This window comes from Pteronotus mesoamericanus, unplaced genomic scaffold (assembly GCF_021234165.1).
Source record: "Pteronotus mesoamericanus isolate MK-2021 breed Mesoamerican mustached bat unplaced genomic scaffold, CSHL_Meso_final contig_317, whole genome shotgun sequence".
In the NCBI taxonomy this organism is placed as follows: domain Eukaryota; kingdom Metazoa; phylum Chordata; class Mammalia; order Chiroptera; family Mormoopidae; genus Pteronotus; species Pteronotus mesoamericanus.
In genome coordinates, this window is record NW_026555133.1 from 4,281,495 (window position 1) to 4,352,894 (window position 71,400).

Below are 71,400 nucleotides of genomic sequence, written 5' to 3' on the forward strand. Positions count from 1 at the left end.
GCTCTGGCTATCCTAATGGTAGGTGTACCTGTGATTCTTATTGCCACTTCATACATCCACGTGGCAGCTGCAGTCTTGAGTATCCACTCTGCTGAGGGCAGGAAGAAAGCCTTCTCCACATTTGGCTCCCACCTCACTGTGGTGGGCGTCTTCTACAGGACAGGAGTCTTCAGCTATATGCGTCTGGGCTCAGTAGAGGCTTCAGACAAGGACAAGGGGATTGGCATCCTCAACACCGTCATCAACCCCATGCTGAACCTACTCATCTACAGCCTCCGGAACCCTGATGTGCAGGGTGCCCTGCGTAGAGTGCTCATGGGGAAGTGAGCCCTTGCATGAGACATGTCTTAGGAGGGTGGAACCACCACAGCTGGTCCTTGTTTTCCCTACATTCTTGAGCCAGATGGCTTTTGTTAAGAGTGAGACTTCTTGTTCCCCAGGAGACTGTCCCTGGTAACTGACGTGCAGCTTCTGTAGGTCATACCCTTGGCTCATTGTCATTTTGTCCTAGCTACCCTTTCAATTCCAATGGAGGCAGAAGCCAGGACACTGTATCTTGGGAGACTGGTGGTCCTACAGGCAGGATACTTCGTTCATTTTCTGCCTGGGTCCCCAAAAATACACCAGCAAAGATTCTCTTTAAACTGGAATATGGTGCACCGGCTGGTGTGGCTCAGTGGATTGAGTGCAACCTGTGAACCAAAGAGTTCCTGGTTCGATTCCCAGTCAGGGCATATGCCTGGATTGAGGGCCAGGTCTCCAGTAGGGGGCATGCAAGAGGCAACCACACAAAGACAGATCTCTCCCTCTCTTTCACCCTCCTTTCTGCTCCCTAAAAAATAAATAAATAAAATATTTTTAAAAAACTGGAATACAGAAAGTCACAGCCTAGTGCCAAGTATTATCCTCTGGTCAGGCTTCCCTTGAAACAGCTCCCCCAACCTGCACTTACACAGGATTCCACACAAGGATCCAGACCTAGTACAGTATAATTTGAAACGCTAATTTCCAGTACCCTGTCTACAGTGCAAGATTCCAGGATATTTAACAGTGAAGAGTTTATATATCCTTTAGGATGTCTTCTATTTTTGTAATGTAAATATCCATTTTTAAAAAATTTTTCATTAGAAAATATATTTATAGAAATAAAAACGAAACAAAATTTTACCCGTGGAAAATTAAAGTCAAAATCTTTACGCTGTCTGTTCTCATGCTCAATAATTTAATTTTCCAGAAGGAACCACCGTTAAGAATTTGGTGCTTACTGGTCTTGTTTTTCAGACATCTATAAACATGTTTATAAATTTTTATATCACTATAAACATGTTTATACAATATAAACAAATTGTTTATTTTATATCAATAGGGGCATGTTATGTCATTTTTATTTTACCAGTCAAATACTTAAAAACTTACCATAACCATTTTAATGACTGCCTAGTGTTAAGTGTTAATTTATGCATTAACCATAATTTACTTAACCATATTCCTTTTGATGAAGTTTAAATTGTTTCTAGATTTACTGCAATTATAATTAATAATGTAATGTGTAAAGATTATTCTTTAAAAATGTATTTCTATTATCTTGCAAGAATTTCCATAAGTTCTAATTAATAATATTCTTGAGTAAAATAAAAATTACATTTCTTATAAATATTTTCCTCTTAGCCCACAAATAATAGCACTATTTTATTATTCCAATCATGAGTGAAATGGCTTGCCCCCCACACCTTTGTTAACAGTAGCTGTTATAAATAAATGCTTCTATTTTTTGACAATATAGTGGCTGAAAATTACCAACTATTATTTTAATATGCATGTCTTTGATGTTTACATAAAGTTGAATATGTTTTCAAATATTTATTATCCAAGACATGGACTGAATTGTGCCCCATCAAATTTATATGTTGAAACTCTACCCCCACAATGTGACAATGGGGAGATACGGTCTTTAAGGAGATAATTAAGGCTAAACTAGGGCGCAGCCCTAATCCGATAGGGCTGTGGCATTATAAGAGAGGAAGGGATAGAGAATGGCTTTTCTCCCCTGCCAGGAGAGGACACAGTGCGAAGTGGCTCTCTGCCAGGGAGGAAGAGTTCTCACACTGACACCCTGACCTCAGACTTCCAACTTCCAGCACTGTCAGAAAATGATTTTCTGTTGTTTTAACTACCTGGTCTATATTATTTTTTCATAGAGGTCTGAGCTGACTTATACAACCCATTAGTATTTCCTCCTTGGAAATAATTTTTTCCCAAGATTTTTTTTTGAGGAATAATTGACAAATATAATTGTATATGTTTAAAGTATTCAGTGTGATGATTCGATATACATTCTGGAATGATTACCAGAATCAGGGTAATTTACATATCCATCACCTCACAGAGTTAAGGGGTGTGTGTGTGTATGTGTGTGTGTAGAATCCTTAAGTCTACTCTCAGCAAATTTTAAGTATACAATACTGTATTATTAACTATAGTCACTATACTGTATGTTAGACTTTAGAACTTAATTCATTTTATAACTGAAAGGTGTACCCTTTGACCTACATCTCCCCAATTCCCCTTAACCTGAGTCCTTGGGAACCAAAATTCTACCCTCTGTTTCTATGAAATTTGCTTTAAAATTTCCACATACAGGTGATGCCACACCTGTATGCGCCTCTCTGGCTTATTTCACTCAGTGTAATGCAGTGGAGTAGGCTTCTAATCCAATATGACCAGTGTCTTGATAAGAAGACAGCCACTAGGAGAATGGCACAGACACACAGGGGCAATGCCACGTGATGAAGGAGGCACACATTGGAATTATGCAGCTGTAACCCAAGGAGTTCCAAAGATTGATGATAAACCATCGGAAGCTAGTACAAGGGTAGGACAGGTTCCCCTACAGGTTTCAAAGGGAGCATAGGCCTTCCAATGCCTTGATTTCAGACTTCAAGCCTTCAGAACTGTGGACAATAAATGTCCATTGTTTTAAGCCACCCAGTCTGTAGTACTTTGTTATGACAACTCTAAAAAATTAATGTATCTGGCTTTCTTCGTGTACTAGTCAGACTCAGTTCTAGTGAAGTTATTTATATGAATAATTTAATACCTGAGATGGAGGTATCTTTTTCCAAAGATCATTCATTTTTTTTAAAGATGATTTGTTTCTGCTTTTGGTGGTGCATGGTGGTTGGCTGTCTTAGTCTGTTCAGACTGCTAGAATATCATAGACTGAATAGCTTGTAAATAACAGAAATTTATTTCTCACTGTTTTGGAGGCTGAGAAGTCCAAGATCAAGGCGCCAGCAGATTCAGTGCCTGGGGAGAGCCCGCTTCCTGGGCCATCTTCTCATTGCGTCTTCACATGACAGAGGGGTGAGGAAGCTCTCTGGGGTCACTTTTAAAGGGCACTAATCCCATTCATGAGGTCTCCATTTTCATGAGCTAATCACCTGCCTAATGCCCCACCTCTTAATACCATCACGTTAAGGGTTAGGATTTCAACATTTGAACTTTGGGGGCAGGGGGCAGGGAAGACACAAAATTTCATCCCATAACAGTGGAACTACCTGTCCATCACAACTTTAAACTGGTTCAAGGCTTAAAGATCTCTGACCACCAAGGTAATGTGTGCCTAGGCTGAAAATTAATAATGAAGGCTGGTTCTTGCATTAACGAAATACTGCAGTAGTAGTTTTCCTCTTTTACCCAAGACTTGTTTTAAATATATATTTAATATCTTTGTGGATTTTATGGATGTTTAAGATCCTACTATCATTTATAATTTTATGTATAGTATTTTTATAGTTTTATATTTAGAAAAATGATCCTGAACAATGAAAAACCTTAACATTCATACACCGCATCCCTCAGCCCACAGTGCTAGTCTAACACTGGAGGCGCAACTTCCAGCAGGACCACCTAATCTAAAATTCTTTGCAGAAAGAATAAATAGCAGATATAATGGGAGAGCCAGAGAGCAACACTGGAGGGGGCAGCCAGAAGTTGATCTCAGTGCTACAGACTGAGCTCTTGGGATGGGGCTGAGGCTACTATCACTGAGCATTGAATGCTTTAGGCCCATCCCTAGAGCCTCGTCTACAGTATATTTGAAAAAATATTTATCACAAACAACAGAAGCAAAAATACATTCTTTGGGGGAGAAGGCTTAATTGGAAGGGGGTGGGAGAGTAAGTCACATAGCATAATTGTTGATATCATACACCTTGGAAACAGACAAATACATTTGAACCCTAATACTTCAAAGTTCTAACTTGGTGGCCTTAGGCAAATTACTGAATCACTCTGAACCTCAATTTATATACCTGTAAAATGGAAATAATAAAGGCCTCTACCCCATGGAATTGTTGAAAGGGGTGGCTGGGATTTAATGTGTATAAAGCTCACAGTATGGTGTAACCTATCATGACAAGCACACGATACATGTTATCAATTATTATGTTAGTAAACGCATTGGTGATTTCTTACTAGAAGCTTTGTGTATTGCTTCTTATAATCCTCCCAGCAACTTGAAGGTGGGCTATTACTCTCATTCTACAGGTAAGAAAACTGGGATCCAAAGGGGTTTAGTAGTTGCTAATAACTGGGAGAGCAGGCTATCACGTGGGCAAGAGGAGTAACTAACTGAGGAGCGCGTGAGTCCTAGGACTGCACTACAGCAAACTCTCCAATTTCCTCATGTCCACCACTAGACTGTCACCTTCTAAGATCCTGGCCCAGAAACCTGTGTAGGGCACAACTTTGCAGGAGCCCCTGGGCCCTCCTGCCACAGCATAGTGCTTCCGCCACCTCTCAGAATTGTTACAGGACTCCCAAGATGCAGTCTCTGTGGCCTTCACTAACAAGGCCCCGGGTGACAAGATACTTTCTTCCTGAGGATTCATTAAGAATTTGACATTTGAAAAAGTTTCTCCAGCACTTGCCTCCTTTCTTGGGTTTCTTCCCCACCCCCAGGTTCAGTAGTCAGCTTGTCTCCTCCCACAGGTCACACTTGGACTAGACATCTGGGAGAGCAAAACCTTCTTCCTGGGGACCCAGATTCAGTCCTGACTCCACCTCTAGCTCCCTGGGTGACTTTGGGAAGGCAAATAGCTCCCTTATGTCCCAGGTATTTAGTGGAGTTATTATGGTAACTGTCCTAATTATCCCCGCAGATTAATATGGGGGGTACAGATGATGTTTGGACATTTTCTAAATTGCCACAGAGGTATGAGGCCCCACTGTTTACTGCTATAGTATCTATTAGGGCTTGAATTATTTACCTGTCCTTCATTCCCCCATGTTTTTCTCCCCCATGTTGGGCTCATTTTGAGGTCCCATGAGGGTAACACCATGGAGGACATGGATAACGCCATCTCAGAGATGGTCTCTGCCTCTCTTTTTCTCATTTCCATACATATAACCCCTTTATTGCCCCCGGAGTAGCAAAACCTCACTGGCCTCTGTGCTGACACAAGGTGAGTTGGTGAGTTTTTTCATGGCCCTACCTCTGCTCCCATGTAATGGGGGAGGGGCTTTAGTTGTTGCCAAGTAGTCAAACTTCCTGTTTTACAGATGCGCCAATCATGGTCTCACTAGTAAAAATAAGAGACTTTCTCAGGATGCCACATGAGGTGAGTGGAAGAGCTGGGACTATAACCAAGAGATTGGGGTTCCTCTTCCAGGCACCTTTACGATTCTCTCTCTTTTACATGAAAGCTTGTTTTTTTCCTTTTTTCCTTTTTTTATTATGTTAGGAGTGAGTGGGATGAGAATCAGTGTTTGACATCTGTTTGACATCGCTATTCAGAACCCAATCCTCACTGGGCAGCCTGTCCAAGCCCCTAAGACTAGCCCCAGTGCTTGAGGGACCCATTGGAACTTCAGAGTAGGAAGTGGGCTACTCTACATAATAGGAAGCCTGAATAATAGAACTGCAGGAGAAGGACCCCAAGAGTAGTGAGTGATCTAGAAGGGACTTCTCATCAGTGATCACTCACATCATTTCATCAGCACAAATGTCCTGGATGGAGAGTTCAATGGACAACCCAGATTTAGAAGTTCTTCTGTAAGCTTCATCTCTTATTGATTGAAGACTGGCCAGAAGCTCATAACTTATTATTTTTAACAACTATTTCTTTTGATTACAGAAAATGTGTGGTAAATTTATATGAGAAACTGTGTCAGGGTGTGGATTGCTACAACTGTACGCCCCATCTAGACAAATGAAGGAGTCATCTCTGTAGCACTAACATTGTGCCTTTCACATGACTCTTCATCTCTTGCAAATTGTATTAATTCTTCAAAGTCTAGCACAAACTCCCACTTGCCCAGGAACCCCTTCCTTGCTATTACAGGCCACAATGATGCCTTCTTATTCAGAAAATATTCAGAAAATAAGAAAAAAATCATATTTATGAAATGATACATAACTAAAATGAATGTGTGCATATAGTTCCTACAGTTGAATCAGACTTGAATCTTCTTAAATTGAACTGGAGGGACTACACTGGATCACTAATTGACTGTGCCAGAAGGTGCAGTGGTGAGTGCCATGTACAAAGTGCAGTAGAAATGTTGAAGATGTAAATGTCTCTTTTTTTTTAATTTTATTTTAATTTATTTTTTCAAATACATTTGTCTCTGCCTACCCCCCACCACTTTCCCTTGCCCCCTCCCTCCTTCCCTCCCTCAGCTCTTCCCCTTTGGTTTTGTCCAAGAGTCCTTGCTATATGTTCCTTGACTTTCCCCTTCCCTTCCTTTTCCCCGCCCCCCCCTTCTTGTCTCTGTTGATTTCTTTTCCTTTCAGTGTTGCTGGTCTTATTTTCCTTGCATCTTTGTATTGTTGGTTAGGTTCCACTTATAGACAAGATCATATGGTATTTGTCTTTCACCCCCTGGCTTATTTCGCTTAGCATAATGCTCTCCAGTTCCATCCATACTGTCGCGAAGTTTAGTAGTTCTTTTTTTCTTTCTGCTGGGTAGTATTCCACAAATGTCTCTTTAAAATGGGCACAGATCAGGGAAATATTTCTGGAGGAGGGAGCGTTTGAGATGAGTCTTGGAGACTTTGACCATGTGATGTTGGAAGAAGTACATTCTGTATTAGAGGAAATAGTATAAGCAAAGGTGGGGACAAAGGAGCTGTGCAATTTGCAATATGATGGTGTGGGTTAAAATAAAAAGGGAAATCAGGATAGGGGCAGTTGCTGACTGAGACCCTGATCCACCCAAGGCACTCGACTGGACTTCAGCTGCCGCAGCCTGCAGGGCAAGACTTTAGGATATACAAGGGCACAGCTAATAGTGATTGTGGGAGTGGGTCTCTGAGTCGTAAGGATGAGTCAGAAATAGATTTCAAGAGAATTGCAGGAAAAGGACATGGCTTTGGGATCCTTGAGAAACCTTGGGTTTCTTAGAGCAGTGATAGGTGTAAAAGTTGAGAACAAGGATTCTGGAGTCAGACTACATGGGTTAAAATTCTACCTCTGCCACTTGCTTTATGTGACATGTTCTTGTTGTAAAACAGGGATTAAAAATGGTATCCATCTAACAGGGAGGTCATGAGGGATAAACAAGTTAGTACATGTAAAGCCCTTAGAACTGTACACGGTGCTTAGCCCAAACTAGTAACTGCTAGCTATGGCTATGATCTGGGAATGCTCCCAGGAAATTCTGTCGGTGTTGAAGGTGTTGGGGCAGCCTGTACAGTGGAAATCATAGGGGAAGGGTTTCTGGTTTCTCTTTTGTTCAGTTAGTTGATTGTGATATGGGACTTAATAGGTATGTCATGATCATGCTTAGGAGGTGGTACTTCATAAAAATATTATTAAAATAATCTAGTAATTGTAGACAAATCAGAAAGTATAGAAGAGTAGAAAGAAGATAATAAAAATCACCGATATTATCACTCAAACCACTGATAAACTTTGGCATTTCCTTCAAGTCATGTTTCTGTGTGTGTTAGATTATGTACTTGTGTGTGTGTTAATATTAAGATAATATTACATTGTATAGTATTAGTGTACATGTGTGTGTTCTTTTTCTCCTTTTAAATGCAAACCAAACTGTACTGTAATCATTCTACAAGTCATATTTTACATTTAATAATATGGCTTTGATGTCTTTGAAATTAACACAGATAGAACTGTTTTCTACAGCTGTTAATATTCTTCTGTAAGGATATACCACAGTGAATTTAGTCAGTCCTGTAATAATGAACAATTAGGTTATTTTCAATTATTTGCTATTCCAAACAGCGCTGCAACAAATAGCCTCACACATATGTCACTTTTTACATGGGACCATATATTGGTTGGATAAATTCTCAGAAGTGGAATCACTGGGTAAAAGGAAAAACACATTTGTAATGTTGAAAAATATTGCCAAATTACTCTTCTTCCTTTTCAATTCCACTCTATAGCTACCATGCAAATTCCCCATGTGGCCAAGCCTAACTAGGAACCATACAGAGATTGGAATTTGAGAATATAGTTCCAACTTAGCCAATTTGTTGGAACATTAAAATTTCAATAGATTAATCAACTTTGGTTATTTTTAAGTTTTGTCTACATTTTGAGTCATTCTTGCACTATTAAAAGTCTCCATTTTCCCCCAATAATTTTAATTTTCGCATTGAAATGTTTGATCCATTTAGAATTTATTTTTGCAAACTATATGATGTGTGTATACAACTTTTGTTTTTCCCAGATAACTATATCATTACCCCCATTCATAACATTTATTGAATAATACATTTTCCTATTTATTTAAGATGACACAATATCATGTAGTAAATTCCTATATTACCTTTGGTCTATTCCTGGAGTTCTCATTTTTTAAAAGCTTATAAAATGTTATTTTATTTTTACTTTTTCTCAGTTTTTTTTTGAGGCATAATGACAAATAAAACTAATGTTTGAAGTGTACACCATGATGATTACATACATTTACATTGTGAAAGGATTTCTACAATCGAGTTAATTAACACATCCATCACCTCACATAGTTACCTTTTTTGGTGAAAACACTTAAGTTCCCTTAGCGAATTTCAATGACACAATACAGTATTACCAATGACAGTCTTGACATTATACATTAGGTCCTTAAACCTTATTCTTTTCTTAACTAAAAGTTTGCTCCTTTTTACCCACCTCTAAACACTTTTTGTAGTTCTTTTTCTAATTTCTTCAGTTGATCATTTAATCAGTTTTCTTTCTTTTTGGTTTTTATATATTTATTTAAGGTTACTAAATAAATATATTAAAATTATCACTAAATCAATATTCTGAACATTGATTTAGTGATAATCCTTATGGTCTAGTGTTTGTTGATTTCATTATCTCCATTTTCTTCTCCTCCAGATATTATTTCATTTTCATTTTGATTCCCTCTTTTGTCCAACTTTTCTTAAGGACTTTTAAAAATATCAGGATTTATTTGTAAAAATCATTACTCTTTAAATTGGATTGTGATTAAATACTATTGGCTGTATTATTTATTCTTTTGGAATTTGTTGAAATTTCTAGTTTATAGGTGTTCTTTGGGGGGGGGTTGAATGTTTCATGGGCACTTGGCTAATGTGTACATATCAATTCTACTTCTTGAATAATTAATTATATTGAGGCCTCTTTAGCCTTACTTTTCTGTCACATTAACTTTATTATGAAAGTCACTAAAATCCACCAGCTATTATCCTGTTTCTGACTATTTCTTCTTGTAATCCTGAACTTTTTACTATAGGATCAATAACAGATATTTGGAGCACCCATATTTGCATAATTACTGTGTCTTTTGGCTCTCTTTTGGTTCAAAATCAGGGGTGAGTTATGTTAGTGTTTCCTTGTTGGTAATCAGTGTAGAACTGTTAATGGTGAACTTTCTCTCTCACCCTAGCTTTGTTTCCTCTATAGCCTGCAAATACAGCTTGCCTTTGAGAGTCTTTATTTAGCTCTCCCCTGCTTCTTGACTCCAGCTTGGGATCACATGAGGTAATGACACCATACTATGCACCCCACTCACATTATTGCAAAGAAGTGCTTTGATTTTATTCCCTAGTGAGTACCCTTTTCCTGTGGAAAATTGTACTTGTCTAGCTTTTTCTACAGTCATGGATTTTTCTCTTTCTGCCATTCTCCTATTTGATGTCCACCATTCTTGAAGTCCTTTCTTCTAGTTTGTGTGTTTGAGTTTGCAGTATTTACTAGTTTCTTGCACAATAGAATCTGTTGTTTTGCTTGTGTTGGGATGAGATGAGTTTTGGGAAGAGAAAATTCAAGAATTGTTCTGCCTTGTTTAAATCCAAAACACATTTGCCAATTATTTATTTCCCCACAGTTTGTGTCCTTCATAATATCTACAAATAGATTTCTTCAGCTAAGACAAGGAGGGCGGTCCAGAGGGGTGATGTCACCTGTCCATACACCAAGAATGAGCTCTAGCTATATAGGAAAATGTAGTGAGAGAGTTAATAGGTGTGGTGTCTCCCAGGAAGCAGGAAAGTCCTTATGTGGAGACAGAAAACTTAGTGGTGGGCTCAGCACATAGGAAGGAGTGTATTTTCTTCTTTTTAAAAAAATAGAGAGGGTTGATTCTTTATCTCCTTGGATATTTCCTTGCTAGATATAATGCAGCCAGAATCTGCAGCCAATGGAACAACCACTACAGAGTTCATCCTGCTGGGCTTGGTGGAGACACCAGAGCTCCTGCCAGTTGTCTTTGTGGTCTTCCTCTTTGCCTACCTGGTCACAGTTGGGGGCAACCTGAGCATCCTGGCCGCCATCTTGGTGGAGCCCAAACTGCACACCCCCATGTACTTCTTCCTGGGGAACCTGTCAGTGCTGGACGTCGGGTGCATCACTGTCACGGTTCCCACAATGTTGGGTCGTCTCTTGTCCCAGAAGCGTGCAGTTCTTTATGGAGCCTGCCTCACACAGGTTTTCTTCTTTCATCTCCTGGTTGGTGTGGACTGCTTCCTGTTGACAGCCATGGCCTATGACCGATTCCTGGCCATCTGCCGGCCCCTCACCTACAGCACCCGCATGAGTCAGACAGTCCAGAGGATTTTGGTGGCTGTGTCCTGGGCCTGTGCCTTTACCAATGCACTGACCCACACTGTGGCCATATCCACTCTCAACTTTTGTGGTCCCAATGTCATCAATCACTTCTACTGCGACCTCCCACAGCTCTTCCAGCTCTCTTGCTCCAGCACCCAACTCAATGAGCTGCTGCTCTTTGCTCTTGGTTTCATTATGGCGGGTACTCCCATGGCTCTCATTGTTACCTCCTACACCCATGTGGCAGCTGCAGTTTTACGAATCCGTTCAGTGGGTGGCAGGAGGAAAGCTTTCTCCACATGTGGTTCCCATCTCACTGTGGTTGGCCTGTTCTATGGTTCAGGGATCTTTAACTACATGCGACTAGGTTCAGCCAAGCTTTCAGATAAGGATAAAGCTGTTGGAGTTTTCAACACTGTCATCAACCCCATGCTGAATCCTATCATCTACAGCCTCCGGAACCCTCACGTGCAGGGTGCTCTCTGGCGGCTGATCACAGGGAAGCGGTCACTGATTTGATAAGGTGTGCAGCGCCACTTCCTCCTTTTTTTTTTTTTTAATAAAAGAGGAAGGCTATGAGGGCCAGTAGCTCAGAAAAAGATCCAGCACTGCTTCCTTCTCTCTGAGCATGAGAATTTTTGGGGGAGATAATAGTTATTTTTTCCCAGCGAAGCCTGCCCAGTTATAAGCAATGGTATGTAAGTTAATGCTAGGTTAGGGCCCTTGACAAATGACAGCTTCAGTCACTGTGTGCTCCCTCTGCTGGGTAGAAGTGAACCACAGGAATGCTTACAGGTCCATGTCCAGAGGAAATGATTTTCTGATTGGCTAGAGCTTGGGTTTCCAGAAATATCCCTGCAGATTTCCTTCCAGGGGGTCATCTGATTCCCCCAGGTACAGGTGTGGTTTGTCTGTTTATAAAACTTAGGTCTAGAGGTCAGGATCATTTTCCATCTCTCATCAGGGGGCTAGGAGACTATAAATGCAGCTCGGCCCTTTCCTATCACACGAAGATGCCCTGGGGCACAGAGGGGAATGGGGAGCTCTGCCGCCCTGTATCCTCCGGTAACGCTGGAGAGCATGACCGCTGCGCACAAAACTAAAACTCCATGAGCGCATAGGATAAAGCTTATATTACAAAAACAAATTTTCCTCATCTTTCCATCCTCATATGTTTCCAATCTTTTGAAGCACTAAGCATTTATAATTTGAACATTTCAACATTTAAAAAGCCCATAATATTCCATATGAATTCCCCCTCTAAATTCTCACTCCCAGCCCTCTAACCTGTTAGCTAGAACAATCCATATCTGTAAAAACAAGTCTGTGGGATTTGGTGATGCCTCACCCTGAGTGTCTCTTATCAGTAGGAAAGTGTCTCTAACCTCGAACTCTATCTCATTTTATGCACTGCTTACCAGTCTTCAGTTCAGTAATCTTTTAGCGTAATTTTCCTTCTAGCCTCCCTGTTAGCGACCGATGATTCACAATTCATTTCCCTCAAACTTCCCTTGGCCAGCATCTGCGGCGTGGCGCTCTGGGGCATTTTACAGGGGTAAAGGGATTGAAAGGATGGGGTAGGTGGAGGTGAACAGAAAGGACATGATAGAGGGAAACAAAAAAAGGTTAAAAATGGTTAGTTTGTGGAAAAAAATATAAACGAAAAATGAGGACTAGGGAAAAACAGGATAAAGTTGCAAGCAAAAGGGTAGAAGAAGTATTAAAGAATTCAAACAGGGTAGACAGAGTACAAGGTGAAAAACAACAGAGAGGCTGGATAAGATGCCTTGCAGCTGTTAAAAGACCAGGGGAAGGAAGTGGAGGAACACAATTAGTGGCTCAGAGATAAGAGATGTGGGCTTCCTATTCTGAATTTTCCAAAGATATCCAGTTCTGGCAGCCCTAATGCCATCACTGTAGTCCATCCACTCTACCAAGAATAAAATAATATTTTAAATTTTGATAAAAGTGTTAAAAAGTGTTGCACAGGGCCATGACTGGGTCGCTCAGTTGTTTGGAACATCGCCCCATGTACCAAAAGTATGGCAGGTTCGATTCCCAGTCACGGCACATACCTAGGTAGCAGATTCGATCCCCTTAGGGCTCATATAGGAGGCAACCCAGCAATGTTTCTCTCTCACATTTTCTCTCTCTCTCTCTCTCCCCCATCCCTCTCCCTCTCTGTAAATACATCAAAGCATGTCCTCAGCTGAGCATTTTTAAAATATGTGGGGCAGGGGACTCATTTTCTGTCTCTCTGAAGAGAAGATGTTCCTACAATGTCAGGGAGAAGGTTTAGCAGAAGGGAAAACAGGAGAGAAGAGTGCTGATATTTCCTCCACCCACATCTCTAAAATCTCATCCGCTTAGTGATTAACTCATCCACTTGCCAGGTTACTCCCTGTCTTTTGGGTCAGGCCTGCAGCCCATACTGTCAAAACAGGGGGAAGATGGCTCTTTCCTCCTCCTGTTTGACTCATCAGACTTCAAGAGAACAGAAAGCGACCTCCAGGGCCTAGAAAACTCTGGAGGAGGACCTGCAACACGACTGTCACCTTATCACTCCCTCTCCCCCACAATGCCCTGGACCTTGAGTTGCTTCTTGACCTTCTCTGGGTCCGTACTTGGCAGAGCCATGAGGGAATCCTCATGGTTCTTCTACCTCTAATGTTCTCTGGTTCTACTCATCTGAACGAACAGAAAAACTGTGTCACGCTGTTCACCCTGAAGAGGGGCCGCGTCTGCCACCACCACTCCTACCCTCCAGCCTTTAACCCTGGGGCAAAACAGAGCTTTGTGTTCCCTTCCCAAACCCCCTGTGCCGCTGGCATTTCGGCCAAGTGAACACTGCCCTGAAGCCTCAAGGAGGATTTGGGCGGCCTCCCCACCGCGTGGAGAGGGTCCGCGGGCCCAGCATCGTCAAGGACGACAGAGGGCCCGGCCCGGCGCTGTGTCCACCCGCCCGGATCACAGGGTTTCTGTGACAATTTGGATTTTTTTTGCTTTCCTTTGGAATTTGTGTCTGCATTTTTATTCCAAATTAGAAATCTTCGCTCTTTAGAAATTTCACCCTACATGTCCTGTATCCTTGTGTGAGTGTTCATACAATACAGGATGTCACCGTTGCCCTTTTGCTCCCTGCCCACCACAATCCTGATGTTAAGGGGAGCTGTTGGTAGCAGCGGGCGTTCAGCCCTTCAGACAAGTGGCCGCACGCCTGCTCATGCTCACACACAGACATACACTCCAAACACCACACGATTTTGTAAATCGTTTGGTCCCTGTTCATGTGACAAAGTATAATTCTTTACATGTCAAGCAACAAACCGATCTTATCCATTCTAAAGGTTGCACACTATTGTATTGCATGTGTAAAGTACATGTTTTTACCTAAACCTATATTTAGATGAGACTCAAGTTATTCCTTTTTCTTTTTCTTGTTTTAATTGCTCATAACACTGTGATAATATTCTCATTTATAAATCTTTTCATACTTTTGAAATTATTTTCACTAAAGTCATTAAAGAAATGTGTGTGTTTACGTGTGTTGGGGAGCCTGTTCTAGGGAACTGCAGTTAAAACTGGTAACTATTCTGACTTTCCCTGTGTCAAAAATTAGGCACTATTTTACATCTCGGTTGGCAGTTTGAGAAATTTCCAGGGTACTTGTAAAGGAAGAATGAGAATGCCTGTGACCTCACTTGTTTACTTCATTGGGTGTTATAAATAAAACTTCAAAAATAGATAAAATACTGCATTGTTTTTGAATTTGAAATTTTTTGCTTATTGTCACTGGATAGGTGTTTATATATTTATTATTTATATTTATTCTTCAAAATTGTCTGTTCCAATGCTTGTCTTCTTGGGGTTAATTGATCATTATCTTAATGACTGATGGAAACTCTTTAGATTTTAGGACAGCATCCTTTTCCTGTATATTTGCAAATATATTCCTTAATTTCTCATTTTTTTTAACTTTGTCTAGGGGGTCTCTTGCCAAAATCAATTTTGAGATTTTAATGAAATGTATCTTCTTTTGCATCATGCTTAGAAAAAAGGAATTTTCCATTTAAGTGCTATAGAAATATTTCTTAGGGATATTTTTACTATTTTTACATTTTTTTTATCTCAAGTATTTAATACATTAAGAATTTATTTTTGTATACATTTAACTTGTCCCCAGTTGATAAAAATCAACCAACACGTGTATATATATATATATATGTATGTGTGTATATATGTGTGTATATATATAATATATGTGATATTACACATACAAGATGGCAGAAAAGTAGGTTGCTGTTCATATATTCCCTCAGCAACACTAACTGGCAGCCATACTCAGAACAAAGTGCCTTGTGGGAGCTTTGGAATCTAGGAAGGAGACTGAGTGACCCTGGTGGAGCCCACGACCAAGGAGGGCTGTGTCAAGAAGGCAGCCTGTGCCCAGGTGGCACACTGTATGGCACTTCTCCGGGCCAGGCTCAGACACAGCCCTGTCCCCTTGGAGGCTCAGCTGCAGCCCCATTAACAGCTCTATCAATCTTGGTCCTGGCTGTGGATGTTAAAGTGGCCCATGATTCAGCTCCAGCCCGTTGTAGCTACCAGACTGGCTGACAGTGAAAGGACAGGGCAGAAGGCACACTCATCTGTGTCCCAGAGACAGGTCCTCCAACCGCATCACAAATGCAGACTTTGACATGGCCATGTAATGTGGCTCCAGCATCTTGCACTCAGGGGCCAGGAACAGTCCTGCTTCTCCAGGGACATGTCAGAAGACACATTCTTCTTCTTGCCTCGAGACAGTAGGCTTGCTGACAGTCCAACTGTAGACGTTAAGGTGACCCCCAAACCCTGCTCCTGCCCTTGAAGCATGGGCGAGGAACACGTCTGCCACCCAGTGACCAGGAGGAAGACACGCTTCCACAGGTAGGCCTGCCAAACTTGATCGGTTTGACACTGCTTCTTGCAGAGACCTTATAACCAATATCCATATTCAAAGAGACATCTCAGCAGTGTATTGAGACGACATCTAGGCATCCTGGATAGGTGGTCACTCCTAAATGCTGAAAACTGCTGCCATGTCAATGAACTCTCCCTATTCAACGTTAGGGTTCTTCCTACTCCGTCAGACCTCACGATCCACTCCCATATTGCTCCTCTAAGAAATGGAGGAACTTCCAGTTTCTCCCAGCATATATTAGCCAGTGGATTCACTTCTTATTGCTCAACTAACAAATTACCATACACTTGGTGACTTAAAACAACAGAAATTTATTCTCTCATTATTCTTGGAGGCCAACCCACAGTGAGTCCTACAGCTTTAACATCAAGGTTTCGGTATGAAAGTTCTTTGTGCAGGCTCCAGGGAGAATCCGTTGATTGTTTCCTCCAGCTTCTAGCGGCTGCTGCCGTTGCTTGGCTTGTGGCCACATCAGTCCACTCTCTGCTTCCCTCATCATATTGCCTTTTTCTCCTCTGTAATCAAATATCTCTCTACCTCTCTCTTCTAAGGACTCCAGAATTACTTCGAGGGCTCTACTGGAGAATCTAGGATATGCTCCCCAGCTGAAGACCCCTAACAATTGTGCAAACTCTATTTTACCATCCTGAGTGGATTTCAGGCATTAGGTCTGGATATCTTTGGGGGCCACTGCTCAGCCTAGCTCAGTCAGATATGGCAATTCTTTTCTGAGAGTAAATTGTTTCCTCTTGGATTCTAGATGGGATTTCCTTCTCAGAATATGATTAGACGTAACCCTAATTTTTCTGAAGACACTGGGGCGAAATGGGAGATGTTCTCAAGGAGGACAAGAATCACCTTGTAAGGTATCTGCTTTGTGTTAGATCTTTGCATGGTCTTCAGAAAAAAGAGGTTGACCACCACTAATATGAGGACTGGGATACTTTAGCCAGTCAAGTTCAGGAGAGTCTGAAGGTTCAAAATTCTCATGCTCAACTTTTCAAAAATCCCCATCCAGGACTCAAGGCCTCACTCCTTCCACAATATGGCTCTATATTTAGCATAGGAGACATAACTAAGCTACACTTTCATAATCCCGTGGAGTTCTGCAACCCTTCCTTTTAGGTGCAAAGTCTGATGTTCAGCAGTGTCTTCCTCGTGGCAGTAGAACATGAATGTCTCATTCACTGTTGCCACAGAAGTATCCAGACTTTCACAACATACTTCTGAATTGATAGTTGGCTGAACTGGAACCTTCATTCTATTTCTCAAGACTTCCAAGAAAGTTCAAAGACACTACCCTTTATTCTTATAACTTCAGTATTTTTATAGTTATCATGGCTCCATAATAAAGTGTGCTCAAGTTAACACATAGCCCAGTGATTCACCTTCCACCTGTACCTCATCCCAGTCTCACTAACTATACTAGGGCTTACCACCAACCTCACTTTCCCCACGCAGTGGTGAAGGGTCCAGTTCCAGATTTTCATCTGGAAGATGTGCTTCCTAGGGCTCTCCAAGCACCAACTGTCGAATTGGGTTCCCTCCCACCAAAGCACAGCCCAGGACAAGAAGTGTGTGTTGTTTAAATGGAAAGTCATTTCACGTAGCAAATGGGAGTTTTTTTAATTTGTAATGTAGTGCCAGGGAGCAAGATGAGGATATGAAGAGAGTGAGACACAGAAGGAAGAAATATTCCCCACTGAGGGTCATAACCAAGGTGCCCGCTATGAACAGTAGAGACTGGAATGTGGAAGAGCACATAGAGCGCCTCCCAGAATTATCTGCAGAAAAGGGAATGGGGTGCTCATCCATAGGTTTCTGTCTCCTATTATCAAGTTTTCCACTGCCTTCTGAGCTCCACGTGTACCCAGACCTAGTGAACCCCCAAACCCCATTTGTTCACAGCATCAGAGGATCCCCAGAGAGTGGTTACACTGTCAGCTCACAATGAGCAAATGTCTGCAGGGAACTCTCTAACATGAGAACCGATAGAAATCGGAAGAATGGCTGAGAAAGATGTTCTTCAATAAGATTGTCAGGTATTCCAAATTTCAAAAGAAAAATCGTGATAGCGCAGGAGGTGGGGAGCTCTTAAAATTCTGTAGGTGTCTTTTCTAGTATCTGAGATAGAAGGCCTTTGAAACTTGGTATTAATCCCAAGACTGGAGAGTAGAGGAGGAGGAGGAATCATGACACTGTCCAGCTGCATAAACCCCTCAAGTCCCAATATTTGGAGCACTTCTCTATCTGGGCACTCGCCACAGCTTCGTGCTCAAGTGCATTTCATAAATAAGCGGACTGTCTCATTTCCGCTGGGTGTGTTGTCTCTGGCGTGAAGTCTTCTCTTGAGAGCAAGGCAGGCAGAAGGAGGGGAAGCCCCTGACTAAGTTCTTCCTGGTAACTTGTTGCCATACCCACATCACAATATTCTTGTGGGCTCTATGAGGATTTCAGGCTTGTCAGGTCTTAGCACATTCTGAGCCTGTAACAAGCACTCATAAGTGTTACCTTTTGGCATGGTAATGTCTTGTTGAACCTGTATTATCACCTTAATGAAGCTTAGTTCATTATTTACATTCACAGGACTGTTGTTGGGGAGAAGAGATACTCATTTCACAGATGAGGAAACTGAGGCCCAGAAGGCGTTGTGGAATTAACGGTGGGCACAGGACTTGGAGGAACACACTCCCCGAGCTTCCCACGGCTTCTGTTTGTGAGTCTGAGGCCTTCACGACACCTTTCCATTTCCACGGGCTGGGAATAGACAATCATTGGGAGGGAGCTGGCTCCATGAAGCTCCTTACCAGCCCCTCCAGCACCATCCTCGGGGCCCCGAAGACGCAGTCCCCAGCGCCCCCACTAATAAGGCCCTGGGGGGGGGGGTTGCACCACATCCTGGAAACTCAGAGGAACCTGGGCATGAGGAAAGCTTCTCCCTCCTGCCTCCTTCTGGGCCCCTCCTCATCCCCAGGTCTAAGGCAAGCCTGGGAATTAGCTCCTGTCTGAGCCAAGGCCCTGCTTGGGGCTGGCCTCTGCCAAAGGGAACCCCTCCCTTAGGAACCTGTCTGTATCTCAACTATCCCTCGGGCTTCCTGGGTGACTTGGGAGATGTGGACAAGTCCTTTAGACCTCAGAAACGCTGATTAAAGAAACATATCATTTGCAAGCTCATGGATAAAGCCAAGGGGTGAGATAAGGCCTTTTTAAAGAAAGTGCAGATACCAGCAGTTGTAAGACATTGTTGCTCCTTTCCGGAAGGCCTGGAGTTGTTTCCAGAATATCTTGGATGACTCCCACCTGGCTCTTCCTTCTCTGAGGGCCAATTTCTGAGGTCCCCCGAGGGGATAACACCTAGTGACTGGGGCCCGAGGACAGAGAGGATATCACGTTGTTTTTCCTCCTTTTCTTCCATACAGATGCTTATGTTGTGCGTAGATAACTGAGTCCACATAGCTCCTCATCTTCCGGAGGAGAACTCCCTGGCTTCTCCGCCCTTGCGCCCAGGCCGGGGTGAGTCTTCTCAGGGGCCCGGCCACTGCCCTGCTGCCGTCAGCTCACACCCTCCTTTCCACAGGTGCAGCTGGGGCTCCATTTTGGGGGAAACACCTGGCAGGATGACACAGATGCCTGGTCCCTCTCTGGGCCCCTGTGCCCGTGCCCCCTCTCCCAGATGAAGCCCCCTGCCCTCTGGAGCTCTTAGGAGAGAGTGCGAAGGGACTTTTGAGTCCTGTTCACGGCCGCCTCCCAGCACCAACTTCCTCAGGCAGGCTCCAGCCTCCACTGCAGTCGCAGGCCTTGCTGAGCCTGCTCGTCACCGGGAGCAGGGAGGAGGGCGGTGCAGTTCCAGAGGAGGGAGCTGTCCTACCTCCGCGAGGGGAACCTGGGCTGCTGACACAGCCCCGAGAATGATGATGTGAAAGGGCTGCTGAGGATGGGAGCCCTGTCAAAACTCCTCATGTCTCTGGACCATCGAAGGTCATCCCAGTTCCCACTGATTTCATGCAAGCTCCACCTCTGGCCATCCAAGGACAGGCAGCTGCTGTTGGTTGCTCTTCTAACCCCGGCTATAACTCACCTGTCTGGAAGGTATAACCCTCCTAAGGACCTTATGCTTTTGGGTGGTTAATATGGAAAGAAATATGCCTGTGCGCAGATTGTTACATGACGCGCCAGTTCCATCAAAACCAAGGCAAGGAGTGGTCCCCGCAGCACCTTGCGCCCTGCACTTGCCCTTATCGCTCCTCTAAGCCATACTGGTTCATCAAAGTCTCGCCCTAATTCTGTGTGTTCACAAAGTCTTCCACGACTACTCCATCTCATGCTAGAGCTGTTTCTCTGACATTTTAAGAACTCTTAAACCATCATTTATTTGAGAAATTTGAGTACCTACTATGTGTGAAGCATTATGGTAAGTACTGCTCTCAGAAAACTGAATTGATCTTATAGACTAGAAGGGGAGATATGCTTTTTAGAGTAGTGACTTACTTGGAAGGTAGACAGTAAAAAGTTTCCTGAAATAATGTGCAGTGGTAGCTACGGGAAGAATAGAAAGAGACAGAGAGAGAGAGAGAGAGAGAATGAGAAGGCAGAGTTCCTTTAGAGATGGAAATGTTTCCACAATAATTCATTCAGCAGCCAGTATTTGAGTCTTTTGGTCACTGGAGTTGGAATGAGGCAGTTGCAGGGAGCAAGAACAGCATGAGTAAAGGGATAAAAAAAAATCATGGGATCGACATCTGATACTTGAGATAAAATAGACCCTAAAGAGAAAGCAGAAAGTAGTTAATTGGTCTTTAACATGATAATTATGTAAAGAGCAGTTGTCTATCCACGGATTTGTCGATTGGCAACACCTTTCTGAATCTTCACTTTTTTCAGTGATGACCACACCTGAGGAGGACCCCCTCACCATCTCACCAATCACCTGCCCTTTGAATGTTAGGACTCTTTTAGGGACGACTGCGCCCACTTTCTTGTCCACATGAGCTCACAGCACCCTACCTGTTCCCCTTGCTGGAATCACTGGATTCCATCCAGCTGCTTCCCCCCTTCTGAGTCCATGGTAATCTATGCAAGGAAACAGCATTACTCCTAGTGACGCTGCAGCTCTGCTCATTCCCTGGGCAATAAAGACACAGTAATACATTTTGACCAGGACTTTATTTTAAGATCTGAAAATCTTAGCTCAGTCTGGCTCTCTCTGGATGTGCTTGCTTCATTTGAGAGCCCCTCCTTAGAGTTATCGGTCAATCTACTTAACGTGCCAGAGTCGAGGACGAGTGGAAGGCCAGTGGCTTTGCAATGCAGAAAAGTAACTGCCCCTAGCAGCATCCGACCCATACACAGCTCTGTTACAGCTGCCCTCTGTGAGGCAGGTAGCAGGTACTATGAAAAGAACAAATCACTTTATTAAGCTGTTATTCAAAGTCAAGTGTAAAGGTTTAATTAGCGGTAGGAACACTGGCAACTTATGGACCAAGGGGCTTTGAATTTGTACTTCAGAACATAGCCGTCACCTTGGAGAAATGAACTTGGCTAGTGCCGGGGTCCAGCCTCAGCGGGTTTCAGGGTTCCCAAAGGAGAGACGGCATCGGTGAAAAAACGGAGGGAGACAGTAGGGTGAGGTGCGGAAGGACAGCCAGACTTGGGAGTCTGCATTGACAGCCTTTAAGCTCAGAAACTTTATTTTTATAGAGATAATACAAAGAACTGATACTTGGCGTGATTACATAAAAGATCATTATAAAAAATAGCACAGTGTAGTACAGAGAAACTCAAATACAGTCACTCTTAGCAACAGTTACTTTGATTGGAAAAATACCATTGTTTGCAAACACAACATCACTAAACAAAGGTCATTGTGACCAGGGGGGCTATTTGGACATTCAAATAGAGTGAGAAGTACAAAACATCACCTCCTACTAAATGTCCAGTAATTCTCAAAAATCAACAAAGGCTAAGACAAGTTCAATAGAGAGAGCAGTTATTCTATAAAAGTTACTTTTAAGCCCCTTGTGGGTACCTGTCTGGGGAGACGATCGACGTCCCGTCTGTTTTGTTTAAGTGCAGCCCGTGTCTTTAGATCATGTGCCGTCTTTAGAACCAACCAAGGTCACAGAAGGTTCAGCAGCCCTAGTGGCTATTCTGTGGAGGTTTAGCTTTAAGCCATACACAAAGAGGAGGATTTCTATGTACTTGTTCCCAGGTATTTAAATCATAATACCTAACTAACTTCCCTGCCCTTTCACCCATATGTCTTCATTCAGCCATGCTCCTGTCCAGGGTATGGGAGGGGTAGCGGTTGTAATAATTCTGGGAGGTGATGTCCTACCGGGGAAATTCTCAATAGAACTTTTTCTCCACTTCTCCGGCAGCTGGTCTGCCCAATGTCTAATATTAACTTTCCTGACAGGTGAAGCAGGAAGCAGCGGAGTGGTCAGGGGCTTTTTGCCCTGCAATTAATAACTCTGGGCAGTAGCAGAGGAACTGCACGAGTTTTTAGCAGTAGGATACAATCGCTGTAAAACCCCGCCACCATCCACCAATAATGGCAGGCACGCAAGGAGGGATGACCAAGAAACCCAGCTGCAGCTGCTTCTGCTGTGCAGTCGCGCCTTATCCATCCCGACTATGTCAAGGGTCGGATGTTGGTTGGCTCCCGACAGGCTAGAGCGTCCGATATCCACAGTCACAGGGATCTTCTCCCTGATTCTTGCCATATCTTTGCTTCATCTTCACTATTTCTAAGGGCCTTGAAACCTAGGTTCTGTTTTAAAATGCTTTCTATTTTCTGGAAATATCATTAATTTATTTTAAAACACGTTCATTGCTTTGGGATCCAGCCTCTGAGTAAAATGGGGAAATTCCATCTTAAACTCACAACATTCAAAGAGGAAGTCTGCTTATATTTTGATTTATTTTCCCAAGTATTCTGACCTTTACAATAGGGAGAGCATGGGCGGGACAAGGTGATGGTGGGCTGGGGCATCTCAGCTGAGAGCGGGGGAAAAGGCTTTGGGATAATGGGAGGTCAGTGAGTCAGTGTGGCCTGGGTTTTGGGAACACCGTCCCCTGGAGAGCTAGAAACATATCAGGGAGCTGGGAACACAGGAGCTTTAAAACACTTACGTTGCATAAACACACTGAGTCGACGGATGCTTCCACATGGGGGCATTTCTTTGCAGGCACTCATGGAGCCAGACTCTGAGGCCAATGGGACTGCTGTGACTGAGTTCATCCTGCTGGGCTTGGTGGAGACGCCGGAGCTCCTGCCAGTTGTCTTTGTGGTCTTCCTCTTTGCCTACATGTTCACAGTTGGGGGCAACCTGAGCATCTTGGCTGCCATCTTGGTGGAGCCCAAACTGCACACCCCCATGTACTTCCTCCTGGGGAACCTGTCAGTGCTGGACGTCGGGTGCATCACCGTCACCGTCCCTGCCATGTTGGGTCGCCTCGTGTCCCACAATCGTGCTATTCCTTATGGAGCCTGCCTCACACAGGTTTTCTTCTTTGATCTCCTGGTTGGTGTGGACTGCTTCCTGTTGACAGCCATGGCCTATGACCGATTCCTGGCCATCTGCCGGCCCCTCACCTACAGCACCCGCATGAGTCAGAGGGTCCAGTTGACATTGGTGGTTGTGTCCTGGGCCTGCGCCATCAGCAATGCACTGACCCACACTATTGCCCTAACTTCTCTCAGCTTCTGTGGTCCCAATGTCATCAATCACTTCTATTGTGACCTCCCACAGCTCTTCCAGCTCTCTTGCTCCAGCACTGAATTTAATGAGCGCCTGGTCTTTGCTCTTGGTTTCATTATGGCAGGTACTCCCATGGCTCTTATTGTCACCTCCTACACCCACGTGGCAGCTGCAGTTTTACGAATCCGTTCAGTGGGTGGCAGGAGGAAAGCTTTCTCCACATGTGGTTCCCATCTCACTGTGGTTGGCCTGTTCTATGGTTCAGGGATCTTTAACTACATGCGACTAGGTTCAGCCAAGCTTTCAGATAAGGATAAAGCTGTTGGAATTTTCAACACTGTCATCAACCCCATGCTGAATCCTATCATCTACAGCCTCCGGAACCCTCACGTGCAGGGTGCTCTCTGGCGGCTGATCACAGGGAAGCGGTCACTGATTTGATAAGGTGTCCAGAGCCACTTCTTCCTTTTTTTTTTTTTTTTTTTTTTTTGGATTAAGAGGAAGGCTCTGAGGGCCAGTAGCTTGGAAAAAGATCCAGAACTGCTTCTATCTCTTTGAGCACGAGGATTTTTTTTTTAAGGGGATAAGAGTTACTGTTCCGAAAGAAGCCCCGCCCAGTTATGGGCAATGGTTTGTAAGTTAATGCTAGGTCAGGGCCCTTGACAATGACAGCTTCGGTCACTTGTGCGCCCTCTGCTGGGTAGAAGTGAATCAGGAATGCGTACAGGTTCATGTTCCAGGGGGAATGACTTTTCGTTTGGTTAGAGCTTGGTGTCCAGAAATATCTCTGCAGATTTCCCCACCAGGGGGTCATCTGATCCCCGCAGTGCCGCGACCCACGCGGACTGGTGGTCCCTAATGGGGGGTGATGGGCGATTGAGAAAGACTCGATACAACACAAAGACACAACTCAGGGCAGTTGAGAGAAAAGCGGAGGCCAGGTGGGGCATTGTCCTCTGATGGAGAGACAATGACTCTGAACGTGGTCTCCGCGTTTATTTTATAGGGGTTGGTTAGATAAAGCTCAAGGGAGTTTTGCAGACTTAGGGAACGCTCTGGGCACAGATAGTTTCCCTTTCCAGGCTATCTGCATGATAAAGCTTTCTTCTGCAAAGGTTGCAGTCGTCCTCAGCTGAAGCTTACGGTTTCTACTCCCTTCTCAACCAATGCCTCCCACCGTTCAAATCCCTCAGCCAACCCACACTGCCGGGTTCTGGCTGTTGCCAGCTGCTGGCTTGCTCTGCTTTGCAGTTGCAATCCAGACAAGCATGCTTTTGCCAAGTACTGTCAACTTTTGACGTCATCCTTCACGGTCCTCCACACCCCAGGTTCAGGTGTGGTTTGTCTGTTTATAAAACTTAGGTCTAGAGGTTGGGAACATTTTCCTTCTTTCATCAGGCTACTAGGAGGCTATAAATGCAGCTCGGCCCTTTCCTATCACACGAAGATGCCCTGGGGCACAGAGGGGAATGAGGAGCTCTGCCGCCCTGTATCCTCCGGTAACGCTGGAGAGCATGACTGCTGTGCACAAAACTAAAACTCCATGAGCGCATAGGATAAAGCCTATATTACAAAAACAAATTTTCCTCATGTATCCTTCCTTATGCTTCAAATCTTTTTGAAATGTTAAACATTTATAATCTGAATATTATTTCAACATTAATAAAACCCAAAATATTCCACATGAATTCCCCCTCTAAATTCTTACTCCCAGCCCTCTAACCTGTTAGCTAGAACAATTCATATCTGTAAATTTGGTGATTTGGTGATTTGTCTGTAGGATTTGGTGATGCCTCACCCTGAATGTCTCTTATCAGTAGGAAAGTGTCTCTAACCTCGAACTCGATCTCATTTTGTACACTGCTACCAGTCTTCAGTTCAGTAATCCTTTAGCGTAATTTTCCTTCTAGCCTCCCTGTTAGCAACTGATGTTTCACAATTCATTTCCTTCAAACTTCCCTTGGCCGGCATCTGCGGCGTGGCCGCTCTGGGGCATTTTACAGGGGTAAAGGGATTGAAAGGATGGGGTAGGTGGAGGTGAACAGAAAGGACATGATAGAGGGAAACAAAACAAGGTTAAAAATGGTTAGTTTGTGGAAAAAATATAAATGAAAAATGAGGAATAGGGAAAAACAGGATAAAGTTGCAAGCAAAAGGGTAGAAGTATTAGAGAGTTCAAACAGGGTAGACAGAGTGCAAGATGAAAACCAACAGAGAGGCTGGATAAGATGCCTTGCAGCTGTTAAAAGACCAGGGGAAGGAAGTGGAGGAACACAATTAGTGGTTCAGAGATAAGAGATGTGGGCTTCCTATTCTGAATTTTCCAAAGATATCCAGTTCTGGCAGCCCTAATGCCATCACTGTAGTCCATCCACTCTACCAAGAATAAAAAAATATATATTTTAAAATATTATTTTGATAAAAGTGTTAAAAAGTGTTGCACAGGGCCATGACTGGATTGCTCAGTTGTTTGGAACATCGCCCCATGTACCAAGAGTGTTGCAGGTTCGATTCCCGGTCAGGGCACATACCTAGGTAGCAGATTCGATCCCCTTAGGGCTCATATAGGAGGCAACCCAGCAATGTTTCTCTCTCACATTTTCTCTCTCTCTCTCTCTCCCCCATCCCTCTCCCTCTCTGTAAATACATCAAAGCATGTCCTCAGCTGAGCATTTTTAAAATATGTGGGGCAGGGGACTCATTTTCTGTCTCTCTGAAGAGAAGATGTTCCTACAATGTCAGGGAGAAGGTTTAGCAGAAGGGAAAACAGGAGAGAAGAGTGCTGATATATCCTCCACCCACATCTCTAAAATCTCATCCGCTTAGTGATTAACTCATCCACTTGCCAGGTTACTCCCTGTCTTTTGGGTCAGGCCTGCAGCCCATACTGTCAAAACAGGGGGAAGATGGCTCTTTCCTCCTCCTGTTTGACTCATCAGACTTCAAGAGAACAGAAAGCGACCTCCAGGGCCTAGAAAACTCTGGAGGAGGACCTGCCACACGACTGTCACCTTATCACTCCCTCTCCCCCACAATGCCCTGGACCTTGAGTTGCTTCTTGACCTTCTCTGGGCCCGTACTTGGCAGAGCCATGAGGGAATCCTCACGGTTCTTCTACCTCTAATGTCCTCCGGTTCTACTCATCTGAACGAACAGAAAAACTGTGTCACGCTGTTCACCCTGAAGAGGGGCCGCATCTGCCACCACCACTCCTACCCTCCAGCCTTTAACCCTGGGGCAAAACAGAGCTTTGTGTTCCCTTCCCAAACCCCCTGTGCCGCTGGCATTTCGGCCAAGTGAACACTGCCCTGAAGCCTCAAGGAGGATTTGGGCGGCCTCCCCACCGCGTGGAGAGGGTCCGCGGGCCCAGCATCGTCAAGGACGACAGAGGGCCCGGCCCGGTACCGTGTCCACCCACCCGGATCACAGGGTTTCTGTGACAATTTGGATTTTTTTTGCTTTCCTTTGGAATTTGTGTCTGCGTTTTTATTCCAAATTAGAAATCTTCGCTCTTTAGAAATTTCACCCTTTATGTCCTGTATCCTGGTGTGAGTGTTCATACAATACAGGATGTCACCGTTGCCCTTTTGCTCCCTGCCCACCACAATCCTGGTGTTAAGGGGAGCTGTTGGTAGCAGCGGGCGTTCAGCCCTTCAGACAAGTGGCCGCACGCCTGCTCACGCTCACACACAGACGTACACTCCAAACACCACGCGATTTTGTAAATCGTTTGGTCCCTGTTCATGTGACAAAGTATAATTCTTTATATGTCAAGCAACAAACCGATCTTATCCATTCTAAAGGCTGCACACTATTGTATTGCATGTGTAAACTATATGTTTTACCTAAACCTATATTTAGATGAGACTCAAGTTATTCCTTTTTATTAATTGCTCATAACACTGTGATAATATTCTCATTTATAAATCTTTCCATACTTCTGAAATTATTTTCACTATTTAAACTCATTAAAGTAACATATTTGTTTACGTGTGGTGGGGGGCCTGTTCTAGGGAACTGCAGTTAAAAATTGGTACCTATTCTGAATTTCCATGTGCCTAAAACTGTAAACTATTTTATGTCTTGGTTGGCAGTTTAAGAAATTTCCAGGGCACTTGTAAGCGAAGGTTGAGAATGCTTGTTACCTCACTTGTTTACTTCATTGGGTGTTATAAATAAAACTTTGAAATCAGATTAAATATTGCAGTTTTTTTTATTTGAAATATTCTGCTTATTGTCACTGATAGGTGTTTATTTATTTATTAGTTATTTTTATTTTTTCAAAATTGCCTGTTTGTAGGTATGTCTTATTGGGGTTAGTTCATATTTATCCTAATGACTGGTGAAAACACTTCACATTTTAGGACAGTATCTCTTTGCCACATATTTGCAAATATATTCCTTAATTTCCCATTTGTTTTTAACTTTGTCTATGGTGTCTCTTGCCAAAATTAATTTTGAGATTTTAATGAAATGTATCTTGTTTTGCGTCATGCTTAGTAAAAAGGAATTTTCCATCTGAAGACTGTAGGAATATTTTTCAGTGATGTTTTTAGTATTTTTACATTTCTTTTTAACTCAAGTATTTAACACTTTAAGAATTTATTTTTGTATATATGTAACTTGTCCCCAGTTGATAAAAATTACCCAACACCATTATATATATGTATGTGTATGTATATATAAACACTATATATAGTATATATGATATTATACATATAACAGTCAATAAGATGGCAGAAAAGTAGCTTTCTGTTCATATATCCATCCCCACAGCAATAATAACTGGTAGCCATACTCAGACCCAAGTGCCTTGTGGGAGCTATGGGATCTGGGTAGGAGATTTAGTGACCCTGGTGGAGCCAAGACCAAGCAGGGCCATGTTAAGAAGGCAGCCTGTGCCCAGGTGGCACGCTGGCTGACAGTAGTGCTGGCCAGACCCGGACACAGCCCTGTCCCCCTGTAGACTCAGCCGCAGCCCCATTAACAGATCCACCATCCTTGGTCTTGGCTGCGGATGCTCAAGCGGCACGTGATTCAGCTCAGGCTTGTTATAGCTACCAGATTGCCTGCCTGCCCAAGGACAAGGCAGAACACAAACTCATCCGTATCCCAGAGACAGGCCCTCCAACCGCATCACAAATGCAGACTTTGAAATGGCGGTGTAACGTGGCTCCAGCATCTTGCACTCAGGGGCCAGGAACAGTTCTGCTTCTCCAGGGACATGTCAGAAGACACATTTTTCTTCTGTGCCTCCAGAAGCAGGCTTGCTGAACTCAATCCAACTTTGGAACTTGAGGTGACGCCATAACCCTGCTCCTGCCCATGAAGCACAGGCTAGGAACTTATCTGCCCACCCAGAGAACTGGAGAAAGACACACTGCCACAGGTAGGCCTGACAAACTTGGTCAGTCTGACTGTGCTTCTTGCAGAGGCCTTATAACCAATATCCATATTCAAAGAGACATCTCAGCAGTGAATTGGGGCAACATGTCCACGCCCTGGCCAGAATGTTAAATCCTAAATCCCGAAATTTGCTACCATGTCAATGAACTCTCCCTATTCAACGTTAGGGTTCTTCCTACTCCGTCAGACCTCACGATCCACTCCCATATTGCTCCTCTAAGAAATGGAGGAACTTCCAGTTTCTCCCAGCATATATTAGCCAGTGGATTCACTTCTTATTGCTCAACTAACAAATTACCATACACTTGGTGACCTAAAACAACAGAAATTTATTCTCTCATTGTTCTTGGAGGCCAACCCACAGTGAGTCCTACAGCTTTAACATCAAGGTTTCGGTATGGAAAGTTCTTTGTGCAGGCTCCAGGGAGAATCCGTTGATTGTTTCCTCCAGCTTCTAGCGGCTGCTGCCGTTGCTTGGCTTGTGGCCACATCAGCCCACTCTCTGCTTCCCTCATCATATTGCCTTTTTCTCCTCTGTAATCAAATATCTCTCTACCTCTCTCTTCTAAGGACTCCAGAATTACTTCGAGGGCTCTACTGGAGAATCTAGGATATGCTCCCCAGCTGAAGACCCCTAACAATTGTGCAAACTCTATTTTACCATCCTGAGTGGATTTCAGGCATTAGGTCTGGATATCTTTGGGGGCCACTGCTCAGCCTAGCTCAGTCAGATATGGCAATTCTTTTCTGAGACTAAATTGTTTCCTATTGGATTCTAGATGGGATTTTCTTCTCAGAATATGATTAGAGGTAACCCTAATTTTTCTGAAGACACTGGGGCGAAATGGGAGATATTCTCAAGGAGGACAAGAATCACCTTGTAAGGTATCTTTTTATTAGATCTTTGCATGGTCTTCAGACAAGAAGAGGTTGACCACCACTAGCATGAGTACTGGGATACTTTAGCCAGTCAAGTTCAGAAGAGTCTAAGAGTTCAAAATTCTCACGCTCAACTTCTCAAAACCCGATCCAGAACTCAAGGCCTCACTCCTTCCCTAGCAAGGCTCTGAATTTAGCATAGGAGACATAACTAAGCTACACTTTCATAATCCCGTGGAGCTCTGCCACCTTCCTTTTAGGTGCAAAGTCTGATGTTCAGCAGTGTCTGCCTTGTGGCAGTAGAACATGAATGTCTCGTTCACTGTTGCCACGGAAGTATCCGGGCTTTCACAGCATACTTCTGAACTGATAGTTGGCTGAACTGGGACCTTCATTCTAATTCTTCAAGAGTCCAAGAAAGTTAAAAGACACCACCCTTTATTCTTATAGCTTCTGTATTTTTATAGTTATCATGGCTCCATAATAAAGTGTGCTCATGTTAACACATAGCCCAGTGATTCACCTTCCACCTGTACCTCATCCCAGTCTACCGTACGCGAGTCTCACTAACTATACTAGGGCTTACCACCAACCTCACTTTCCCCACGCAGTGGTGAAGGGTCCAGTTCCAGATTTTCATCTGGAAGATGTGCTTCCTAGGGCTCTCCAAGCACCAACTGTTGAATTGGGTTCCCTCCCACCAAAGCACAGTCCAAGACGAGATGCGTGTGTCATTTAAATGAGAAGTCATTTCAGGGAGGAAGCCGAAGTTTATTTATTAGAAAGGTGGTGCCAAAGAGCAAGATGAGGCTATGAAGAGAGTGAGACACAGAAGTAAGAAATATTCCTCCCTGAGGCTCATTACCAAGGTGCCCGCTATGGACAGCAGAGACTGGATTGTTCAAAAGCACATAGAGTGCCTCCCAGAATTGTATGCAGAAAAGACATTAGGGTGTTTATCCATTGGATTCTGTCTTGTATTGTCAAGTTTTCCACTGTGGTGAGGTCCACCGGTGCGCAGACCTAGTGAACCCTGAAACTCCCATTGTTCACAGCATCAGAAGATCCCCAGCAAGTGGTGGCACTTTCAGCTCACAATGAGCAGATGACTGCAAGGAACTCTCCAACGCAAGACCCAATGGAAATTGGAAGAATGGCTGAGAAAGCTGTGGTCCGATAAGATTGCCCGATATTCCAAATATCAAAAGAAAAACCATGATAGCGCAGGAGGTGGGGCGCTCTTATAATTCTGTAGGTGTCTTTTCTAGTATCTGAGATAGAAGGCCTTTGAAACTGTGTATTAATCCCAAGGACTAGAGAGTAGAGGAGGAGGGGGAATCGTGACACTGTCCAGCTGCATAAAACCCCTCAAGTCCCAATAGTTGGAGCACTTCTCTAGCTGGGTGTTCACCGCAGCTTTGTGCTCAAGTGTACTTCATAAATAAACTGAATGTCTCATTTCCGCTGGTGTGTTGTCTCCTGCATGAATTCTTCTCTTGAGAGCAAGGCAGGAACCAAGGAAGGGAAGACCCCTAATTAAGGTGTTCCTGGTAACTTTTTGCCATACCCACATCACAGAATTGTTGTGGACTGTATATCTTGTCAAGTCTTAGCACATTCTGTGCCTGTAACAAGCACTCATAAGTGTTACCTTTTGGCATGGTAATGACTTGTTGAACCTCTATTGGCACCTTAATGAACCTTAGTTCATTATTTACATCACAGGACTGTTGTAGGAGAGAAGAGATATTCACTTCACAGATGAGGAAACTGAGGCTCAGAAGGTGTTGTGGATATAACGGTGGCCACAGGACTTGGAGGAACACACTCCCCCAGCTTCCCACGGCTTCTGTTTGTGAGTCTGAGGCCTTCACGACACCTTTCCATTTCCACGGGCTGGGAATGGACAATCATTGGGAGGCAGCTGGCTCCATGAAGCTCCTTACCAGCCCCTCCAGCACCATCCTCGGGGCCCCGAAGATGTAGTCCCTGGTGCCCCCACTAACAAGGCCTTGAGGGGGAAGCACCACATCCTGGAATCTCACAGGAACCTGGGCATGAGGAAAGCTTCTCCCTCCTGCCTCCCGTCTGGGCCCCTCCTCATCCTCAGATCTAAGGCAAGCCGGGGAATTAGCTCCTGTATGCGCCAAGGCCTTGCTTGGGGCTGGCCTCTGCAAAAGGGAACCCTTCCCTTAGGAACCTGTCTGTAGTCTCAACTATCCCTCAGGCTTCCTGGTGACTTGGGAGATGAGATCAAGTCCTTTAGACCTCAGAAACGCTAATTAAAGGAAACTTATATCATTTGCAAGCTCATGGATAAAGCCAAGGGGTGAGATAAGGCCTTTTTAAAGAAAGTGCAGATACCAGCAGTTGTAAGACATTGTTGCTCCATTCCGGAAGGCCTGGAGTTGATTCCAGAATATCTTGGATGACTCCCACCTGGCTCTTCCTTCTCTGAGGGCCAATTTCTGAGGCCCCCCGAGGGGATAACACCTAGTGACTGGGGCCCGAGGACAGAGAGGATATCACGTTGTTTTTCCTCCTTTTCTTCTGTGTAGTTGCTTATGTTGTGCATAGATAACTGAGTCCGCATAGCTCCTCATCTTCCGGAGGAGAACTCCCTGGCTTCTCCGCCCTTGCGCCCAGGCCGGGGTGAGTCTTCTCAGGGGCCCGGCCACTGCCCTGCTGCCGTCAGCTCACACCCTCCTTTCCACAGGTGCAGCTGGGGCTCCATTTTGGGGGTAACACCCGGCAGGATAACACAGATGCTTGGTCCCTCTCTGGGCCCCTGTGCCCATGCCCCCTCTCCCAGATGAAGCCCCCTGCCCTCTGGAGCTCTTAGGAGAGAGTGCGAAGGGACTTACGAGTCCTGTTCATGGCCGCCTCCCAGCACCAACTTCCTCAGGCAGGCTCCAGCCTCCACTGCAGTCGCAGGTCTTGCTGAGCCTGCTCGTCACCGGGAGCAGGGAGGAGGGGGTTGCAGTTCCAGAGGAGGGGGCTGTCCTACCTCCGCGAGGGGAACCTGGGCTGCTGACACAGCCCCGAGAATGGTGATGTGAACGGGCTGCTGAGGATGGGAGCCCTGTCAAAACTCTTCATGTCTCTGGACCATCGAAGGTCATCCCAGTTCCCACTGATTTCATGCAAGCTCCACCTCTGGCCATCCGAGGACAGGCAGCTGCTGTTGGTTGCTCTTCTAACCCCGGCTATAACTCACCTGTCTGGAAGGTATAACCCTCCTAAGGACCTTATGCTTTTGGGTGGTTAATATGGAAAGAAATATGCCTGTGCGCAGATTGTTACATGACGCGCCAGTTCCATCAAAACCAAGGCAAGGAGTGGTCCCCGCAGCACCTTGCGCCCTGCACTTGCCCTTATCGCTCCTCTAAGCCATACTGGTTCATCAAAGTCTCGCCCTAATTCTGTGTGTTCACAAAGTCTTCCATGACTACTCCATCTCATGCTAGAGCTGTTTCTCTGACATTTTAAAGACTCTTAAACCATCATTTATTTGTTTGAGAAATATTGAGTACCTACTATGTGTGAAGCATTATGGTAAGTACTGCTTTCTGAAAACTGAATCAGTCTGATAGAGAAGTAGGGGAGATATACTTTTTAGAGTAGTGAGTTATTTAGAAGGTAGACAGTAAGAAGTTCCCTGGAATACTGTGTAGTTGTAGATGAGGTGGAATAGAGAGAGAGAGAGATGTCTTTTGAGATGGAAGTGCTCCCACAGAGACTTGATTCAGCAGCCAGGGTTTGAGTCATTTGGCCACATGGAGATGGAGGGAAGCAGGTGCAGGGATCTGGACAGCAATGTAAAGGGGTAAAATATCATGGAGTCACCTTCTACATCCTGTGTTAAAAGGGACCCAAAAGGGAGGACAGAAAGTACTAAATTGCCCTTTAATATGATAATTATGTAAAGAGCAGTTGTCTATCCACGGATTTGTCGATTGGCAACACCTTTCTGAATCTTCACTTTTTTCAGTGATGACCACACCTGAGGAGGACCCCCTCACCATCTCACCAATCACCTGCCCTTTGAATGTTAGGACTCTTTTAGGGACGACTGCGCCCACTTTCTTGTCCACATGAGCTCACAGCACCCTACCTGTTCCCCTTGCTGGAATCACTGGATTCCATCCAGCTGCTTCCCCCCTTCTGAGTCCATGGTAATCTATGCAAGGAAACAGCATTACTCCTAGTGACGCTGCAGCTCTGCTCATTCCCTGGGCAATAAAGACACAGTAATACATTTTGACCAGGACTTTATTTTAAGATCTGAAAATCTTAGCTCAGTCTGGCTCTCTCTGGATGTGCTTGCTTCATTTGAGAGCCCCTCCTTAGAGTTATCGGTCAATCTACTTAACGTGCCAGAGTCGAGGACGAGTGGAAGGCCAGTGGCTTTGCAGTGCAGAAAAGTAACTGCCCCTAGCAGCACCCGACCCATACACAGCTGTGTTACAGCTGCCCTCTGTGAGGCAGGTAGCAGGTACTATGAAAAGAACAAATCACTTTATTAAGCTGTTATTCAAAGTCTAGTGTAAAGGCTTAATTAGCGGTAGGAACACTGGCAATTTATGGACCAAGGGGCTTTGAATTTGTACTTCAGAACATGGCCATCACCTTGGAGAAATGAACTTGGCTAGACTGTCCGATGTCCACAGTCACGGGGATCTTCTCCCTGATTCTTGCCATATCTTTGCTTCATCTTCACTATTTCTAAGGGCCCTGAATCCTAGGGTCTGTTTTAAAATACTTTCTACTTTTTTGGGAAATATCGTTTTTTATTTTAAAACCTGTTCATTGCTTTGAGCTCAGCCCTCTGAGTAAAATGGGGAAATCCCATCTTAAACTTACAGCATTGAAAGAGGAAGTCTGCTTATGTCTTAATTTATTTTCCCAAGTATTCTGACCTTTACAATAGGGAGAGCATGGGCGGGACAGGTGATGGTGGGCTGGGGCATCTCAGCTGAGAGCAGGGGAAAAGGCTTTGGGATAATGGGAGGTCAGTGAGTCAGTGTGGCCTGGGTTTTGGAAAACTATCACCTGGAGATAGTTTTCTATCACTGAAAAAAGTGTAGATTCAGAAATGTGTTGCCAATCGACAAATCCAAGGATAGACAACTGCTCTTTACATATATTATCATATTAAAGAGCAATTAAGTACTTTCTGTTTTCCCTTTTGTGTCCCTTTTAACACAAGATAATAAAGTGACTGGAGAGTTGGGAACATATCAGGAAGCTTTGAACACAGGAGCTTTAAAACACTTACGTTGCATAAACACACTGAGTCGACGGATGCTTCCACATGGGGGCATTTCTTTGCAGGTACACATGGAGCCAGACTCTGAGGCCAATGGGACTGCTGTGACTGAGTTCATCCTGCTGGGCTTGGTGGAGACGCCGGAGCTCCTGCCAGTTGTCTTTGTGGTCTTCCTCCTTGCCTACATGTTCACAGTTGGGGGCAACCTGAGCATCTTGGCTGCCATCTTGGTGGAGCCCAAACTGCACACCCCCATGTACTTCCTCCTGGGGAACCTGTCAGTGCTGGACGTCGGGTGCATCACCGTCACCGTCCCTGCCATGTTGGGTCGCCTCGTGTCCCACAATCGTGCTATTCCTTATGGAGCCTGCCTCACACAGGTTTTCTTCTTTGATCTCCTGGTTGGTGTGGACTGCTTCCTGTTGACAGCCATGGCCTATGACCGATTCCTGGCCATCTGCCGGCCCCTCACCTACAGCACCCGCATGAGTCAGAGGGTCCAGTTGACATTGGTGGTTGTGTCCTGGGCCTGCGCCATCAGCAATGCACTGACCCACACTATTGCCCTAACTTCTCTCAGCTTCTGTGGTCCCAATGTCATCAATCACTTCTATTGTGACCTCCCACAGCTCTTCCAGCTCTCTTGCTCCAGCACTGAATTTAATGAGCGCCTGGTCTTTGCTCTTGGTTTCATTATGGCAGGTACCCCCATGTCTCTCATTGTTACCTCCTACACCCACGTGGCAGCTGCAGTTTTACGAATCCGTTCAGTGGGTGGCAGGAGGAAAGCTTTCTCCACATTTGGTTCCCATCTCACTGTGGTTGGTCTGTTCTATGGTTCGAGTATCTTTAGCTACATGCGACTAGGTTCAGCCAAGCTTTCAGATAAGGATAAAGCTGTTGGAATTTTCAACACTGTCATCAACCCCATGCTGAATCCTATCATCTACAGCCTCCGGAACCCTCACGTGCAGGGTGCTCTCTGGCGGCTGATCACAGGGAAGCGGTCACTGATTTGATAAGGTGTGCAGCGCCACTTCCTCCTTTTCGTTTTGGTAAAAGAAGGCTCTGAGGGCCAGTAGCTCAAAAAGATCCAGCACTGCTTCTAATTCTCTGAGCATGAAAATTTTCTTTGTCGGGGATAATAGTTATTGTTTCCCAAAGAAGCTGTGCCCTGTTATTGGTAATGGGTATGTAGATTAAAGCTAGGTCAAGGCCCTTGACAATGACAGCTTCAGTCACTGTGTGCTCCCTTTGCTGGGTAGAAGTAAAACATAGGAATGTTTACAAGATGCTCAGTTGTTTGGAACATCGCCCCTTATACCAAAAGTGTTGCAGGTTCGATTCCCAGTCAGGGTACAGAACTAGGTAGCTGATTCGATCGCCAATAGGGCTCATATGGGAGACAACCCAGCAATGTTTCTCTCTCACATTTTCTATCCCCCTATCTACCATTCCTCTCCGTAAGTCACTGAAAGCATGTCCTCAGCTGAACATTTTTAGGAAGGATAATATCAAAGGCCCATTTTCTGTTTCTCTAAACAGATTATATACCTAGAATGTCAGGGAGAAGGTTTAGCAGAAGGGAAAACAGGAGAGAAGAGTGCTGATATTCCCTCCACCCACATCTCTAAAATCTCATCCGCTTAGTGATTAACTCATCCACTTGCCAGGTTACTCCGTCTTTTGGGTCAGGCCTGCAGCCCATACTGTCAAAACAAGGGGAAGATGGCTCTTTCCTCCTCCTGTTTGACTCATCAGACTTCAAGAGAACAGAAAGCGACCTCCAGGGCCTAGAAAACTCTGGAGGAGGACCTGCAACACAACTGTCACCTTATCACTCCCTCTCCCCCACAATGCCCTGGACCTTGAGTCGGTTCTTGACCTTCTCTGGGCCCGTACTTGGCAGAGCCATGAGGGAATCCTCACGGTTCTTCTACCTCTAATGTCCTCCGGTTCTACTCATCTGAACGAACAGAAAAACTGTGTCACGCTGTTCACCCTGAAGAGGGGCCGCGTCTGCCACCACCACTCCTACCCGCCAGCCTTTAACCCTGGGGCAAAACAGAGCTTTGTGTTCCCTTCCCACCATAATCCTGGTATTTCAAGGTAGCTGTTGGTAATAGTGGGTGTTTAGTCTTTCAGACAAGTGACCGCACCCCTGCTCACACACACACACAGAGATGTACACTCCAAACACCACACTATTTTGTAAATAGTTTTGTACCCATTTACATTACAAGGTATAATTCTTTCATGTACAGCCGCAAGTCTATCCTATCCATTTTAAAGGCTGCATACTATTGTATTTCATGTATAAAGTGTATGTTTTTAACTAAATCTATATTTAGATAAGATTCACGTTATTCCTTTTTCTTGTCTTAATTGCTCATAACACTGTGATAATATTCTCATTTATAAATCTTTCCATACTTTTGAAATTATTTTCACTAGTTAAAGTCATTAAAATAACATGTGTGTTTATATGGGGTGTGGAGCCCACTATAGGGAACTGCAGTTAAAACTGGTACCTATTCTGACTTTCCCTTTGCCAGAAATGGTGAACTATTTTATATCTTGGTTGACAGTTTGAGAAATTTCCAGGGCAGTTGGAAGGGAAAGTTGAGGATGCTTGTGAACTCACTTGTTGACTTCACTAGGTGTTATAAATACAATTTTGAAATCAGATTAAATATAGCAGTGTGTTTTCATTTGAAATTTTTTGCTTATTGTCACTGTATAGGTGTTTATTTATTTATTCTTTATATTTATTCTTTCAAAATTGCCTGTTCGTATGTATGTCTCTTCTGGGTTAGTTTATCTTTATCTTAATGACTGATAGAAACACTGCCCATTTTAGGATAGTATCTCTTTTCTGCATATTTGCAAATATATGTCTTAATTTCCCATTTGTTTTTAACTTCCTTTGGGGGGGTCACTTGTCAAAATTAATTTTGAGATATTAATAACATTTATCTTGTTTTGCATTATGCTTAGAAAAAAGGAATTTTCCATCTAAATGTTGTAGAAATATTTCTCAGGGATTTTTTAAGAATTTTTACACTTCTTTTTAACTCAAGTCTTTAATACATCAAAAATTTATTTTTGTATATATGTAACTTGTCCCCAGTTGATAAAAATTACCTAACACCATTAGATGTATGTATGTGTATGTGTGTTTATACTATATATATGTATGTGATATTATACATATAATTTAACAGTCAATAAGATGGCAGAAAAGTAGCTCTCTGTTCATATATCCCCACAGCAACACTAACTGGCATCCATACTCAGACCCAAGTGTCTAGTGGGAGCTATGGGATCTGGGTAGGAGATTTAGTGACCCTGGTGGAGCTCAAGACCAAGGACAGAAGTCTTAAGACAGCAGCCTGTGCCCAGGTGGCACGCTGGCTAACAGTAGTGCTGGCCAGACCCGGACACAGCCCTGTCCCCCTGTAGACTCAGCCGCAGCCCCATTAACAGATCCACCATCCTTGGTCTTGGCTGCGGATGCTGAAGTGGCGCACGATTCAGCTCCAGTCCCTCTTAGCTACCAGACCAGGTGCCCACCAAGGAAAGGGCAAAAGACACACTCATCTGTGTCCCAGAGACAAGCCCTCCAACCGCAGCACAAATGCAGACTTTGAAATGGCAGTGTAACATGGCTCCAGCATCTTCACTCAGGGGCCAGGAACAGTCCTACTTCTCCAGGGACATGTCAGAAGATACCTTCCTGCCTCCAGAGGTAGGCTTGCTGACCTCAGTCCAACTGTAGATGTCGAGGTGACCCCAAAACCCTGCTCCTGCCCTTGAGCATGGGCTACAAACTCATCTGTGCACACTGTGACCAGGAGGAAGACACACTGCCACAGGTAGGCCTGACAAACTTGGTCAGTCTGACTGTGCTTCTTGCAGAGGCCTTATAACCAATATCCATATTCAAAGAGACATCTCAACAGTGAATTGGGGCAACATGTCCACGCCCTGGCCAGAATGTTAAATCCTAAATCCTGAAAAGTGCTACCATGTCAATGAACTCTCCCTATTCAACGTTAGGGTTCTTCCTACTCCGTCAGACCTCACGATCCACTCCCATATTGCTCCTCTAAGAAATGGAGGAACTTCCAGTTTCTCCCAGCATATATTAGCCAGTGGATTCACTTCTTATTGCTCAACTAACAAATTACCATACACTTGGTGACTTAAAACAACAGAAATTTATTCTCTCATTGTTCTTGGAGGCCAACCCACAGTGAGTCCTACAGCTTTAACATCAAGGTTTCGGTATGGAAAGTTCTTTGTGCAGGCTCCAGGGAGAATCCGTTGATTGTTTCCTCCAGCTTCTAGCGGCTGCTGCCGTTGCTTGGCTTGTGGCCACATCAGCCCACTCTCTGCTTCCCTCATCATATTGCCTTTTTCTCCTCTGTAATCAAATATCTCTCTACCTCTCTCTTCTAAGGACTCCAGAATTACTTCGGGGGCTCTACTGGAGAATCTAGGATATGCTCCCCAGCTGAAGACCCCTAACAATTGTGCAAACTCTATTTTACCATCCTGAGTGGATTTCAGGCATTAGGTCTGGATATCTTTGGGGGCCACTGCTCAGCCTAGCTCAGTCAGATATGGCAATTCTTTTCTGAGACTAAATTGTTTCCTATTGGATTCTAGATGGGATTTCCTTCTCAGAATATGATTAGACGTAACCCTAATTTTTCTGAAGACACTGGGGCGAAATGGGAGATGTTCTCAAGGAGGACAAGAATCACCTTGTAAGGTATCTTTTTATTAGATCTTTGCATGGTCTTCAGACAAGAAGAGGTTGACCACCACTAGTATGAGGACTGGGATACTACTGCCAGTCAAGTTCAGAAGAGTCTAAGAGTTCAAAATTCTCACGCTCAACTTCTCAAAACCCGATCCAGGACTCAAGGCCTCACTCCTTCCCTAGCAAGGCTCTGAATTTAGCATAGGAGACATAACTAAGCTACACTTTCATAATCCCGTGGAGCTCTGCCACCTTCCTTTTAGGTGCAAAGTCTGATGTTCAGCAGTGTCTTCCTCGTGGCAGTAGAACATGAATGTCTCATTCACTGTTGCCACAGAAGTATCCAGACTTTCACAACATACTTCTGAATTGATAGTTGGCTGAACTGGGACCTTCATTCTATTTCTCAAGACTTCCAAGAAAGTTCAAAGACACCACCCTTTATTCTTATAGCTTCAGTATTTTTATAGTTATCATGGCTCCATAATAAAGTGTGCTCATGTTAACACATAGCCCAGTGATTCACCTTCCACCTGTACCTCATCCCAGTCTACCGTACGCGAGTCTCACTAACTGTACTAGGGCTTACCACCAACCCCACTTTCCCCACGCAGTGGTGAAGGGTCCAGTTCCAGATTTTCATCTGGAAGATGTGCTTCCTAGGGCTCTCCAAGCACCAACTGTTGAATTGGGTTCCCTCCCACCAAAGCACAGTCCAAGACGAGATGCGTGTGTCATTTAAATGAGGAGTCATTTCAGGGAGCAAGGAAGAGTTTGTTTATTTATTTGAAAGGTCGTGCCCGGGAGCAAGATGAGGCTATGAAGAGAATGAGACACAGAAGGAAGAAGTATCCCTTCTGAGGCTCATTACCAAGGTGCCCGCTGTGGACAGCAGAGACTGGAATGTGAAGAGACATAGAGCACCTCCCAGAATATTGGTAGAAGAGGGAGTGGGGTGTTCATATGTTGGCTTCTGTCTCCTACTATCAGGTTTTCCTCTGCCTTCAGAGCTCCATGTGTATGCAGACTTAGTGAACCCCCAAACCCCATTTGTTCACAGCATCAGAGGATCCCCAGAGAGTGGTGACACTGTCAGCTCACAATGAGCGGATGCCTGCAGGGAACACTCCAATGCGGGACCCGATGGAAATCGGAAGAATGCATGAGAAAGATGTGACCAGATAAGATTGCCAGATATTCTGAAAATCACAAAAAAAAACCCATGATAGCGCCGGAGGAAGGAGCTCTTAAAATTCTGTAGGTGTCTTTTCTAGTATCTGAGATAGAAGGCCTTTGAAACTGTGTATTAATCCCAAGACTGGAGAGTAGAGGAGGAGGAGGAATCATGACACTGTCCAGCTGCATAAACCCCTCAAGTCCCAATATTTGGGCACTTCTCTAGCTGGGCGCTCGCCCCAGCTTCGTGCTCAAGTGTACTTCATAAATGAACTGAATGTCTCATTTCCGCTGGTGTGTTGTCTCCAGCATGAATTCTTCTCTTGAGAGCAAGGCAGGCAGAAGGAGGGGAAGCCCCTGACTAAGTTCTTCCTGGTAACTTGTTGCCATACCCACATCACAATATTCTTGTGGGCTCTATGGGGACTTCAGGCTTGTGAAGTCTTAGCACATTCTGAGCCTGTAACAAGCACTCATAAGTGTTACCTTTTGGCATGGTAATGTCTTGTTGAACCTCTATTAGCACCTTAATGAACCTTAGTTCAATATTTACATTCACAGGACTGTTGTGGGGGAGAAGATACTCATTTCACAGGTGAGGAAACTGAGGCCCAGAAGGTGTTGTGGAATTAACGGTGGGCACAGGACTTGGAGGAACACAGTCCCCCAGCTTCCCATGGCTTCTGTTTGTGAGTCTGAGGCCTTCACGACACCTTTCCATTTCCACGGGCCGAGCCTAGACAATCATTGGGAGGCAGCTCCCCCGACGGCCTTCTGCCTCCATGAAGCTCCTTACCAGCCCCTCCAGCACCATCCTCAGGGCCCCGAAGATGCAGTCCCCGGTGCCCCACTAACAAGGCCCTGAGGGGGAAGCACCACATCCTGGAAACTCACAGGAACCTGGGCGTGAGGAAAGCTTCTCCCTCCTGCCTCCTTCTGGGCCCCTCCTCATCGCCAGGTCTGAGACAAGACTGGGAATTAGCTCCTGTCTGCGCCAAGGCCCTGCTTGGGGCTGGCCTCTGCCAAAGGGAACCCATCCCTTAGGAACCTGTCTGTAGTCTCAACTATCCCTCAGGCTTCCTGGGTGACTTGGGGGATGTGGACAAGTCCTTTAGGCCGTAGCAACCCCTGATTAAAGGAAACTTACATCATCGGCAAGCTCATGGATAAAGCCAAGGGGTGAGATAAGGCCTTTTTAAAGAAAGTGCAGATACCAGCAGTTGTAAGACATTGTTGCTCCATTCCGGAAGGCCTGGAGTTGATTCCAGAATATCTTGGATGACTCCCACCTGGCTCTTCCTTCTCTGAGGGCCAATCTCTGAGGCCCCCCGAGGAGATAACACCTAGTGACTGGGGCCCGAGGACAGAGAGGATATCACGTTGTTTTTCCTCCTTTTCTTCTGTGTAGTTGCTTATGTTGTGAGTAGATAACTGAGTCCGCATAGCTCCTCATCTTCCGGAGGAGAACTCCCTGGCTTCTCCGCCCTTGCGCCCAGGCCGGGGTGAGTCTTCTCAGGGGCCCGGCCACTGCCCTGCTGCCGTCAGCTCACACCCTCCTTTCCACAGGTGCAGCTGGGGCTCCATTTTGGGGGAAACACCCGGCAGGATAACACAGACGCCGGGTCCCTCTGGGCCCCTGTGCCCATGCCCCCTCTCCCAGATGAAGCCCCCTGCCCTCTGGAGCTCTTAGGAGAGAGTGCGAAGGGACTTATGAGTCCCGTTCACGGCCGCCTCCCAGCACCAACTTCCTCAGGCAGGCTCCAGCCTCCACTGCAGTCGCAGGCCTTGCTGAGCCTGCTCGTCACCGGGAGCAGGGAGGAGGGGGGTGCAGTTCCAGAGGAGGGGGCTGTCCTACCTCCGTGAGGGGAACCTGGGCTGCTGACACAGCCCCGAGAATGGTGATGTGAAAGGGCTGCTGAGGATGGGAGCCCTGTCAAAACTCTTCATGTCTCTGGACCATCGAAGGTCATCCCAGTTCCCACTGATTTCATGCAAGCTCCACCTCTGGCCATCCGAGGACAGGCAGCTGCTGTTGGTTGCTCTTCTATCCCCAGCTATAACTCACCTGTCTGGAAGGTATAACCCTCCTAAGGACCTTATGCTTTTGGGTGCTTAATATGGAAAGAAATATGCCTGTGCGCAGATTGTTACATGACGCGCCAGTTCCATCAAAACCAAGGCAAGGAGCGGTCCCCGCAGCACCTTGCGCCCTGCACTTGCCCTTATCGCTCCTCTAAGCCATACTGGTTCATCAAAGTCTCGCCCTAATTCTGTGTGTTCACAAAGTCTTCCACGACTACTCCATCTCATGCTAGAGCTGTTTCTCTGACATTGTATGGACTCATAAACCATCATTTATTTGTTTGAGAAATATTGAGTACCTACTATGTGTGAAGCATTATGGTAAGTACTGCTTTCTGAAAACTGAATCAGTCTGAGAGAGCAGTAGGGGAGATATACTTTTTAGAGTAGTGAGTTATTTAGAAGGTAGACAGTAAGAAGTTCCCTGGAATACTGTGTAGTTGTAGATGAGGTGGAATAGAGAGAGAGAGAGATGTCTTTTGAGATGGAAGTGCTCCCACAGAGACTTGATTCAGCAGCCAGGGTTTGAGTCATTTGGCCACATGGAGATGGAGGGAAGCAGGTGCAGGGATCTGGACAGCAATGTAAAGGGGTAAAATATCATGGAGTCACCTTCTACATCCTGTGTTAAAAGGGACCCAAAAGGGAGGACAGAAAGTACTTAATTGCCCTTTAATATGGTAATTATGTAAAGAGCAGTTGTCTATCCACGGATTTGTCGATTGGCAACACCTTTCTGAATCTTCACTTTTTTCAGTGATGACCACACCTGAGGAGGACCCCCTCACCATCTCACCAATCACCTGCCCTTTGAATGTTAGGACTCTTTTAGGGACGACTGCGCCCACTTTCTTGTCCACATGAGCTCACAGCACCCTACCTGTTCCCCTTGCTGGAATCACTGGATCCCATCCAGCTGCTTCCCCCCTTCTGAGTCCATGGTAATCTATGCAAGGAAACAGCATTACTCCTAGTGACGCTGCAGCCCTGCTCATTCCCTGGGCAATAAAGACACAGTAATACATTTTGACCAGGACTTTATTTTAAGATCTGAAAATCTTAGCTCAGTCTGGCTCTCTCTGGATGTGCTTGCTTCATTTGAGAGCCCCTCCTTAGAGTTATCGGTCAATCTACTTAACGTGCCAGAGTCGAGGACGAGTGGAAGGCCAGTGGCTTTGCAGTGCAGAAAAGTAACTGCCCCTAGCAGCACCCGACCCATACACAGCTGTGTTACAGCTGCCCTCTGTGAGGCAGGTAGCAGGTACTATGAAAAGAACAAATCACTTTATTAAGCTGTTATTCAAAGTCTAGTGTAAAGGCTTAATTAGCGGTAGGAACACTGGCAATTTATGGACCAAGGGGCTTTGAATTTGTACTTCAGAACATGGCCATCACCTTGGAGAAATGAACTTGGCTAGACTGTCCGATGTCCACAGTCACGGGGATCTTCTCCCTGATTCTTGCCATATCTTTGCTTCATCTTCACTATTTCTAAGGGCCCTGAATCCTAGGGTCTGTTTTAAAATACTTTCTACTTTTTTGGGAAATATCGTTTTTTATTTTAAAACCTGTTCATTGCTTTGAGCTCAGCCCTCTGAGTAAAATGGGGAAATCCCATCTTAAACTTACAGCATTGAAAGAGGAAGTCTGCTTATGTCTTAATTTATTTTCCCACGTGTTCCAACCCTAACAATAGGAGAGCATGGGCGGGACAAGGTGATGGTGGGCTGGGGCATCTCAGTGAGAGTGGGGAGGTTTTGGGGTGGTGGGAGGTCAGTGTGGCCTGGGTTGTGTGAAAATGATTGCCCAGAGAGCTGGGAACATATCAGGGAGCTTTGAACACAGGAGTTTTAAAACGCTTACGTTGCATAAACACACTGAGATGCCTGATGCTTCCACATGGGGGCAGTTCCTTACAGGTACTTATGGAGCCAGAATCTGAGGCCAATGGGACTGCTGTGACTGAGTTCATCCTGCTGGGCTTGGTGGATACGCCAGAGCTGTGGCCCCTTGTCTTTGTGGTCTTCCTCTTTGCCTATCTGGTCTCAGTTGGGGGCAACCTAAGCATCCTGGCTGCCATCTTGGTGGAGCCCAAACTGCACACCCCCATGTACTTCTTCCTGGGGAACCTGTCAGTGTTGGACGTTGGGTGCATCACTGTCACTGTCCCTGCCATGTTGGGTCGTCTCGTGTCCCACAAGCGTGTAATATCCTATCATGCCTGCCTCTCCCAACTGTTCTTCTTCCACCTTCTGGCTGGGATGGACTGCTTCCTGTTGACAGCCATGGCATATGACCGATTCCTGGCCATCTGCCGGCCCCTCACCTACAGCACCCGCATGAGCCAGATGGTCCAGTCCACACTGGTGGTTGTGTCCTGGGTCTGTGGCATCAGCAATGCACTGACCCACACTATTGCCCTATCTACTCTTAAGTTCTGTGGGCCCAATGTGATCAACCACTTCTACTGCGACCTCCCACAGCTCTTCCAGCTTTCCTGCTCCAGCATCCAGCTCAATGAGCTGCTGCTCTTTGTTATGTGTATTCTAATGGCAGGTGTCCCTATGGTTCTCATTATCACCTCCTACATCCATGTGGCCGTGGCAGTACTACGAATCCGTTCTGCGGAGGGCAGGAAGAAAGCTTTTTCCACGTGTGGCGCCCATCTCACTGTGGTTTGCCTCTTCTATGGAACTGGTATCTTCAACTACATGCGTCTGGGTTCGGAGGAGTCTTCAGACAAGGATAAAGGTGTTGGGGTTTTCAACACAGTTATCAACCCCATGTTGAATCCTCTTGTCTACAGCCTTAGAAACCCTGATGTGCAGGGTGCTCTGTGGCGGGTACTTGTGGGGAAGCGGTTACTGACTTGAGTAGTGATAGGCTGATAGTGTTTTCCTTTCCTGCTTTTTCTGAGCTGAGGAAAAGTTCCCATGAAAGTAGTAACCTGGAGAAGTGATCATGAACCATTCATTTATCGATCCTGATGTTGGAAAATGTTGTGTAATATATTTGTCCTGCAAAGAAACCCTACGTAATTTATTCATTTACTCATATAACAAATGTTTATTGAATTGCCTCTATGATCCAAACACTCTTCTGGGGCACTGGTGAACAAAATAAACAAAAGTCTCTGCACTCATACAACTCACATTCTAATGAGGGGTGACAAAATAATGAAATAAACATGCATCATATGTGATACATCACATAGTGATACGTGCTATAAAGACAAACAAGTAAGAAGGGGATGTGAGGTTAGGATCTGCCCAGCAAGTCCCCATGGCAAGCTGCCACCTCGTTTTTGGCTATGCTCACTTTTCAGGTAGCGTTGAAGCCTTGGAACCAGGTAGCTCTGGCCAGCATATCTTACAAGGAAGGCAATTTGCTTGATCACAGCCTAATGAACCAAGAATGTCACTGTGAAATTTTGTTCTCGTGGGAAATGGGAGATTCCTTCTAGATTGGGGAGCAGAAAGCTGTTTTAAACTAGTGCCAAGGATTATTCTATTCTATTTTTCACCTTTCACCTCCAAGGAAATTGTTTCCTCCTCTTTACTAACAGAAATCCCATAGGATGTTCAGGGGACAGGTACGGTCTAAAGAGGGAAATAGCCCATTAAGTAAGAGCTACATCAATGCATACATGATATCTCTGAAGGACAAAAAAGACACGTTTCATCTCCATCCTCTGCCATATCTTTCTCTCTCATTGAGTGAGTCACTGTTCTCGCATACACAATAAAGCCTTTGAGAGAGTAAGCATTTATACTCAAACCAGGTCCTTAGAATTTTCACTGTAGGATGTCCAATAACCTTCTCCTCCAAAATTCTACATTTCTCTCCCAAACCTCCTACTTCAGAAAGTATCCACAAATGCAGTCCTTGGGAATAATGCCTCCTTCTGAATTTAATTTATTAAACACCAGTACAGCTCCCACCCAGGGGATTTCCTCTTCTTGATGTTCCTCTAGTCTTTGCTCATCCATCCTGATTTGTGTCATTTCTCCAGCCTCCAATGGAAGGCTGCTACCCTGCCCTGGCAGTTCTGCCTTTAGGTCCCTCTGCTGCATCACTCCTAAAACTGTCCCATGGCTACACCTGGAGCTTGGCTTATCTGTGATCTCTTCTTGGAGCCAAGGAAGTGTCAGGATGAGCGGAAATGAGGATGGGGGGAAAGGACGTGAGAGCAGGCAGTAGGACAGGATTGGGAATGGAGCAACAAAGATGAGATGTGAAGATGTAGGAAATGATGGGGCAGGACGGTGAGCAAAAAGGGTGAGAAAGAAGGATAGAAATTAGGGAAAGGACATGAGAAAATGGGAGATGAGAAAGTATCAGAGAATTAGGGGTACCCAACAAAACGACTAAGGAATGTTGATGAGGTCAAAGACGTGTGTGGAGGAAATGCAGGATGAGCAGGGATGGGAGACGAGAACAAAATTCATGCTGTGGACTCACTTCCCATTAGCTGTAGACATGTAAGAAATCTCCACTTTGATGTTCTTGTTAGGCCTCATCCTTCCCAGCAGGAAAAAAAAGTGTTTAAGTTTTGCCAAAGGTATAATGAGGCAAAGTCCTCTGGGAACGCCTCCTATGCTTCCTCTTGCTAGCAGACCATCATAGACGATGGGGTAGGACTGACAGGTGGGGGAGAGGGAGGGAAGATGTGTGTGCTGAGGGTTTGTCCCCCACAACCCCATTGGACCACCATCCTTGCTGTCATCTGGGCAGTGCTGGCGGATACAGTGTACAGCAGTGAATTATGTCTCTTTCCTGGTACTCTCAGTTCTCCAGACTCTTTGGGGTTAAAGGGAATGAGCTTCTCTCAAAGGACAAAATTCCTGTGAAGGAAAACCAGGCATGCGGGCTGTACCCAGTGCTCTATGACCTTAGAAACTTCCTTTCTGTGGTTGGGCTTGTTTCTACCTATTCCATAAGGACACGGAACAAGAGCATCTCTTCACAGCTCTTCACACTTAATTACCTTTGATTAGAATAGTCTGGATGAACTCTTTCCTAGGGCTGACCCCAGAAAATATTTTGAGAGCATGACCCCCATGAGTTGCACCATTCTATCTAGCCTCTGAACATTTAGCACTGCCCTAGCGCATCTTATCTATTACCCTTGAAGGGAAATCTGTTACCCTGGCCTTGGCATGCTTCCTCCCGAACGTTCATCCCAAACTCTTAAGGGTGTTTTCCTTGGGAATTGTTTTTCCTGTTCTCTCTCTCTTCCAAGACCAAAGGAGTTCCTTAACAAATGAGAAAGCTGTGTTTCATGTGGGATTTCTCTCTTTGTGTCCCCAAATGTAAATGTCTTTAGTTAAAAATTATTTAGAAATGTTATATCTGATAGCAGAAACATTCAGACTATATTAGTTGGTTAAGTAGAAAGTAAACATACACGTGTCCTTTGATATCGGGATCCAAGTGTCACCATACCAAAATGACCAAAAAGATGATTTAGAGTTAACTCCTCTGAAGATTTTTATGTTTATTCCTCCTAAGATTTTACACATACATGGCATGCATATTTCACATCCTCAGAACAATTACTGTTCGGTGATCTGCTTTTTATTTTTCCTATACATTATGCAATATAATATTTTACATGACAAAGACTAAAATCATCCTTTCTTATTTCAATGGTTGCACACTACAACATTGTACACAAATACCATAATTCACTTAATCAAACTACTCTTGATATAATTTTGGCTGTTTCCAACTGTTTTGCAATAGCAAACAGTGCTGTGATGGATATCTTTACAAAGGTATCTTTCCAAATTCTGTAATTATTTACCTAGAATTAATATCTATGAATAACTTTATGAAACTTAAAAAAATGCAAATATAAATTTTGAGATACACACATACACACACATATGTTGTCCTCTTAGTTTCCAAAACTTATGCAGTTATTTGTACATCTGCTTGGTTATGACAGTGCTTGTGTGCCCTTGTCCCTGCCATCAAGACTTGTTATATATCAATGTCCTTAATTTTTACAATATAAAGTTTGAGAAATAGCAATATTTTCATTTGAATTTTTAATTCTAGTTAAAACAGCAGCTGAATCTCTTTTCACATATTTTTTGGCCAATTTCCTCTCTTTGGAACTGCATTTTGAGAGTTTCGCCCTCTTTTCCATTGGGTGGGTTGTTTGTTATGAAACCTTAATTGTTATGGATAGCAACTTTTTGTCATGCAGCTTGCAAATATTTAGTCTGACTTGCCATTTGTCTCAATTTGATGTGTGTTTTGCCACAGATGTGTTACATTTTTGTGTTGTCAAATCTGTCTTTTCTTTTAATACTTTACTGATTTTGTGTCTCACTTTGAGTGGAAACGGGTTTTTCCATCTGTGTCAGGCAAGATAGGCTAGGCTATATTGTGCTAACAAACAAGCCCCTAAAATCACTGCAATAAAGTGGTTTGCAACAGCAAAGGTTAATTTCATATCCATGTGACTTCAGTTATCTGATAGATCTAAGAAGAATTGTTGGGTTTCTTTGGATTGTTCATCTTTTTTCTTATTGTAAGGATGAGACTAAGAACTTCCAAGCTCTTTATAGTCACAGTGGAAACCAGAAGTCTACATATTGTTTGACGATGTCCTTCAGTGAACGTGACTTCTATTTCCCTCTTTCTAACAGCTGCCAATTTCCACTGGGCCTCTAGGTGGTTCCGGGGAGTATGGTTCATGGGTCCAGAGTGGAGTTATCAGCACATCTGACTGGCCTGGCCACAGTGATGGTTCTTTGTGGGCATGTGACTTCAGTTAGTTTAACAAGATTCTTTATGCTGAAGACAAGAAAAAAATCTGGATGTTCTAAATTACATCATAGCAGCCAGAGAATGAGAGAAAGAGCCAGAGTAGTTACCCTGTTAATAGCTTGGAGCCAGCTGACAAAAGACTGCTCACATTTCTGAGTGTGTGTTTGAACTTGGAATTAACTTCCAGGAGGCTGTTTCATGGTTATCTAAAAGAGAGAAAGAAGAGACCCCTTTTCAGTACAATGTTAACTAGCACAATGCTGCAAAAGAAGCACAATGCTGTTTTTGCCTATTTTATTGGGTTGGCCAAAAACATCTGTTTAGTTTTTTCCATAAAATAAAAGACACATTTTTCATTTCACTAATAACTTTATTGATTTGGATATTTTAAGTATGTCAGCTATCTCCCCCTGGTATAGCGGTGATTGCTCTCAATTAATGTCTCGATTTGATCTACCAACTTCAACTGGTCTACCTAACTGTGGAGCATCCTCCGGTGAGAAATGTCCAGCACAAAATTTCACAAACCACTTTTGACTAGTTCAATCAGTCACAGCACCTTCTCTGTACACTGCACAAATCTTTCTGTGTGTTTCTGTTGCACTTTTACCTTTCTTGAAATAATAAAGCATAATATGCCAAAAATGTTGCATATTTTCTTCCATCTTCAGTATTAAAATGGCCACACAACAATTCAACAATTTTGATAAGTTTTTAAAAAAATTCACACTGATATGTTAGCTGTTACAATACAATCTAACAAAATTGTCTCAAGTAAGATTGAAGACAACTAAGTGCTACTAGAGCCATCTTACAGAAAAAAAACAAATGAACTTTTTGGCCAAGCCAATACTTAAAAGTTTCTGAAGCTTTCTCTCCTTTCTGAAACTTAACATAAAAACTTTTGGCCCAGCAATTCCACCTCACCAATTTCACCAGAGGAAACAATCAGGTGAGGGAACAGAAACATGTTGCAAACAATGGGGAAAAACTGTAAGCAACCAAATATTGTATAATGGGAAGTGTATCAGATGAATTCTGATATATTTATTGAATTGCACACTGGAATACTGCATAGGCATTAAGTGGTAATACAGCCAAATATTTACTAACATGGATATTAAGTAGAAAAACAAGTTTCAAAACAATTTGAATTCATTCTGAAAAAAATACATATTTAGCAGAGATCAAAGTTTAAAATTTAAATACAGGCAATTATTTTTGGCTTATTTTTACTTTACTATTTCTACAATACATGCCTATTGTTGGTTTAATAAAAACAACAGAAGCTGGAAACCATAAACATTCAGTGGTATCTCATTATTTACAGAAAATGCTCCCAGCTCTTCAACAAGGCATTGGTGGCCCTTCACTCCCTCTCCCCACCCTGTCCTCCTCAGCTTCCTGGCTTGCTGGGCCTTGTTCCCAGTTACCCTCAGCTGAGACAGTCCTCGCACACATCAGGCCATTCCCTGCCTCACTGCCTTTGTCCAGCTGCGTCTGCTTATAACAACCACACTGACCATGGGCCAGGGCCTCTGCTAAAGGCTTTTGTACATTATCCCATTTAATCTTCACAGCTACCCTCTCAGATACACAATGCTATTGTCCTCAATTTAAAGACGAGAAGAGGATGCTTAGAATGATGAGGTGACTTCCACAAACACCCTAGGGACAGGTAGTGCCTTCTGCTGTCAGTGCGAATACTTCCCTCTGCTCCATGCTCCCTCCCCTCTGGGAGTGACCTTACTTCGCCAAGCCCACTTCTCCTGGGTGACTCAGTAGCATTTGTTGATCTTAGCTCAACTGTCATCACCTTAAGGAAGCCTCTCCCGAATCCCCCTTTCATCAATGACAAGGCAGGCTACACCCTCCTACTTTGCACCCCCCAGCCCTCCTGCCCAGGCCACACTCCTTCAGACATTGCATTAAACTAGTCTTCCCTATCCCTTGTGAGCTCCTGATTCATGTGTGTAACCCAAATCAAGGCCCCTAATAGACATTCATTCCTTATCAATGGAATGGAATGAATGAAGCGAACCTCAGATCAATTCAACTCTGTCTGTCAACGTCTAGGTCAGTGCTGGCTCCCCTGATTCATCTGTAAAGAATTGCTCTCTCCCCCCTTCCCAGTGACTCCCCTTCTCATCAGTTACTATTCCCTTTCTAGCCAGTGCATTTAACAGGGCAGGCTGAACCTCAGTAAGACTGGGCTTCACGGTTACCTCCTCCCTGTCTCCTGCCTACACCACCACTCCAGTTCAGGAACGTGTGTTGCTGTGCTTAAGAGCTTTGTTCTGAGAGAAGGATGGAGTGGTTGCAGGGGTGGTGGAGTGAAGAGCCGCAGTAATAAAGGGTGGGATGGGCTGCCCAGGGATAAGGTCTTCCCACAGGGAAAAGGAAAGCAGGAGAAAGGCACGGTCAGCATTGGTGAAGGCCCAAGAGACAAAAATCAACACTGGGTGAAGAGAGAACTTTCCTACAAGTTTTGCCTAAATTGGAGAGGCTGAGTCCAGAGAGCTTGCGGGTCAGACTGAAGCATCAGGAGCTGGCAGCTTCACTCAGAATACTTGCAGTAAGGGTAGAGCAAGGAGTCTTCTCCAAATGGCCTACAGGTAGCAGGCTCCTTAGAGAAGGCCAGGGCTCAGGAGCATGAGTGGGTGTGTGCTAGAGAACACGAGACCCCGCCCAGGCCAAAACTGGGTATATTTCAAAAGCCTGGGACGGTGACACTGTGGTCCTGTGATCAAGTAAGTAAAGGATTTGATCTTGCAAACTCCTAGTGTTCTCATGAGCTTATTTATTTCTAAGGCTGATGAGGTCTAGGGATATTTGGCTACACACGTCTTTTCTTCACCACAGATCTATGAGCTCGTTCTGAGCAGAAGCTCTGTCTTATTTACTCCTGTATTCCTCACAGGATAATGCTTTCCACATGGTGGAGGAAATTCTCAGTTTCTACTTCATTACCCGAAATTACCCTCATGTCAACATCTGGAAGGCTTTCCCAAGGAGAAGTCTCCCCAGAGCCCCATGCATGTCCTTGTTCCTCAGGCTATAAATGAAGGGGTTCATCATTGGGGTGACCACAGCGTACATCACTGTGGCCACTGAGTCCTTCATGGAGTAGGTGTTGAGGGGCTTCAGATACACCATGCCCAGTGTCCCATAGAAGAGGGTGACCACAGCCAAATGGGAGGCACAGGTGGAGAAGGCTTTGTACTTCCCAGTGGCTGATGGTATTCGAAGGATGGCTCTGACAATCCAGACATAGGACATGATCATGATCCCTAAGGGGGTGAAGAAGACAAAGCAGCTCGTGGCCATCAGCTCTGTGTGATTGACTTGAGTGTCGGAACACGCAAGCCTTAGCAGGACGTACAGCTCACAGAAGATGTAGTGGATCTTCCGGGACCCACAGAAGGTCACCCTGGTCATGAGGAGGGTGTGGATGAGGCCATAGAGGACTGAGAGCACCCAACACAAGGTGAGGAGCAACATACACAGCCCAGAGCTCATGGTTGTGGCATAGTGGAGGGGGCGGCAGATGGCCACATAGCGGTCATATGCCATTGTGGCCAGAATAAGGTTGTCTAGGGCCACCAAGGAGATCAGGAAGTAGAGCTGTGTCAGACACCCTCCATAGGAGATGGCTTTGTTCTGGGACTGAAGATTCACCAGTGTGTTGGGGATTGTGTTGGTGACAAAGAAGACATCAGTGAAGGAGAGATTGGCCAGGAAAAAGTACATGGGAGTGTGCAGGCGTGAGTCGGTGCCTATGGCCAGGATGATGAGTGAGTTTCCCACCACTGTGACCAGGTACATGGACAGGAACATCCAGAACAGGACCTGCTGGTCTTCAGGCTTCTCGGAGAGCCCCAGGAGAAGGAACTCAGAGACTCTACTCTGGTTGCCTCCAGCCATATTCCCACCTTTTTCAATATCAGTACAAACAGGCATTTACCATATGCCTTCAATCAAATCAGGCATTCATATAAGCAAAATCAACCATGTGCTTAGCATTAACATAACTTAGACTAAGTTTTATAATATATTTAATTGTCAACAAAATAAAAATAGGCACAAATGTATCAGGTGGAAAATCTTTTTGCAACTCAGCTATTCTAGCAGCTTCTAATCTGGTATACTCAATGTCACAGGCATAATGTCCATGTTTTATTTCAAACCTACCATCTTACAATACTCCTGAACTGCTTAAAGATTACTGTATTATGATATTGAATAGATTTTAAATGATATTTTAAACAGGTGGAAGAATCATAAGAAATGGCTATTGTCAGTTGGACAAAGGGGAAGACGTAAAAATATTGGAAAGAAGGAAAATTATTATTATTTGCTGATAGTATGATCTATCTGGGAAACCTAAGATAATCTGTGGAAATAAAAAATGACTTCAGTAAAGTGGTCATTTACTCAGTGAATAGACCAAAAGTGATGGTGTCCTCGAAGGCCATGCAGTGAAGTGGGTAAGGTTGTGCTGCCAGGCACTAGGATTCAGGTCTGCGCTCTGCCACTTGCTGTGAAGCCTCAGGCAAGTTACCTGAGCTCTTTAAGACTTGCTTTTTTTCTTATGTGAAAAAATGAGTAGCAAGGATTAAATTAAGTAATAAAGTGTTTTACACAAAGAGTTGGCATGTGGTGGACACTCAATAAATATTGTCTATTATTATTATAAATATATATGTAAATAATCATTACACGAAAATACAACATGATTAAAAAAAGAAAATACAATGTGAAACATCATCTACAAAATAACTTAAAACATTAAGATAACAGGAATTGAGCAGGACCTTTCAATTCTCCATTTCTCCATTTAATAATAAATGGATAGACTTACTAATTTCTAGGTAGAAATATTGTGAAGGCACAATAGTCTCAATTAGTCTATAATTTACTTAACTTATTTGAAGTCAAAATCACAACAGAATTTTTTGGGAAACAAAAATTATTCTAAATTTTATCTAAAAATCAATGAAAATAAGTCAGGAAAATGCTGGAAAGAATTTAAGGAAGGGACGCTTGCTCTGTCAAATATAAAGGACTCTCAAACAGTGTGGTGCTGGTGCTGGAGCAAACAGATCGCGAGAGCTGGGCGGACACATCAGAAACAGAGCCAAGTACGTGTGGGACCGAGTGGTTTATGATGGTAGTACCTTGGCAGGTAAAGGTTGTATTATTCAATAAATAGCACTGGGACAGCTCTTTAATTATTTAGGGGAAAAGATTAGATCAATATATCATATCTTACCAAAAACATTTAAAGTGTATTTAAGATTAAAACAACTTACCGTGCCTTTTTCCTTTTGCAAAATCTAATGCAAAAGGAATGAAAATTTTAAAAATTAAAAAACGAGAGAATAGAAAGAGACTAGATTTAATCCCATGAGGTAGAGATAGATAACACTTTGCACATTTTGATGTCTATTTTTGAATGAGATGTAAAGGAGAAAAAAGGTCAGTCCTGTGAAGTCCTGACCAAAGAGCCTTGCAGACAGAGATGCATGTGCAAAAGCCCTGAGGTGGGAAAGGGCTGGCTGAGCAGGAAGGACTAGATACGGGCCAGTGTGGCTGGGATAAAGCGGGAGCTGTGCGTCCGGCAGTCATGCGGCTAACGGGGCCCAGCCCAGGCAGAGGCTTGTTAAAGTGGTAAAATTTTGTTCTAAGAACAATAAGGAGTTTTAGACAATGTTACGTAAACGAGGGAATATATATTTAGCAACTATCTTTCTATATGTATTTTACCATAATACTTTAATAACCAGATACGGCTGTGGAATTTTTGTCTGAATGCTTTTTCAGTGCTTACCACTTTTTGTTAAGCTTTATAAAGATAAGTTTTTTATTTCAGAATTTTCATCCATAGATTTAATTTTCTAGAAAACGTGTAGCATCTGAGACATTTCTTTTTTATTTTTTAAATTTATTTCTATTTAGGTATAGTTGGTATATGATCTTATATTGGTTATATTAGTTTCAGGTGTACAATACAGTGATTCAATAATTTTATACCTTACAATGTGATCACTCTGTGAATTCTTATAATCACCTGTCACCGTGTAAACTTATCACATTATTATTGACTATATTAACCTTCTTTTTTTCACCAATTCCCCATCCCCTTCCTTCAGGTAAATGTCCCTTTGATTATGTTTCTATGAACCTGTTTTTGTTTTGTTTTGTTTTGTTTTTAGGTTCCACATATAAGTGAAGCCATGTGGTATTTTTCTCTGTCTAACTTATTTCACTTCACCCATGGCCATCCATGTTGTTGCAAATAGCAAGATCTCATTCTTTTTTATGGTCAGGTAGTATTCCATTGTATGTATGTACTTCATCTTCTTTATCCACTCATCTATTGATGGACGCCCTGGTTGCTTCTGTATCTTGGCTATTGCAAATAATGCTGCAATGAATGTAGGGGTAATGCATATTATTTTTAATAGGTTTCCTAATATTAAACCATGCCCGTGTTCCAGTATAAACTAATGAAGTTGATATGCTAATGTTTTATTTACGCTTTTGTAGTTATATTTATCAATAAGATTGGTCCACAGCTTCTTTTTGTATGTGCCAATCTAACTTACTTTGTATTATGACATCTACTGTGTTAACTTCCATGTTAAACTTGTATTCACTTATTTTTAAGTTTTACTATTTGGAATTTGTTGAATTTTCAATACCTTTAAATATAAAATGTAATGAAAGTAAAAATCATTTCAGATTCTGCTAAATTTTGGTGAAAACTCTTCCAATTTTGTTTTTTCATTAAGTTGTTTTTTAAAATACCCGAGGATGTGAGTATTGATTTTTTTAGAGAAAAAAGACAGAGAGAAACATTGATCTGTTTCCTCCCATAAGCACCCTGATTGGGGATCAAACTATTAACCTAGGTATGTGCCCTAACCAGTGATCGAACCCACAATCTCGGTATCTGTCCTGACCAGGGATCAAACACGCAACCTTTTTGTGTACAGGATGCTGATCCAACCAACTGAGCCAGCCGGCCAGGGCTCATTAAATTGTTTTTATTCATTCAATGTGCTGGAGAGCATATTCTAAGTCAATATTTTCTTCATTTCTAATAACTGCATACCATTGCATTTATGATTGTGTCATATATATTTCTAATCAATATTAAAAATATTGATTATGGATATTTAGATTTTTTTCCCTGTTTTTCCTATTACAGACAATGAATCAGTGAATATCTTTGTACCTATATATTTGGATATATTTCTAGGCATCCTCAAAGGGATGCACACTCTTCATTTTTGTATGTATTGCCAGGGCGTCCTCCAGGAAGGCAGTTTCAACTTGCATTCCCCAAATCAGTGGAAGTGTCAGGTTCATTCAGGCCTGCCAATCCAACCTGTGAAACGTGCTTAATTTCAAAGCTCTCATTACTGTTGTATCAAGATAAAGATAAACAAGGTTTTTTTTTAATTAACTTAATACCGTAAGAAAATAGCAAAATGAAATTTTTGGAGGTAAATCACAAATATTGAGAAAGATATCTCTCCAAGAAGTGAGGTTAATAATCACAGATTACACTGACAATTATTAAAGATACTTGAGATCCAGAAACTTCTTGCCCTTATACTTGAAATCATTGTGATAGTATTAGACACCAAAGCAGTACCGAACTGCTTATATTTGAGCTTCTAGTATTTTGTAAATTTAATTTGATATTTCTTAAAAGTCATAAAAGTATGCTATCCAACCAATTTTCACACACACATGCACACACATACTGTTATTCCTGAAAAATATTGTCTCTATATTCCTGAGTATTTTTCCACACACACCAAAAAGAAGAAAAATGTATATTCAACAATGTCATTTTTTAACTTTGAAAACGAACAAAGAAGGACATGCTTTTGATTACACAAATTCTAGTTCTAGAAATTTATCTTAAGCATATAATCAAACAAAATGTAAAAATACAATATATATTAGGTGTTTATCAGAGCCTTGTTAATAATAATAAAAGTGTAAAAACAACATAAACATTGAACAGTAGAGATTTTGTTTAAAAAATTACAGAATAGGCAAATCCGTAGAGAACAGGTGTTGCCAGGAGCCACGGGGAAGGAGAAGTGGGGTGTAACTGGGAATGGGCACGGGGTTCTTTTGACAGCGATGAAAATGTTCTAAAATGAGATTGTGGTGATATCTGCAAAATTCTGTGAAGATATTAAAGCCATTAAATGGTATACTTTAAATAAGTGAATTTTATGGCATTGGAATATATATGTGTATCAATAAAGCTGTTAAAAAATTGTAATCTTTTAAATCAACAGAACATGCTGAAGCTATCATAAAATGAGGATGTTAACATTTTTTCACTTATATCTAGAAAAATGTTTATAATAATTATTAAATTAAAAATCCAGTTTACTCTTACATACATGAAAAATAGGAACCTTGCAGTTCAGCCTTATTTGATGCCCTGTGGTATGTAACTGTGAGGAGAAACAAGGACATGCATATGAAGTGCTCAGCACTGGCTGGGCCCCTTCCCTGCACAGCCTGGTGCCTGGATTCAGGGCCCTCTGGGACTCCTCCCATTGGCCGGAGGCAGGTAGGGGAAAAGCCGCAAGACACTCAGGGACATGGGTCCATTTGCTTTCTTGACCTGCAGGCGAATGTCCCCCTCACCTTAGTGTGCGTCGGGCTGACTGAAAAAGTCATTTTTAAAGGATGCTCAGGTCCCCTTCCTTGAGATGGCTCAGCAGCTCTGTTGGGAGAACCTAGTCTTTTTTAGCAGTCGGCTGGTGATTCAGATCCTATACGTTGAGTAGTGCTGCTCTGAGCCTGTAAGAGTCGGTGGGTTCTGAACAATTGTGTGGTCTGACAGCCTTTAAGGCAAAAGCCCCACGGCAGAGTAACTGGGTGCAGAGGGGGCAGAATGTGGGGGCAGTAGGGAGAGGGGCTCCGAACTGGCACTGGACAACTGGCCTTTAGTGTCTGGCCTGTTACCTCCTAGAGACACCACCTCTTCATCTCACCCAGCAAGCCTTTCTTGCAGGTTTGAGAATTAACTGCAGAGCCCTAAAAAGATTGGAGGGATTGTTAATTACCTTTACATACTAAGGGGTTAGAGTATATGAAGACTTTTCCATTTTGTATGTTTGTGTGAGATAGAAAATAGAGAAGAGAGAAAGTAGGAAGAGAAAAGAAAGGATGAGTCCAAGGCACCTAGACCTTACCCACTGTTCTGCGCTGGTTTCCGAGTTCACTGGTTCTGCCGCCTCTGCTTTGCTCCTGCACTCGATGAAAATTCACTGTCAGGACAGAAAAGATCTTAAGTGATGCTGTGGGACTCAGAGCTGGGACAGAGTAAAGGCAAAAGCAGGGGAACAGGTACCTGGATCTCTGGCCTCCCTAAGAAAGGGGGCAGAACCTAAGGCTGTGGGTGCCCCAGGGAGGCTGGGCGACCTGAGAGCTGATGCCTGAGTCTCATGTTCATGAACAAGTGCCTGCATCAGGACTGCCTCAGGCCCATTTATCAGTTTGGGGGAGGCCTCAGAGAAGTAATCCCAAGACAGCTTCTTCAGATGAACATGAGTAATTTCTCCAAAGAACAAAGGTCTTCGGAAATGCCAGATTCTCCTTTTCTCTCTACCTTCACTTTGTTACCCCCTAACATCTTTCTCCTTTCTTCTCCTTATCTTAGTGGGTAAAATGAGCTTGGATCTCCCATACCGTAGATTGCTCATCCCATCCTCTCTCTGACCAAACTCCTAACACCATGGACTCAAAGCTAAAAGAATTTCAGATTCACACAAGTCTCTCTATCCTCCCCCATAGCCTCTCAATGGGTGAATTAGATTTTTTTGTCATCCCTGTCCAAATAACATCTTGTGTTGTCTTTGTATTTCCTCTTTGATGGGGAGCTCACTACCTTAAAATAGATTTCAGACCAAGTGCATCCAGCCTCACAGTTGGTAGCCGTAAAACATCTCCATTTGGAGTCCTCGTTTGGGGCAGAGTCATGCCACAGACACAGTGCTAGAGGAGAGTGTAAGTGATTTCTGTCCTGTTCCTGGTCCCAGTACGAGATGGACTAATTCATTGAATTGTTCTAGGCCTCAGTATCTTCCATGTTTCAAATCTAACAGTGACAAACCCTCTCCTGGTCAAATTATGAGGTGGTCACTGTTGTCTTTGTGCCACCACCCAGCAGCCCCGTGGGGTCAGTTTGTACAGCCGGCCGCTCTCCTACAGCTGAAGTCCGTGCACTCTGTCTTTACAACTCGCTCCCTTCCTGGGAGTAGCCCAGACTCCCAACATCTTCCACCAAAACAACCTCAGTTCTACTTGTGCCTGGAGGTTTACCTTCCTTCCCTCTCTCCTTGTTTTATTCACGCATTGTTTATTGAGGGCAGGCATTGGCCTAGGTGCTGGGGATACCGCCATGAACAAGATGGACATGATTTCTCTCCCTCCTGGAGCTTGTAGAGCAGGACAGGAGAGAGCTGCATAATGCGAACAGAGGGAAAAAATAATCACAAAGTGTTAAGCGTCGCAAGGAGGTACTAATCTGAAATAGTGAGTAATGGGGTGGGGGTAGAGGAGGAGCAGGCAACCTCTTAGATTGGTTGGTCAGGGAAAGTCTCTCCTAGAGACGTCTGAGCTGAGATCAGACAGCTGAGGGGGTGTCAGCCACTCAGAGTTGGGAAAGGAGTTTTCCAAAGAGAAGAGAGAGCATCTGCAAAGGCATGAACGTGTATCTTCAAGGACTGAAAGAAGTCAGTGCTGGTGTTTCAGGAGTGAGGCCGTGAGAGACACAAATTGAGGCTGGGGGGCACATAGGGACACAGTAAGCCAGCAAGTCATTCTGTTTTTTTATTTTAACTACAGTGAGAAGTCATTGAAGTGTTTTAAGCAGGTAGCGTGGGATGGTTCAGTTTAGGATGACTGGATCCCTCTGGTTGCCATGGGAACAGGTTGAAGACAGGACAGGAACAGAAGCAGAGAGAGCAGTGGCCCAGCACATGGGGAGGTGGCTTGAACTAGGACGAAAGCAGGAAAGATAGAAAAAGAATTATCTGGCTACACTTGGAGGTGAAACCATGAAGCTTCAATGAAGGCCTGGATCCTGGGGATATAAGATAGGGTCAAATCAAAGGTGATCCTCCATTTTTGACTTGGAGCCCTCCAGGAGGGACCAGAAAGGGTTAACATGGAGAAGAGTTTCAGCTCCTCAGAGGTGAGCAGGGGGGATGGAAGAAGGTATTTTGATACAGAAGAAGTATAAATTTGGAGAAGAAAAAATTACTGAAAATAGAATCCAAATTGAGTAGCGCAGGGAAAAGGAGAAAAAGGAAAGACACTATACAGATAAAATTGAAGATCAGAAAATATTAACACATTTTGAACCACATCAAAGCAAGTAAGTAGGGAGCTCTGAAGTTGTGAAGTTAGGAAAACAATTTTTAATGACATCTTCCTTTCAAAAGTTCAGGAAAAATAATTTCCTTTAAAGATGAGCAATAAGAAAAGATTGAGTACCAGAAAGAGTGTGAAAAATGGGTACTTATAAATTTTAGGGAAAATTTTTATTGGGACAAACTTATTAGAGAACAATTTAGAGCATCTATAAAAATTAAAATGTTTCTTCTTTTTGAGACAATTCAACTTTTTGAATTTATTTTCTAGGAATTCAAGCAACAGTGAAAAAAATGAAAAGATATAAGTACTAGTAAACTTATGACAACACTGTAATAATAAAAATGAGGAATTACTATAACGTCTATCAACAGGTAGTTGAGTAAAATAGATTATTGTACATACATACCAATGAAATGCTTATTCAGTTATAAAGAGGAGTGATGTTATCATAAGGCAGGTAAGAAAAAATTTTCCGCAATGAAGTTTTAAATGAAAAACCCCTTAAATTTGTGTAATCTTATTTTTAATTACATATCTGTGTGTTTGTATATTTACCAGAAATACCTCTACGTGTATATGTCAAGCCATTAATATCAGGTATTTTACTATTTAAAAACAAGATATTTTGAAAAATCTATTATTTATGTAATTTGATTCTACAAGTCCTGGGCATAAACGTCCCAATAAACCATTCAAAATGGAATTAGTTTTATAAACAAAGGTATCCATCATAACATTATTTATCATTTTTTTAAATAAAAGGAACCTAAATGCCCATCAAGTAGAAAATGCTTAAGTACATGATGGCACATAGAACGGGTGAAATACTATGCAGCATGTTTAGGGGCATGAGACATTTCTTATGAGATAATGACAACAAGAAAGAAACTATTTCTCCATGCACAGAAAAATATCACAGAAGTAAATATACTACTGTGTTGTGTGTGGTTGTCTCTGGGTGGCGGGGTTAGAGGTGATTTTGACTTGGGTCTGTTTCTCAGTGGACTGAGACCTAGGACTTCTTCTTGGTAAGAATCACTCATTCTTCTCAATGCCCCAGGGCCCAGCCCAGGACTTTGGGCCCAAAAGACAGGAGCAGTGTTTGCCTATTGGGAGGTTACCTGGTTAAGGCTCCAGCAAGGTTTGGCTTCTTCCAAGCTCCTCAGCTCAGATGTCAATCAGCAAGAAACTACCACCCAAGGAAAGTTGCTCAGTAAGTAAATGTAGGTTTTGGATTTTCTTGAACAATGTCTGAGAAGGTGGCTCTGAAGCCTCTCACGGCAGCTTTATCCGTTGGATACAGTTGATTTACACTCTTTTCTGTATCCCGGGACTTTGCTTCTCTCAAGGCTAAACAGAGAAACAAAGGCGCCAGGCACCACTTCAAGAAACTCTTTGAACATTAGTTAACAAATACATTGGCAGAGCCTGTCATGTGCTTCTGTGGGCACTTGAAGGAAAATCTCAAGGCCCTTACCCTCAATCAAGGATTCAAGCGATCACATTTAATGCGTGGATGTTTATTGATACCTAATGAGTGTCTACTCCTGCCCTGCGCCCTGAGGCACAGAACTATCAGACATGGTAGAAGTTGGGTTCCTGGGTCTCCTGGGACCAGTACATAAACTTGTACACAGGGGAAATAACAAGACATTTAGGCCTGATTATCTCGGAGCCCAGATACTAGCCCCTGTTCCATGGAGCGCCCCAGGGAAATGAGGAATTAGGCTGGGATGTTGCATCAGGAGCATCAGAATCAGTCCTGAGACTGCCTCTCCACTGTCTCTTTCCTTACTAATGAGGCTCCAGGGAGGTTCTGCTGCCTCTCTCTCTCTCAGGTTCCTTGACTCAGATCGGAATCAATCACTAGGGAAGGTCTCTGCCAACCAGGTAAACCCAGTTAGTGAGTAAAAGTTTGGATTAGATGGAAGGTCTCTCAGAAAACCTGCTCCCCATCCCAGACATGGGTCTCCACAAGGAGAGGGAAAATAATGAGTGGGGAGGAGGGCGGTTGCTGTTGTTTTGATTTTTATTTTCTTGGTGCATAGTTGAGTAACTCATATGTCTCAGTTTATGACAGTTTATCACCATTATTCTTTGCAAAATATCTTCCTGGTTTTATTGTCTTTTATTAGCTCTAATTTCCATTCCCTTCCTCTCCCTCCACATAGGTAGCCACTTCAAAATAGGCATGCATGCTTGAAAATGTAATGTCTTTGTGTTTTATATACACACATAATATTGTGCTACAGATCCCATTGTGTTTCTTACTTTCTTCATTAACACTATAATTTTATGGGTGCTCAACTCCCTGCTTCTCTTATCTTTTCCCAACACATTCTCTCTAAACATAGAGTAATTTTTTTAAAGTCTAAATGGAAACCTATCACTTTTTTTCTTAAAGCATTTCAAGAATGTCCTGTTACAATTAGGAAAAAAATTAAAACCAGTCTATGAGGTCTACTTGTCTCACTCCTACATATATCTTCAAATTCAACCAGTACCATTCTCTTTTTTTTGTTCCCCAAACTTCAGCAATACTGGCTTTCCTTCAGTTTACTGAATGTACAAAGCTCTTTCATCTCAAAGCCTTTGCCTCCTCCACCCACCCCTTGATCTCAGCTCCTGGAAGTCTTTCTCTTTCTCAGCCTTTAAGCCTCTCCTTCACAGTGTAAATTGGTACAACCATTTCAGAGAGACTTTGGCAATATTAGTCATCTTGGGTCGGTTCCCTGGAAGCAGAGTGACACGTGGGAATTGGAAAAATGGTTGATTGAAAGAGTGACCTCTGAAGAAGAAAATGGAGGTAAGCAGAGAGGTGGACTCCGTACATTACATTCAGCCTGGTCTTGAGAGGAGGTCTGGGACACAAATCGTACCCACAGAGTCAGTCCCATTTGGAGGTAAGGAGCCAGTCTTGTCTACCCAGTCTCAGTCAGTTAGTGGCCACTGGCTGTCACCCTATATCCCAGGCTGGTGGAGGGGGGAGCACCTAACTTCCCTGGCCAGGTAAAGGACAGTTATGAGCCATTAAGAGCCAAGATTCATAACAGCTGGGATGTGGGGATGGGTGAACTAGCCAGTGAAATAATACCCACTAGTAAAATGCAAGTTGTGCATGGCCTTCCTCCCAGAAATTCATTCTTAGCAACATACCCTAGAGAGTCTTCATTCATGTGCCCAAAAAGAAGTGTACAATAAGGTCATTTCAGCATTATTTATAATGGTGAAAAACCAGAAATAACCTAAATGTCCTTCAATAGGAGCGTAAGCAAATTATAGCATATACCTATTATAGTGGTTAAAATAATGAGCTTGCGTATGTGTATCAACGTGGTCAAAGCTCAAAACATGATTTGAGTGAAAAGGCAAATTTCAGAATATATACTGGATGATGGCATTGAAATAAATTTTAAAGTATGCAAAACAATGCTAAATATTGTTGTGCGTGCACAACTTTCAAGAAAATTAGAAGAATGTACATAAAAATGACAAAGTCAATGATAGTAATTACCTCTGGGGAAGGAAAAACTGGGATGGAATTAGTTCAAAAGTTCTCTCAATTGTAACTTTAATGTTCCCTTTAAATACACAAACATATGAAGTCAGTCTGGAAAAAGTCCAACCATTGTTAATATAACGAGAACAGTTTGCGTGACATCAATGTAACCTCGCAGCCAAGGAGAGTGGACTGGAATACACACGTGTGAACAATGACGACTCCACTATACTAGTCAGTGGGGGCAATAGACACTGTTGAGTGAGCACGTGTCCTGTGTGACCATCACATTCAAAATGACTGAGCAAGTAGAGCAACAAATCTGCATCAAATTTTGCATTAAGCTTGAACATTCCTCTGTGGAAACTATTTCAATGATTCAGAAGGCCTCAGCTATGGGACACCAGGCCCGCTCATGCATCACATCTCGTGCAGTTTTTTGGAGAAATATCAAATCACTCAAGTGACTTAGCTCCCCTGCAGCCCAGATTTGGCGCCCTGTGACTTCTGGCTTTCCCAAAAACTATAATCACCTTTAAAAGGGAAGAGATTTCAGGCCATCAATGAGAGTCAGGAAAATATGGCAGGGCAGCTGATAGTGATTGGGAGAGCTGTGTGAGGTCCCAAAGTGCTTACTTTGAAGGGAACTAAGGTGTCATTGTCCTATGTGCAGTGTTTCTTGTATCATATCTTCAACAAATGCCTCTATTTTTTACATTACATGGCTGGATACCTTCTGGACAGACCTCATATACAATGACATTTTAAGATTTAGTAGTAACACAAGTGAATATATTTTATTCTATGTACCAGTCTGTGTATTTATAATAGTCACACTTCTAAAAATTTCAAAAAATACTATTGTGGCTATATGTACACCTAGAGTGATTCTTCTTTTATTTTCACCCTTTGTTATCATTTTACTGATAAATGACAACAGAACAAAGTGCACAGAAGGTCCATTTTCTTTTTTTTTTAGGCTCCATCATAACACTTTTGCAACATTTCATGATGTCACATGAGTTTATTAGCTATGCTATTAATATACAATACAATTAACATCACATGGTAATGTTTTTGTCAGTGGAAAAATATTCATAAAAAGGCTAATGTTTTTTGAGATGGAATTGATATGATAAAGCTTTGGAATCCCCTTATTCCAGCGGGGGCTTTTCTTTTCCTATCTATTTGGCCAAAATTTCCAATGGTCCATTTCCACCCAGTGATGCTGACTTTGAAGAGCTGGCTTTATGCTCTTAAACTCTCAGGGGATATCTTTCGGCTCAGAAGGCCTGCTTTTTCCCATGTGTCCCAGCTGTGCCAATGTTATTCAAAAAATGATCAATTCAAGCCTGAGAACAAGAGGCCTGTGTTACAGGTTCTTCTACAGTGATTCTTAGTGCTCTTCAGTGTGTTTCCTGCAGGGCGGTGTGCAGGAGCGAGCATCTACTCCTTTTCAGTAAATGAGATCACCTGCGAAGCCATGGCACAGAGCCAGCCACACAAGGCAGGGCTCAGTTTCTGCGGAGCACACAGACTTGGAATGGTAATAATGAGACCATACACATGCTGAAAATGCCTTTCTTGACCATGTCTTAGTTTGCTCTCATGTGCCTATGTCTAGAAAACTGTGGATCCCAGTGAAAGCGATGCTTCTTTTAAGGAAAGTATGTATCCACCAGCTTTTATTTATCCATTTCCGCAGGTAATGAACACCACATTTCATACAAACAATGCTGTGATAACCAGCCTGTGCATGTCTCTCTATGGACCTTAAGACATTTTATGTGAGGTATATGCCCAGGAATGGGATTCTAGGTAACAGGAGATAGATGGTACTCTGGTATATATAGGAAGATAGACAAATAGATATTGATGAATGAAAATATGTACATATATACATATATAATTTTAAAAAATTTTAATCCTCACCCAACAATATGTTTTTTTTAAATGGATTTGGGGGGCAGGGAGAGAGAGAATGATCAATGTGAGAGAGAAACATCAATCAGTTGCTTCCCATATACACTCTTAACAGGGGTCGAATCTGAAACCTTTTGGTGTATGGATGGGATAATGCTCCAAATGACTGAGCCACCTGGCCAGGACTATACATTTATACAGTGTGTATCCTAATATAGGCCATAAGAACAACTATCAGTACTTAGCAAAATTATATATATATGTACATTCAAATATACATATATTTAATTTTAATTTTGCCAAGTATTACAGATGGCCTTCCTGATTGCCTCTACTAGTTTACACTCCCATCACGGTACATGATGTTCCCATTTTCCCCACATTCCCGCCAACACTCAGTACCATCAGACTCTGCTGGCGTTCTGATTGGTGTAAAGAGTATCCGTTACTTCTCTGATTACAGGTAAGGTTTAAAATCTCTTCATAGTGGGCTAACAATTTGGGTTTCCTTTTATGAAATTCTCTTTTTATTTGACCCATTTTTGTTCTGCGTTTTCTTCCTATCTTCATTTGACAGATGTTTCTTACAAATTCTAAGTATTAATCTCAATAAGGGATTTAAGATATAACTTGTTAGTTTTAACAAAAAAACTTCCATAGACATTTCTGTACAGGTTTTTGAGTGAACATAAGGTTTACTTCCCTGGAGTCAATGCCCACGAGAGCAACTGCTGGGTTGCACATTTAGTTTTATAAGAGATGACCCGACTACTTTCCAGAGTGGCTGTAATATTTAGCCTTACCACCAACACTGTATGAGTGATCTAGCTTCTCCACATCCTCACCAGCATTTAGTGTTGTCATTATGATTTATTTCAGTTACTCCTACCAATGTGTAGTGAGTGGTATCTCATTGTGGTTTAATTAACCTTCTGATGGCTTACAATGTTGAACTTGTCAAGTGCATATTTGACGTTGGTATAGCCTCTTCAGTGAAATGTCTGTTTATTTCTTCTGTTTAAATCTCCAAAGAAACCATCTGAGCCTAGAGGTTCATCATTAAAATGTTTGAATTATGAATTCAATTTCTTTAATAGAACTATTCAGGTTGTATCTTTCTTTTGAGTAAGGTTTTATAGTTTGTTTCTTTCAAAGAGTTAGTTCTTTTCACCTGGTTTGTTGGAAGTACGTACACAGTATCCTTCTCCTTTTCCTTGGTCAGTGTGGTTAGAAATCTGTTTATCTTACTTGTGATTTCAGAGAAGCAGTTGTTTAGTTTGTTAAAGGCTGTTTTGCAATTCTTTCTTTCCTGGCTTCTGCCACTACCTCCCCCACCCCCTTGTTTCTTTACGGTCACTCTGTGTGTGACTCTAATTTATAATTTGGATAATTAGATCTTTCTTTCCAACTGTCGTTCTTCCCTTATAAGTCTTCTTAAAACTGAAATTCTCTCTTTTTTTTTTTTTACTGCTTTTCGATCTGTAGCTTTTCTTTATTGTTTTTTTTAAATTCTAAGTATCCCATAATTTCTTTTTGAACACAAGGTTTATGTAGTCTAGGTTTCACTTCATATTCAGCAATATCTTCTTAAATTTTTGGACATTTGTTAATTTGAAAGCTATCTTTTTATTATTAACTTCTTACCTTAATGCATGATGCTTAGAGAACACATTTGCATTATGCATTATCAGTCATCTCAGTGGAGAACAAATATGAATTTCTTCTTTAGAATTTATTGAGACTTCCTATGTGGCATGGTACCTTCTAGTATTTCATTTTGCTTAAAAGGCTGGGTATTATATGTTAGGTGCTGATATAATATGTATAACAAAGCAAACAATAACTTCCATTGACCAAGTTTTCTTCTGATTTTTTTTTTTTATGATTTACTATTACCCATTTAATAGGTCCTTTTTCTTGAGGATAGTTTAAAATATACTGATTCTATTTTGCAAACTGGATGCTTCCCCTTAACTTAAAATACATGCATTAACTTTATCCCCATGGATTTCTGAAACATACCTGTGTTTTGCCCAAGCAAGACAAGTTCTTTAACACGGTCTCGTATCCTGCAGACCTCGACTCTCGAAGTCTCCGAGCTCAACTTCTCAGGCTCGCCCCTGGAGCACCAGGCCCAGCATCTGCTGTCAGAGCTGGAGCCCCGGGAGCCCACCGAGGCGGACGCACAGGGTGAGGAGCGGGAACAGGAGTGGCCACGGTGGGCTTGTGGGCAGGGGTGGGGCGGGGCCACGCGCGGAGGAGCTTGCAGAGGCTGGGGCTGGGCAGGAGCAGGGCGTCGGCTCAGGTCACTGTGCCCATGGCCGGCAGTCTGGGAAGACTTCTCGTGTGGCTCCGGATGAGAGGCTTCATCGATGGAGATGAGAGATTTCCTACCCTTGCAAGACACAGAAGAGGCAGTCATGGCGGTAACTCCTTCTCTCCTTGGATCTGCAGAACCCGCTCCAGAGCAAGACCAAGAGACACCTCAAGAGGACACGCCCACCCCCCGGGCCCTCTCCAGGGCCAGCGCAGGCTCCGGGCACAGCTGTCAGTCCCCGGAGAGAGGCAGAACCGCCGCGGGTCCTGGGCCCCTGGGCCCCTGGCCGCCGCGGGTGCCGGCTGCCCCTGCACGCACTGCCCCCCTCCCCTCTGACCGCCGTTTTCACGGTTTCCTCTCTCTTACAGAGACTCATCATTCTATTGTATTTTTTATACTAGTCAGTTCAATTAAAATGTATTTTTAATAAAATTCTGTCAAAATGTTCAAACAAAATAAAATGGAAGTTAAGGCAAATAAAATGTATCTCTGTGATCCTTCAGCTCCTACATTCCAGCAGCCGTCGGGACACTCACGGTTTTTCCAGACCATCAGCCGCACCGCAAGAGGACTCTCGTTCCGGGATGGGCTCGCCCGCACAGACGCGGGACCTGCCGCTCAGTCCCTGCCCCTTGTCCCCGCTCCTCCCTGAGCAGGCCCTGATCTCCTTCTGTCTCCATGGATGTTCCTATTGTGATCTTTCATGGAAAGGACATCGGAGCACCCGGGGCTTTTTGTCTGACTACATCATGGGTGGGGACACCCCCAGTCTCTTGGTGTTCATAAAAACACTTTTCTGCGGGAGGGAAAATCCCTCAGAAGGAAAGGTCATGTGAAAACAAAGGGGCCCCGAAATTGATATGGGCATGATCTTGGGATAAGGACCATGTACGAAGTCTGACATGAGAGCCAGAAACCAGAGCCTGGGTCCACACGCCTTGGGCACCTTTCTACTCCTGGACAGGCAAGGTTTCTAATGTGCCTACTATGAAAATGTCCAAATCAGATGTTTCCCTTTCACACAAATGCATACATTTATGAGAAAATTTTTTAAGGACTGGAACAATGATAACCAATGTTTATTAGTAAAAGAAGGATTTAAATATAAACAAAACAGAAGATACGCTTCTTTTTTCTAACCAGAAAAAAAATTGCCATGGATAAGAGGCTTCCACCTTTGTGGGTGTTTCCCTTGAGGAGCAGCCGTGTGGTGGTGGGCGAGCGGGGTGCCGGGGCAGAGGCCATCGCGGCTCTGCTTCCCTGTGACTCGGTGTCCACGCAGGTGGGCACGGCAGAGCCAGTCTTGTTGTCCTCATTCCTCTCAGTGACCATAATCGACTTTCTGATTTCACGTGAAACCACTGAGAGGCCCACCTCGAAGGAGGTAAAACTGTGGGGGTTGGCGTTTGGGGCGGTGACGGGCGATGAGTAACCATGTCTTAGCTTCATCTGCACGTGGGTGTTCAACAACGTATTTCAATGTTCACTCACTCACTGTCAGCATATCCTGAGATGAGAGACCTCCACCGTATAGTGCGCAGTCTGAGGGAAGGGAAAGCATTGGTCAAAGGGTACAAAATTTAGTTCTGCAAGATAAAGAATGTCTGAAGGTTGACTGTACAGTAGTGTGACTATAGATAACAATATTGTCTATATACTTGTAATTTTCTGAGAGGGTAGATCTTAAATGTTCTCATCACGCACACAAGGAGAGGAAAATTGTAACTGTATTTTAATGGTTGCAAAATCTTTTGGCTCATAACCTTGAGACAATAAATGTTTGTATAATCTCCTATTTTTGTAGAAAAATTGTTATAGTTCACTTGACATTATAAACTCTTTGACACCCAATATTGACCTTACTTGCTAATATGTTTATAATTAATTTATTTTCCAGGATCAAGTTTTGATGAACTAACATAAAAGGCTGCACAGACTTTTTGAATTACGAACATTGCAAAAGACATTAATCCTTTCGAAGTTATTTTATAAGTGAAACAAATTAATAAATAAGCAATTCTTAACAGATTAACTTTAAAGCACAATACATAACCTTAATTTTCCTCAACAATATCAAATTCCTGGTGGGGAGGCTGGGAGAGGAGTGGTGATAAGACAACTGTGGGATTCAAAAATGAGATGCATGAGGTAGAAATTTCTCTCAAGTTTCTCACTGGA

At 43.4% G+C, this 71,400-nt stretch overlaps 5 protein-coding genes and 1 pseudogene across 5 annotated transcripts; 5 read left to right on the forward strand and 1 right to left on the reverse strand.

Moving 5' to 3' along the window:
- LOC129072229 (olfactory receptor 3A2-like) overlaps positions 1 to 339 on the forward strand; it is a 942-nt pseudogene extending 603 nt beyond the window's left edge.
- A 10,262-nt stretch (positions 340 to 10,601) lies between these two features.
- On the forward strand, positions 10,602 to 11,561 carry LOC129072230 (olfactory receptor 3A1). Its single transcript, XM_054575654.1, has one exon. The coding sequence runs from the start codon at positions 10,614 to 10,616 to the stop codon at positions 11,559 to 11,561; it is 948 nt and encodes a 315-aa protein (XP_054431629.1). The 5' UTR covers positions 10,602 to 10,613.
- Positions 11,562 to 23,186: 11,625 nt separating this feature from the next.
- On the forward strand, positions 23,187 to 24,146 carry LOC129072231 (olfactory receptor 3A1-like). The gene has a single exon (XM_054575655.1). The coding sequence runs from the start codon at positions 23,199 to 23,201 to the stop codon at positions 24,144 to 24,146; it is 948 nt and encodes a 315-aa protein (XP_054431630.1). The 5' UTR covers positions 23,187 to 23,198.
- An 11,172-nt stretch (positions 24,147 to 35,318) lies between these two features.
- Positions 35,319 to 36,278, forward strand: LOC129072232 (olfactory receptor 3A1-like). The gene has a single exon (XM_054575656.1). It carries the CDS (start codon positions 35,331 to 35,333, stop codon positions 36,276 to 36,278), a length of 948 nt encoding a protein of 315 aa, XP_054431631.1. The 5' UTR covers positions 35,319 to 35,330.
- Positions 36,279 to 45,201: 8,923 nt separating this feature from the next.
- LOC129072233 (olfactory receptor 3A2-like) lies at positions 45,202 to 46,158 on the forward strand. The gene has a single exon (XM_054575657.1). The coding sequence runs from the start codon at positions 45,211 to 45,213 to the stop codon at positions 46,156 to 46,158; it is 948 nt and encodes a 315-aa protein (XP_054431632.1). The 5' UTR covers positions 45,202 to 45,210.
- A 6,889-nt stretch (positions 46,159 to 53,047) lies between these two features.
- On the reverse strand, positions 53,048 to 54,004 carry LOC129072234 (olfactory receptor 1D2-like). The gene has a single exon (XM_054575658.1). The coding sequence runs from the start codon at positions 53,987 to 53,989 to the stop codon at positions 53,048 to 53,050; it is 942 nt and encodes a 313-aa protein (XP_054431633.1). The 5' UTR covers positions 53,990 to 54,004.
- Positions 54,005 to 71,400: the final 17,396 nt, after the last annotated feature.

Coding starts and splice junctions, on each gene's coding strand:
- LOC129072231 (XM_054575655.1), top strand. CDS start 23,199: ATGGAGCCAGACTCTGAGGCCAATGGGACTGCTGTGACTGAGTTCATC.
- LOC129072234 (XM_054575658.1), bottom strand. CDS start 53,989: ATGGCTGGAGGCAACCAGAGTAGAGTCTCTGAGTTCCTTCTCCTGGGG.
- LOC129072233 (XM_054575657.1), top strand. CDS start 45,211: ATGGAGCCAGAATCTGAGGCCAATGGGACTGCTGTGACTGAGTTCATC.
- LOC129072230 (XM_054575654.1), top strand. CDS start 10,614: ATGCAGCCAGAATCTGCAGCCAATGGAACAACCACTACAGAGTTCATC.
- LOC129072232 (XM_054575656.1), top strand. CDS start 35,331: ATGGAGCCAGACTCTGAGGCCAATGGGACTGCTGTGACTGAGTTCATC.